General features: G+C 44.9%; 5 protein-coding genes across 5 annotated transcripts in view; all 5 read right to left on the bottom strand.

Moving 5' to 3' along the window:
* Nucleotides 1-19,164: 19,164 nt before the first annotated feature.
* On the bottom strand, nucleotides 19,165-23,569 carry LOC123447631 (lariat debranching enzyme). Its single transcript, XM_045124237.1, has 10 exons — nucleotides 23,460-23,569; nucleotides 23,186-23,302; nucleotides 22,566-22,723; nucleotides 21,908-22,029; nucleotides 21,540-21,733; nucleotides 20,490-20,672; nucleotides 20,283-20,401; nucleotides 20,039-20,178; nucleotides 19,698-19,778; nucleotides 19,165-19,542 (listed from the first exon to the last, which is right to left on the bottom strand). Exons 1-10 carry the CDS (start codon nucleotides 23,463-23,465, stop codon nucleotides 19,439-19,441), a joined length of 1,224 nt encoding a protein of 407 aa, XP_044980172.1. The 5' UTR covers nucleotides 23,466-23,569; the 3' UTR covers nucleotides 19,165-19,438.
* Nucleotides 23,570-28,579: 5,010 nt separating this feature from the next.
* Nucleotides 28,580-29,282, bottom strand: LOC123447632. The gene has a single exon (XM_045124238.1). The coding sequence runs from the start codon at nucleotides 29,046-29,048 to the stop codon at nucleotides 28,743-28,745; it is 306 nt and encodes a 101-aa protein (XP_044980173.1). The 5' UTR covers nucleotides 29,049-29,282; the 3' UTR covers nucleotides 28,580-28,742.
* Nucleotides 29,283-31,458: 2,176 nt separating this feature from the next.
* On the bottom strand, nucleotides 31,459-42,451 carry LOC123447630 (FIP1[V]-like protein). Its single transcript, XM_045124236.1, has 9 exons — nucleotides 41,658-42,451; nucleotides 39,961-40,184; nucleotides 39,475-39,604; nucleotides 39,319-39,387; nucleotides 39,085-39,228; nucleotides 38,594-38,695; nucleotides 38,234-38,514; nucleotides 35,974-37,618; nucleotides 31,459-32,883 (listed from the first exon to the last, which is right to left on the bottom strand). Exons 1-9 carry the CDS (start codon nucleotides 42,387-42,389, stop codon nucleotides 32,314-32,316), a joined length of 3,897 nt encoding a protein of 1,298 aa, XP_044980171.1. The 5' UTR covers nucleotides 42,390-42,451; the 3' UTR covers nucleotides 31,459-32,313.
* Nucleotides 42,452-46,680: 4,229 nt separating this feature from the next.
* Nucleotides 46,681-49,059, bottom strand: LOC123447629 (60S ribosomal protein L6, mitochondrial-like). Its single transcript, XM_045124235.1, has 2 exons — nucleotides 48,863-49,059; nucleotides 46,681-47,355 (listed from the first exon to the last, which is right to left on the bottom strand). The coding sequence occupies exon 2, from the start codon at nucleotides 47,299-47,301 to the stop codon at nucleotides 46,987-46,989; it is 315 nt and encodes a 104-aa protein (XP_044980170.1). The 5' UTR covers nucleotides 47,302-47,355; nucleotides 48,863-49,059; the 3' UTR covers nucleotides 46,681-46,986.
* Nucleotides 49,060-70,745: 21,686 nt separating this feature from the next.
* LOC123450216 (7-methyl-GTP pyrophosphatase-like) overlaps nucleotides 70,746-71,816 on the bottom strand; it is a 2,703-nt gene continuing 1,632 nt past the window's right edge. Inside the window, exons 8-10 of the mRNA XM_045127579.1 lie at nucleotides 71,427-71,507; nucleotides 70,932-71,017; nucleotides 70,746-70,776 (exon numbers count right to left, since the gene is read on the bottom strand). Of these exons, the coding sequence (XP_044983514.1) occupies nucleotides 70,746-70,776; nucleotides 70,932-71,017; nucleotides 71,427-71,507 (198 nt within the window). The remainder of the gene's footprint in view (nucleotides 70,777-70,931; nucleotides 71,018-71,426; nucleotides 71,508-71,816) is intronic.

The raw sequence follows: 71,816 nt of genomic DNA, 5'->3' as shown, positions 1-71,816 counted from the left end.
GATTAAATGAACTTAATTGTCATGAACTTAGTCTAAAAGTTGTCTTTATAAATATTGTAGATGTCCAACGTCAACCTCAATTTCAATGCATTCCTAGAGAAAAACAAGCTGAAAGATGATGGTAGAAACTATGCGGACTGGGTTCGCAACTTGAAGCTCATCCTTGAAGCAGCTAAAAAGGCTTATGTCCTTAATGCGCCGCTAGGTGACCCTCCCGCTCCCGCAGTAGCCCAGGACATTCTGAACGTCTGGCAAACGCGGAGTGATCACTACTCTCTGGTCAGGTGTGGCATGTTATATAGTTTAGAAACGGGGCTCCAAAGGCGTTTTGAGCAACATGGGGCATATGAGATGTTCCAGGAGCTGAAGCTAGTTTTTCAAGCTCATGCCCGTGTCGAGAGATATGAAGTCTCCGACAAGTTCTTTAGCTGTAAGATGGAGGAGAACAGTTCTGTCAGTGAGCACATACTCAAAATGTCTGGGTTACACGGTCGTCTGACTTCACTTGGAGTCGAACTTCCGGATGATGCTATAATTGACAGAATCCTCCAGTCTCTCCCACCAAGCTACAAAGGCTTTGTGCTTAACTAAAACATGCAAGGGATGGAGAAGACCATTCCCGAGTTGTACTCGATGCTCAAGTCTGCAGAAGTAGAAATCAAGAAAGAGCATCAAGTGTTGATGGTCAACAAGACCACTAGTTTCAAGAAAGGCAGGGGTAAGAAGAACTTCAAGAAAGACGGCAAAGTTGTTGCCGCACCCGGTAAGCCAGATGCCGGGAAGAAGAAAAAGAACGGACCCAAGCCTGAGACTGAGTGCTTCTATTGCAAGGGAAAGGGTCACTGGAAGCAGAACTGCCCCAAATACTTAGCGGACAAGAAGGCCGGCAACGTTAAAGGTATATGTGATATACATGTTATTGATGTGTACCTTACCAGCGCTCGTAGTAGCTCCTGGGTATTTGATACCGGTGTTGTTGCTCACATTTGCAACTCAAAGCAGGAACTGCGGAATAAGCGGAGACTGGCCAAGGACGAGGTGACGATGCGCGTCGGGAATGGTTCAAAGGTCGATGTGATCGCCGTCGGCACGCTACCTCTACATCTACCGTCGGGATTAGTTTTAAACCTTAATAATTGTTATTTAGTACCAGCTTTAAGCATGAACATTGTATCAGGGTCTTGCTTAATGCGGTACGGCTACTCATTTAAGTCAGAGAATAATGGTTGTTCTATTTATATGAGTGATATGTTTTATGGTCATGCTCCGCTGGTGAATGGTTTATTCTTGATGAATCTCGATCGTGATGTTACACATATTCATAGTATGAGTACCAAAAGATGCAAAGTTGATAATGATAGTCCCACATACTTGTGGCACTGCCGCCTTGGTCATATCGGCGTTAAGCGCATGAAGAAGCTCCATACTGATGGACTATTAGAGTCTCTTGACTTTGAATCATTTGACACATGTGAACCGTGCCTCATGGGCAAGATGACTAAGACTCCATTCTAAGGAATAATGGAGAGAGCAACAGACTTATTGAAAATAATACATACTGATGTGTGTGGTCCAATGAACGTTGAAGCTCGCGGTGGTTATCGTTATGTTCTCACTCTCACCGATGATTTGTGTAGGTATGGGTATATCTACTTGATGAAGCACAAATCTGAGACATTTGAAAGGTTCAAGGAATTTCAGAGTGAGGTTGAGAATCAACGTGACAGAAAAATTAAATGTCTACGATCTGATCGTGGAGGAGAATATTTGAGTCACGAGTTTGGCACACACCTAAGAAGTGTGGAATCGTTTCACAACTGACGCCTCCTGGCACACCGCAGCGCAACGGAGTGTCTGAACGTCGTAATCGCACTTTATTAGATATGGTACGATCTATGATGTCTCTCATCGACTTACCGCTATCATTTTGGGGATACGCATTAGAAACTGCAGCATTCACTTTAAATAGGGCACCGTCTAAATCCGTTGAGACGACACCGTATGAACTATGGTTTGGCAAGAAACCTAAGTTGTCGTTTCTTAAAGTTTGGGGCTGCGATGCTTATGTGAAGAAACTTCAACCAGAAAAGCTCGAACCCAAAGCGGAGAAATGCGTATTCATAGGATACCCTAAGGAAACTATTGGGTATACCTTCTATCTTAGATCCGAAGGTAAAACCTTTGTTGCCAAGAACGGATCCTTTCTAGAGAAAGAGTTTCTCTCGAAAGAAGTAAGTGGGAGGAAGGTAGAACTTGATGAGGTAATTACACCCCCTCTCGAACAGGAAAGTAGCACAGCGCGGGAAGTTGTTCCTGTGGCGCCTACACCGACTGAAGAGGAAGTTAATGATGATGATCATGAAGCTTCGGATCAAGTTACTACTGAACCGCGAAGGTCCACAAGGGCATGCTCCGCACCAGAGTGGTACGGCAACCCTGTGATGGAAATCATGTTGTTAGACAACGGTGAACCTTTGAACTATGAAAAAGCGATGGCGGGCCTGGATTCCAACAAATGGCTTGAGGCCATGAAATCCGAGATAGGATCCATGTATGAGAACAAAGTATGGACTTTGGTGGACTTGCCCGATGACCGGCGAGCCATAGAAAATAAATGGATCTTCAAGAAGAAGACTGATGCAAACGGTAATGTAACCGTTTACAAAGCTCAACTTGTCGCAAAGGGTTTTCGACAAATTCAAGGAGTTGACTACGAAGAGACTTTCTCTCCCGTAGCGAAGCTGAAATCAGTTCGAATCATGTTAGCAATTGCCGCCTTTTATGATTATGAAATTTGGCAAATGGACGTCAAAACAGCGTTCCTTAACGGGAACCTTAAGGAAGAGTTGTATATGATGCAACCAGAAGGTTTTGTCGACCCTAAGGGTGCTAACAAAGTATGCAAGCTCCAGCGCTCCATCTATGGGCTGGTGCAAGCATCTCGGAGTTGGAACATTCACTTTAATGAGGTGATTAAAGCGTTTTGGTTCATACAGGTTTGCGGAGAAGCCTGTATGTACAAGAAAGTGAGTGGGAGCTCTGTAGCTTTCCTCATACTGTATGTGGATGACATATTATTGATGGGGAATAATATAGAAATGTTGGAGAGCATAAAGGCCTATTTGAACAAGAGTTTTTCAATGAAGGACCTTGGAGAAGCTGCATCATATTAGGCATCAAGATCTATAGAGATAGATCGAGACGCCTCATAGGTCTTTCACAAAGTACATACCTTGACAAGATATTGAAGAAGTTCAATATGGAAAACTCAAAGAAAGGGTTCTTGCCAGTTTTGCAAGGTATGAGATTGAGTAAGACTCAGTCGCCGACCACGGCAGCAGATAGAGAGAAGATGAGTTCTGTCCCCTACGCTTCAGCCGTGGGCTCTCTAATGTATGCCATGCTGTGTACCAGACCTGATATAAACCTTGCCATAAGTTTCGTAGGGAGGTACCAAAGTGATCCCGGTACGGAACACTGGACAACGGTCAAGAATATCCTTAAGTACCTCAAAAGGACTAAGGAAATGTTTCTCGTTTATGGAGGTGACGAAGAGCTCGTCGTAAAGGGTTACGTCGACGCTAGCTTCGACACAGATCCGGATGACTCTAAGTCACAGACCGGATACGTATATATGTTGAATGGTGGGGCAGTGAGCTGGTGCAGCAGCAAGCAAGAAGTCGTGGCAGCATCTACATGTGAAGCGGAGTACATAGCTGCTTCAGAAGTGGCTCATGAAGGAATTTGGATGAAGGAGCTCATCACCGACCTTGGAGTGGTTCCAAGCGCGTTGGGTCCTATGACACTCTTCTGTGATAACACTGGAGCCATTGCCATAGCCAAGGAGCCCAGGTTTCACCGGAAGACGAAGCACATCAAGCGCCGCTACAACTCCATCCAGGACCATGTCCAGAGTGGAGTGATAGATATTTGTAAAGTACACATGGATCTGAATATTGCAGACCCGTTGACTAAACCTCTTCCACGAGCAAAACATGATCAACACCATAATGCTATGGGTGTTCGATACATCACAATGTAACTAGATTATTGACTCTAGTGCAAGTGGGGGACTGTTGGAAATATGCCCTAGAGGCAATAATAAAATGGTTATTATCATATTTCCTTGTTCATGATAATCGTCTATTGTTCATGCTATAATTGTATTAACAGGAAACAGTAATACATGTGTGAATAAATAGATCACAATGTGTCCCTAGCAAGCCTCTAGTTGGCTAGCTCGTTAGTCAATAGATGATCATGGTTTCCTGATCATGGGCATTAGATGTCATTGATAACGGGATCACATCATTGGGAGAATGATGTGATGGACAAGACCCAATCCTAAGCCTAGCACTAGATTGTATTGTTCGTATGCTAATGCTTTTCTAATGTCAAGTATCTTTTCCTTCGACCGTGAGATTGTGCAACTCCCGGATACCGTAGGAGTGCTTTGGGTGTATCAAACGTCACAACGTAACTGGGTGACTATAAAGGTGCACTACGGGTACCTCCGAAAGTGTCTGTTGGGTTGGTACGAATCGAGATCGGGATTTGTCACTCCGTGTGACGGAGAGGTATCTCTGGGCCCACTCGGTTGAACATCATCATGAGCTCAATGTGACTAAGGAGTTAGTCACACGATTACGTGCTACGGAACGAGTAAAGAGACTTGCCGGTAACGAGATTGAACAAGGTATAGGTATACCGACGATCGAATCTCGGGCAAGTTCTATACCGACAGACAAAGGGAATCGTGTACGGGATTGATTGAATCCTTGACATCGTGGTTCATCCGATGAGATCATCGTGGAGCAAGTGGGAGCCACCATGGGTATCCAGACCCCGCTGATGGTTATTGGCCAAAGAGGTGTCTCGGTCATGTCTGCCTGTCTCCCGAACCCGTAGGGTCTACACACTTAAGGTTCGATGACGCTAGGGTTATAGGGAATTGTTATACGAGGTTACCGAAAGTTGTTCAGAGTCCCGGATGAGATCCCGGACGTCACGAGGAGCTCCGGAATGGTCCGGAGGTAAAGATTGATATATAGGACGGATGGTTTCGGATACCGGAAGTGTTTCGGGCATCACCGGTAACGTACCGGGACCACCGGAGGTGGCCCCGGGGGACCACCGAAGGGGGGCAATGACCCCGGGGGATAAGGTGGGCCAAGTGGGGGTGGAAACCAGCCCCTAGGTGGGCTGGTGCGCCTCCCCACTCAGCCCATTGCTCAAGGGAGAGAAAAGGGGGGGCACACCCTAGGCCAGGTGGGCCTAAGGCCCACGAGATGGTGCGCCACCCCCTCCTTCCCCCCCTGGCCGCCGCACGTCCCATCTGGGGGGGCTTCCGCACCCCCTAGGGTGGGAACGCTAGGGGTGGCACCCTCTCTCCCCTCCCCCTATATATATCGGGCACTTTTGGCCATTGAGACACACAGTTTTTCCCTCTCTCTCGGCGCAGCCCTGCTCTTCTTCCTCCTCCTCTCCGCCGGTGCTTGGCGAAGCCGTGCCGGGAGACCTCGTCTCTCCATCGACACCACGCCGTCGTGTTGCTGGAGTTCTTCCCCAACCTCTCCCTCCTCCTTCCTGGATCAAGGTGCGGGAGACGTCACCGGGCTGCACGTGTGTTGAACGCGGAGGTGCCGTTGTTCGGCACTAGATCGGAATCGCTACGAGTACGACTCCATCAACCGCGTTCTAGCAACGCTTCCGCTTAGCGATCTTCAAAGGTATGAAGATGCTCTTACCCCTCTCTCGTTGCTGGTCTCTCCATAGGAAGATCTGAATATGCGTATGAAAATTTTGAATTTATGCTACGTTACCCAACACCCCGCGCCTCCCATGGCCGCCGAGCCCTCCGGCCAGCCGCCCCTCGATAGCGCATGCCCTCCTCCCCGCGATCTGGATCGGGGATCCAGATCGGGAGGTCGTTGACCCAGCGGCGCCCCGCTCCATCGTTGCTCGCCCCGTCCTGGGCCCTCCCGAGCGCGCCGACGGCCCAGCGCAGCATCGCCCCGCGCCGGCCTTCCCCGGCGGCACCCCCGGCCCGACTCCTCCCCGCGGCCCAGGCCCTGGACTGCCTCGACCGCCCTCCGCCTCCTCCCTCCAGGCCGACCGAGCCAGGCCCGATGGTCCAAGGTGTGCACCAGAGCCTATCTCCCGCCCTAGGCGTGTATATTATGTTGCGCATGCCCCTGTTCGGCCCGTGGAGTAATTTGGCATTTTCTGCGATTTAAATAGTTTCAGGAATTTTGCTAGATATTAAAACGTCCGTAGTTTTTAAACCGTGTATCGGATCGGAACGTTTTATATATGTAACTCATGTAGAATTTCACGTAGATTACGAATTTGCAACTTGCATGCATGTTTGAAGTGATTTGAATCGCCGAATGCCTAGATTGGCGTGCTATCCTAATAGGGGATCGTCCCGTATCTATTTTTGCGCGTGTCCGGTTTGCTCGAACCCTGTAGATAAAATGCTCATGTTTTTAGGGACCCTTTGCTAGGTATTTTAGAATAGTTGTTGGTATTTTGCATATAGGTTTCCGTCGCTAGTTTATTATTTCGCGTTTAGGACATCCTCTCGCATATTTGTGTGGCGTAGTTATATTTTTCGAACCCCATATATTATATATGTTTTCGGGGTAGAAAAATCCATAGAATTTATCTGTGCATTTAGTTTTAGTGTTTGAGCAAGTTAGTGCATGTGATATATTGACATGTTGCCCTTTTGTTGATTTTGTGGGATTTAATCCGTGCATGATTTGAAGGAGTTGTCAACTAAAGATATGCTCTTGGATGTTTAGTCTAGCCCCTGGCAATTTTGGTTACAATAGAAATCCATGTTTAGGTGTGGTTTGCTTGACCTCAACTTGCTAGGAAATAGTGCTGATTTGGAGATGCTGAAATATTTCTAAGTCTGAGATCTGTTATTTTTTGTCGTTGTCTTGTCATGAGTTTATCGGGTGATCTGTAGCTCTTTTGAGGTTGGTGCAATGGGTTAGTTGTAGACCTTAAGATTATCTAGCTTGCGGTGAAATTTCATGCCATTTGGAGTCCTGTAGCCTATAGTTGTGTTGCTCACAATATGCCTTCAGATGGAAAACTGCACCGTCAAAGTGTGATTTTCACTAAGTTTGAAACTGTGTGTGAGATGCCATTTTGTGAGTTCTTTGCCTAGTGTTCCATGATTCCATGCTAGATGTTATTAGTTGGAAGTTTTAGTGCTTCTTGGCCTCTACTGTCTCATGCCTTGGTTGTGCATATTAGTTTTGTGTAGCTAGTTGTTCGAGGGTGTAGAAAATGTCATGTGACTGTTTTTGGGCAGATTGTAGTGAGTTCTTGTTTAGCACGTAGTTGTTGAACCGTTGCTCCGTTTTGGTCGTGCCCTATATGTAACATGCTTAGAATCTCGTGTAGATTCGTATTAGGGTGCTGCCTTCTTGGTTTGGAATGCTTTTGACTGCCATTTGCATACATATTGCATTCATGCATCATATGTGTTGTGCATCGTGTGGTGTATATCGTGTGTTGATGCTTGTTTTCGGTTTGCTCCGCCTCGATAGAGTTCCGCAAGTGTGTCGGAATGTGAGGACCCGTTCGACTAGATCGGTTCATCTGCTTCACGGAGTTGTTCTTCTTCCAAGCGGGATCTCAAGCAAGATGACCATTTCCCCAGATACCATTACTATAATTGCCATGCTAGTGTTGTTGGAATTATGCCCTAGAGGCAATAATAAATATAGTTATTATTATAATTCCTGTATCAAGATAATCGTTTATTATCCATGCTATAATTGTATTGAATGAAGACTTATATACATGTGTGGATACATAGACAAAACACTGTCCCTAGCAACCCTCTAGTTGGCTAGCCAGTTGATCAAAGATAGTCAGTGTCTTCTGATTATAAACAAGGTGTTGTTGCTTGATAACTGGATCACGTCATTAGGAGAATCACGTGATGCACTAGACCCAAACTAATAGACGTAGCATGTTGATCGTGTCATTTTGTTGCTACTGTTTTCTGCGTGTCAAGTATTTGTTCCTATGACCATGAGATCATATAACTCACTGACACCGGAGGAATACTTTGTGTGTATCAAACGTCGCAACGTAACTGGGTGACTATAAAGATGCTCTACAGGTATCTCCGAAGGTGTTCGTTGAGTTAGTATGGATCGAGACTGGGATTTGTCACTCCGTGTGACGGAGAGGTATCTCGGGGCCCACTTGGTAATACAACATCACACACAAGCCTTGCAAGCAATGTGACTTAGTGTAAGTTGCGGGATCTTGTATTACGGAACGAGTAAAGAGACTTGCCGGTAAACGAGATTGATATAGGTATGCGGATACTGACGATCGAATCTCGGGCAAGTAACATACCGAAGGACAAAGGGAATGACATACGGGATTATATGAATCCTTGGCACTGAGGTTCAAACGATAAGATCTTCGTAGAATATGTAGGATCCAATATGGGCATCCAGGTCGCGCTATTGGATATTGACCGAGGAGTCTCTCGGGTCATGTCTACATAGTTCTCGAACCCGCAGGGTCTGCACACTTAAGGTTCGACATTGTTTTATGCGTATTTGAGTTATATGGTTGGTTACCGAATGTTGTTCGGAGTCCCGGATGAGATCACGGACATCACGAGGGTTTCCCGAATGGTCCGGAAACGAAGATTGATATATAGGATGACCTCATTTGATTACCGGAAGGTTTTCGGAGTTACCGCGAATGTACCGGGAATGACGAATGGGTTCCGGGAGTTCACCGGGGGGGCAACCCACCCCGGGGAAGCCCATAGGCCTTGGGGGTGGCTCACCAGCCCTTAGTGGGCTGGCGGGACAGCCCAAGAAGGCCCTATGCGCCATAGGAAGAAAATCAAAGAGAAAAGAAAAAAAAAAGGAGGTGGCAAAAGGGGGAAGGACTCCTCCTTCCAAACCTAGTTGGACTCGGTTTGGAAGGGGAGGGTTGCCCCCCTTGGCTCGGCCGTAGCCCTTGAGGGTCCTTGGACCCCAAGGCAAGGCTCCCCCTCTTCCCCCTATATATACGGAGGTTTTAGGGCTGATTTGAGACGACTTTTCCACGGCAGCCCGACCACATACCTCCACGGTTTTTCCTCTAGATCGCGTTTCTGCGGAGCTCGGGCGGAGCCCTGCTGAGATAAGATCACCACCAACCTCCGGAGCGCCGTCACGCTGCCGGAGAACTCTTCTACCTCTCCGTCTCTCTTGCTGGATCAAGAAGGCCGAGATCATCGTCGAGCTGTACGTGTGCTGAACGCGGAGGTGCCGTCCGTTCGGCACTAGATCGTGGGACTGATCGCAGGACGGTTCGCGGGGCGGATCGAGGGACGTGAGGACGTTCCACTACATCAACCGCGTTCACTAACGCTTCTGCTGTACGGTCTACAAGGGTACGTAGATCACACATCCCCTCTCGTAGATGGACATCACCATGATAGGTCTTCGTGCGCGTAGGAAAATTTTTGTTTCCCATGCGACGTTCCCCAACAGTGGCATCATGAGCTAGGTTCATGCGTAGATGTCTTCTCGAGTAGAACACAAAAAGTTTTTGTGGGTGGTGATGTGCGTTTTTCTGCCCTCCTTAGTCTTTTCTTGATTCCGCGGTATTGTTGGATCGAAGCGGCTCGGACCGACATTACTCGTACGCTTACGAGAGACTGGTTTCATCGCTACGAGTAACTCCGTTGCTCAAGGATGACTGGCGGGTGTCAGTTTCTCCAACTTTAGTTGAATCGGATTTGACCGAGGAGGTCCTTGGATGAGGTTAAATAGCAAGTCATATATCTCCGTTGTGGTGTTTGCGTAAGTAAGATGCGATCCTACTAGATACCCATGGTCACCACGTAAAACATGCAACAACAAAATTAGAGGACGTCTAACTTGTTTTTGCAGGGTATGCTTGTGATGTGATATGGCCAACGATGTGATGTGATATATTGGATGTATGAGATGATCATGTTGTAATAGATAATATCGACTTGCACGTCAATGGTACGGCAACCGGCAGGAGCCATAGGGTTGTCTTTAAACTAACGTTTGTGCTTGCAGATGCGTTTACTATTTTGCTAGGATGTAGCTTTAGTAGTAATAGCATGAGTAGCACGACAACCCCGATGGCGACACGTTGATGGAGATCATGGTGTGGCGCCGGTGACAAGAAGATCGTGCCGGTGCTTTGGTGATGGAGATCAAGGAGCACGTGATGATGGCCATATCATGTCACTTATGAATTGCATGTGATGTTAATCCTTTATGCACCTTATTTTGCTTAGAACGACGGTAGCATTATGAGGTGATCTCTCACTAAAATTTCAAGACGAAATTGTGTTCTCCCCGACTATGCACCGTTGCTACAGTTCGTCGTTTCGAGACACCACGTGACGATCGGGTGTGATAGACTCAACGTTCACATACAACGGGCGCAAAACAGTTGCGCATGCGGAACACTCGGGTTAAGCTTGACGAGCCTAGCATGTGCAGACATGGCCTCGGAACACATGAGACCGAAAGGTCGATCGTGAATCATATAGATGATATGATTAGCATAGGGATGCTTACCACTGAAACTATGCTCAACTCACGTGATGATCGGACTTGAGCTAGTGTAAGTGGATCATGAACCACTCAAATGACTAGAGAGATGTACTTTTTGAGTGAGAGTTTAGCGAGTAATTTGATTAAGTTAAACTCTAATTATCTTGAACATAGTCTAAGTCCACTTTGAACATATTTGTGTTGTAGATCATGGCTCACGCGACAGTCACCCTGAATTTTAATACGTTCCTAGAGAAAGCTAAGTTGAAAGATGATGGAAGCAACTTTGTAGACTGGGCTCGTAATCTTAAGCTAATCTTACAAGCTGGGAAGAAGGATTATGTCCTTAATGCTGCGCTAGGAGATGAACCACCCACTACGGCTGATCAGGATGTTAAGAACGCTTGGTTAGCACGTAAGGAGGACTACTCAGTAGTTCAATGTGCAGTCTTGTATGGCTTAGAACCGGGACTTCAACGTCGCTTTGAGCGTCATGGAGCATTTGAGATGTTCCAGGAGTTGAAGTTTATCTTTCAGAAGAACGCCCGGATCGAGAGGTATGAGACCTCCGATAAATTCTATGCTTGCAAGATGGAGGAGAACTCGTCTGTCAGTGAACGTGTGCTCAAAATGTCTGGGTACTCAAACCGTCTAGCTGAGCTGGGGATTGAACTCCCGCAAGAAGCTATCACTGACAGAATCCTTCAATCACTGCCGCCAAGCTATAAAGGCTTTGTGTTGAACTACAACATGCAAGGGATGAACAAGTCTCCCGGCAAGTTGTTTGCGATGCTGAAAGTCGCAGAGTCTGAACTCCGTAAAGAGCATCAAGTGTTGATGGTGAATAAGACCACTAGTTTCAAGAGAAACGGCAAAGGCAAGAAGGGTAATTCGAAGAAGACGGCAAGCCTGTTGCCAATCCGACGAAGAAACCCAAAGCTGGACCTAAGCCTGAAACAGAGTGTTACTATTGCAAGGGTATGGGTCACTGGAAGCGCAATTGCCCCAAGTATCTGGCTGATAAGAAGGCGGCCAAAGAAAAATCAGGTATATTTGATATACATGTTATTGATGTGTACTTAACCGGCTCTCGTAGTAGTGCCTGGGTATTCGATACCGGTTCTGTTGCTCATATTTGCAACTCGAAACAGGAACTGCGGAATAGACGAAGGCTGGCGAAAGATGAAGTGACGATGCGCGTAGGAAATGGTTCCAAGGTTGATGCAATCGCCGTCGGCACAGTTTCACTTCAGTTACCATCAGGACTAGTTATGAACTTGAATCATTGTTATTTAGTGCCTGCGTTGAGCATGAACATTATATCTGGATCTTGTTTATTGCGAGACGGTTACTCTTTTAAGTCAGAGAATAATGGTTGTTCTATTTCTATGAGTAACATCTTTTATGGTCATGCACCCAATGTGAGAGGATTGTTCATATTGAATCTTGATAGTGATACACACATACATAACATTGAGACCAAAAGAGTTAGAGTTAACAATGATAGCGCCATATTTTTGTGGCACTGCCGCTTAGGTCATATTGGTGTAAAGCGCATGAAGAAACTCCATGCCGATGGACTTTTGGAGTCACTTGACTTTGATTCACTTGACACGTGCGAACCATGCCTCATGGGCAAGATGACTAAAACTCCGTTCTCCGGAACAATGGAGCGTGCAAGTGACTTGTTGGAAATCATACATACTGATGTGTGTGGTCCGATGAGCGTAGAAGCACGCGGTGGATATCGTTATTTTCTCACCTTCACTGACGATTTGAGTAGATATGGTTATGTCTACTTAATGAAGCACAAGTCTGAAACATTTGAAAAGTTCAAGCAATTTCAAAGTGAAGTTGAAAATCATCGTAACAAGAAGATCAAGTTCCTACGGTCTGATCGTGGGGGTGAATATCTAAGTTTCGAGTTTGGTGCTCACTTAAGACAATGTGGAATTGTTTCACAGTTGACACCGCCTGGAACACCACAGCGTAATGGTGTGTCCGAACGTCGTAATCGTACTTTATTGGAGATGGTGCGATCTATGATGTCTCTTACCGATTTGTCGTTATCGTTTTTGGGGTTATGCATTAGAAACAGCTGCATTCACTTTAAATAGGGCACCATCAAAGTCCGTTGAGACGACACCATACGAACTGTGGTATGGCAAAAGGCCAAAGTCGTCGTTTCTTAAAGTTTGGGGATGTGATGCTTATGTCAAAAAGCTTCAGCCTGAAAAGCTGGAACCCAAAGCGGAAAAGTGCATCTTCATAGGTTACCCAAAAGAGACAGTTGGGTACACCTTCTATCTCAAATCCGAGGGCAAAGTGTTTGTTGCTAAAAACGGAGCTTTTCTCGAGAAGGAGTTTCTCTCGAGAGAATTGAGTGGGAGGAAGATAGAACTTGATGAGGTTGTCAAACCTCTCATCCCTCTGGATGGTGGCGCAGGGCAAGGGGAAACCTTTGTCGTTGCGACGCCGGTTGAGGAGGAAGTTAATGATGATGATCATGAAACTCCGGTTCAAGCTTCTGTCGAACCACGCAGGTCGACGAGACCACGTGCTGCTCCAGAGTGGTACGGTAATCCCGTCTTGTCAATCATGTTGTTAGACAACAATGAACCTGCAAATTATGAAGAAGCAATGGTGGGCCCAGATTCCAACAAATGGCTAGAAGCCATGAAGTCCGAGATAGGATCCATGTATGAGAACAAAGTGTGGACTTTGGAGGTACTACCTGAGGGTCGCAAGGCTATTCAGAACAAATGGATCTTTAAGAGGAAGACGGACGCTGACGGCAATGTGACCGTTTATAAAGCTCGACTTGTGGCAAAGGGTTTTTCACAAGTTCAAGGAGTTGACTACGATGAGACATTCTCACCCGTAGCGATGCTTAAGTCCGTCAGAATCATGTTAGCAATAGCTGCATTTTTCGATTACGAAATCTGGCAGATGGATGTCAAAACGGCGTTCCTTAACGGTTTCCTTAAGGAAGAGTTGTATATGATGCAACCCGAAGGTTTTGTCGATCCTAAGAATGCTAACAAGGTGTGCAAGCTCCAGCGATCCATTTATGGACTGGTGCAAGCATCTCGGAGTTGGAACAAACGCTTTTATGAGGTGATCAAAGCATTTGGGTTTATACAAGTAGTTGGAGAATCTTGTATTTACAAGAAAGTGAGTGGGAGCTCTGTGGCGTTTCTAATATTATATGTGGATGACATATTGCTGATTGGAAACAACGTAGAGTTTTTGGAGAGCATAAAGGATTACTTGAATAAAAGTTTCTCTATGAAGGACCTAGGAGAAGCTGCTTACATTCTAGGCATTAAGATCTACAGTGATAGATCAAAACGCCTGATAGGACTTTCACAAAGCACATACCTTGATAAAGTTTTGAAGAGGTTCAAAATGGAACAGTCCAAGAAAGGGTTCTTGCCAGTTTTACAAGGTACGAGATTGAGTAAGACTCAGTGCCCAGCAACTGATGAGGATAGAGAGCATATGAGCATCGTCCCCTATGCTTCAGCCATAGGTTCTATCATGTATGCAATGTTGTGCACTAGACCGGATGTTAGCCTGGCCATAAGTATGGCAGGCAGGTTCCAGAGTAATCCAGGAGTGGATCACTGGACGAAGGTCAAGAATATCCTGAAGTACCTAAAAAGGACTAAGGAGATGTTTCTCGTGTATGGAGGTGACGAAGAGCTCACCGTAAAGGGTTACGTCGATGCAAGCTTTGACACAGATCCGGACGACTCTAAGTCGCAGACCGGATACGTATTTATTCTTAATGGGGGTGCGGTAAGCTGGTGCAGTTCCAAGCAAAGCGTCGTAGCAGATTCTACATGTGAAGCGGAGTACATGGCTGCCTCGGAGGCGTCTAAGGAGGGTGTCTGGATGAAGCAGTTCATGACGGATCTTGGAGTGCCATTGCCTTAGCCTTGTTCTGAATCCAATAACCTTAGCCAAGTGCACTGAATCCAATAACCTTGTTCTGTGACAACACGGGTGCCATTGCCTTAGCAAAGGAACCACGGTTTCATAAGAAGTCCAGACACATCAAACGACGCTTCAACCTCATCCGCGACTACGTCGAAGGGGAGGACGTAAATATATGCAAAGTGCACACGGATCTGAATGTAGCAGACCCGCTCACTAAACCTCTTCCACGGGCAAAGCATGATCAACACCAGAACTGTATGGGTGTTAGATTTATTACAATGTAATTCGCATGATGATGTGAGGGCTAGATTATTGACTCTAGTGCAAGTGGGAGACTGTTGGAATTATGCCCTAGAGGCAATAATAAATATAGTTATTATTATAATTCATGTATCAAGATAATCGTTTATTATCCTTGCTATAATTGTATTGAATGAAGACTTATATACATGTGTGGATACATAGACAAAACACTGTCCCTAGCAAGCCTCTAGTTGGCTAGCCAGTTGATCAAAGATAGTCAGTGTCTTCTGATTATAAACAAGGTGTTGTTGCTTGATAACTGGATCACGTCATTAGGAGAATCACGTGATGGACTAGACCCAAACTAATAGACGTAGCATGTTGATCGTGTCATTTTGTTGCTACTGTTTTCTGCGTGTCAAGTATTTGTTCCTATGACCATGAGATCATATAACTCACTGACACCGGAGGAATACTTTGTGTGTATCAAACGTCGCAACGTAACTGGGTGACTATAAAGATGCTCTACAGGTATCTCCGAAGGTGTTCGTTGAGTTAGTATGGATCGAGACTGGGATTTGTCACTCCGTGTGACGGAGAGGTATCTCGGGGCCCACTCGGTAATACAACATCACACACAAGCCTTGCAAGCAATGTGACTTAGTGTAAGTTGCGGGATCTTGTATTACGGAACGAGTAAAGAGACTTGCCGGTAAACGAGATTGAAATAGGTATGCGCATACTAACGATCGAATCTCGGGCAAGTAACATACCGAAGGACAAAGGGAATGACATACGGGATTATATGAATCCTTGGCACTGAGGTTCAAACGATAAGATCTTCGTAGAATATGTAGGATCCAATATGGGCATCCAGGTCCCGCTATTGGATATTGACCGAGGAGTCTCTCGGGTCATGTCTACATAGTTCTCGAACCCGCAGGGTCTGCACACTTAAGGTTCGACGTTGTTTTATGCGTATTTGAGTTATATGGTTGGTTACCGAATGTTGTTCGGAGTCCCGGATGAGATCACGGACATCACGAGGGTTTCCGGAATGGTCCGAAAACAAAGATTGATATATAGGATGACCTCATTTGATTACCGGAAGGTTTTCGGAGTTACCGGGAATGTACCGGGAATGACGAATGGGTTCCGGGAGTTCACCGGGGGGGCAACCCACCCCGGGGAAGCCCATAGGCCTTGGGGTGGCTCACCAGCCCTTAGTGGGCTGGTGGGACAGCCCAAGAAGGCCCTATGCGCCATAGGAAGAAAATCAAAGAGAAAAAAAGAGGAGGTGGGAAAAGGGGGAAGGACTCCTCCTTCCAAACCTAGTTGGACTCGGTTTGGAAGGGGAGGGTTGCCCCCCTTGGCTCGGCCGAAGCCCTTGAGGGTCCTTGGACCCCAAGGCAAGGCTCCCCCTCTTCCCCCTATATATACGGAGGTTTTAGGGCTGATTTGAGACGACTTTTCCACGGCAGCCCGACCACATACCTCCACGGTTTTTCCTCTAGATCGTGTTTCTGCGGAGCTCGGGCGGAGCCCTGCTGAGATAAGATCACCACCAACCTCCGGAGCACCGTCACGCTGCCGGAGAAATCTTCTACCTCTCCGTCTCTCTTGCTGGATCAAGAAGGCCGAGATCATCGTCGAGCTGTACGTGTGCTGAACGCGGAGGTGCCGTCCGTTCGGCACTAGATCGTGGGACTGATCGCGGGACGGTTCGCGGGGCGGATCGAGAGACGTGAGGACGTTCCACTACATCAACCGTGTTCACTAACGCTTCTGTTGTACGGTCTACAAGGGTACGTAGATCACACATCCCCTCTCATAGATGGACATCACCATGATAGGTCTTCGTGCGCGTAGGAAAATTTTTGTTTCCCATGCGACGTTCCCCAACAAGTGTTACCGTTTCTATCGTTATCTCTTGTTGCCTACCACATGTTAAATATCAGCCTCTCAACATTGCCATGAAAACCTTCAACCTGTTCACAACCTAGCAAACCACTGATTGGCTATGTTACTGCTTGCTTAACCATGTGTTAGCGTTGCTAGTTGCAGGTGCAGTTGCTTCCAAGTGATAACCTGGGTTCCTTGTTATATCACCCTATTAAATGCTATTTATTTTAATGCACCTATATACTTGGTAAAAGGTGGAAGGCTTGGCCTTTCTAGCCTGGTGTTTTGTTCCACCTTTGCCCCCCTTAGTTTCGGCTACCGGTGTTATGTTCCATATTTGAGCGCTCCTAACACGATCGGGGTTGTTATGTGGACCCCCTTGATAACTCGTTTTAGATTAAAGCTGGTCTGGCAAGGCCCAACTTTGGTTCTACATTTGCCTAATAACTAACAATTTGCACAGGGACCCGCCGACACCCACGAATAATTAATCAACCCCCGGGTCAGTGCTCCTCATGAGTGTTGGTCCAAAACAGAGCACCGTGCGGGGCCAACCTGGGGCAATTCGGGAGATTTCTATCAGGCCACCGTACGCTTCGCTTATTCGTCGTGTCCTGAGAATGAGATACGCGGCTCCTATCAGGATCGTCGACATGTCGGGTGGCCTTGCTGGATTAGTTTTACCTTTTACGAAATATCTTGTGCATCGGGATTCCGGTGATGCTTTGGGATTTCTCAGAGTTGAGGTTTTCCACTAAGGAGTCCGATGAGACCGCGAGCTTCGTGATCGAGGATTTCTATGCGGCTTGTGGTAATTTGTGATGGACTAGTTGGAGCACCCCTGCATGGTTAAATCTTTCGGAAAGCCGTGCCCGCAGTTATGTGGCAACGTGGAAACTTTGTTTAACACTGGTTCTAGAAAACTTGAAGTTAACTTAAATAAAATATGCCAACTGAGTGCGTAACCGTGATTGCCTCTTTCGCGAGTTCCTTCTCCGATCGAGGACACGGTGGGGTTATGTTTGACGTAAGTAGGTGTTCAGGATCATTCATTTTATCATCAGTAGACCATGTCCGATGTGCGTAGATCTTCCCCCCTCTTATTTCTTGTACTCGTAAGTTAGCCACTAAATAAATGCTTAGTCGCTTGCTGCAGCCTCGCCACTTAACCATACCTCTCCCATTAAGCTTTGATAGTCTTGATACCTTTGAAAATGAGATTGTTGAGTCCCCTGTGGCTCACAGATTACTACAACACCAGTTGCAGGTACAGGTAAAGATTATTTGACGTGAGCGCGTTGATTGTTCATTTGGAGTTGCTTCTTCTTCTTCATCATCGATCTAGGGTGGGTTCCAGGTCGGCAGCCTGGGATAGCAAGGATGGACATCGTTCTTCTTTTCTCGTTTGTTTTCGTCCGTAGTCGGACCCTGCTCTTCTTCATGATGATTATGTATTGTACTGATGTGACTCTGATGTAGCTTGTGGCGAGTAAGCCAATTCTTTATATCTCTTCTTTTCAGTACATGTACTTGTAACGATATCCATTCTTGCGAAACGACGAGATGAGCTTCTATCCCTGACGAGGCCCTCGTGCCAAATTAAGGATAGGGTCGCATCTTGGGCGTTACACCGATGGCCTCTACGATGTCGGGGCAGTGACGGTTGCTCCGATGATGGGCTTCTTCATCTAAGAGGGGCTTCTTCATCTAAGAGTGGGCTCAATGGTGGTGCTAGATGGTTGTCGTGGTGAGATGATGTGCGGATGTTGTGGTCTCAGGAGCTTGCGTGAAAACCGTGTCTCGGTTGTGGCCGGGACCAGCGATGTCGGCAGCCGTGGCTGTCGCTTATTTTCTTGGAGACATCGTTGTACTGTTGTCGCACCCCTCACGTGCTCATCATTGCAGCTCGGAGGGAAACTCTTGATCTGGTTTGATCGGACCAAGATGTCGCCTTGGTGTCGTATTCCCTCCTGGGGACTTCGTATTTGGAGTTGTATGTTGGCGAGCGAGACCAGTGGAAGACGATGGTGTTGGTACGAGGCTTCTGTGGCAATGATGATGGGGCGAGCAGTGTTGGAGACGTGGCTATGGTTGCGGTAGTCGGCTCTTCTCCGGCATGCCTGCGGGATCGTCTCGGTTGGTTTGTTGCTCCAAAGTCGAAGTTGCGGTGGCAGGTTCTTCGTCAGAGTCGGAGCTGCGCTGCCTGGTTGTCGGTAGGTGGGTCTGGCACAGGCCTTCATGCATCTCTGCACGACCTCTTTAGTGTGGGTTGAGTTGACAATCGCTTCGACAAAGTCGGAGTCGTTTGCTCAGGGTTTAAGGATGGCGATGAGGCCTGGAGGAGTGATGACGATGACGCCTATGCGTTGTCTCGGCAAGACCCTCTTTGGAGTGATGTGCGTGGGGTTTCTTATGTGTGCCGCCAACAGTTGTGATGGTTTTCGTTCGATTCTCCATAATGAACTGAGTAACTCTTTTATTCTTAATGAATGTAGGATAACTGCCATTTCGAAGAAAAAAACATTGCTAGTTTTAAAAACAACAACCATAATGTCTCTAAAAAATCTGCATTGTGCTAGCATATAACTCCAGTTACACCTCGTAATCAAACAAGGTTACTGTACGGTGCTACGGTCTACAAGTTAGTTTTCCTTTTGCAGTAATGCTCTACAGAGGTAATGGCATCCATCAAGATAGCTAGCAGCAAAACCCTGGACGCAGGATAATACAACGAAACTTGTCCTGGTGAAACCTCCAACGAATCCACTACTTTAAGCGCTTCACCCCTCATCACCTTCGTCATCTTCAACTTCATCGGGGAGCTCTATGGCGTCGTCGTCAAGTGCAGGTGCTGCCTGAGAGCTCGACACATTTGTATCAACCCCTGTTGACCAAAAGATGAGCAACCACAAAGTCATCACGAAGTATAACCACGGTAGAACAACTGTTCTTGCTTTGGCATGCATGAAAGAGTTTAATATTAACACCAGAGAGACTGAGCTACAGCCATAAGCATTTATCAGAGAGCGAGAAACATACCACCAGGATTAGACGAGTCCAGCAGATATGGGAGTTCTAACAACTGGAGAAACGATTCCGTTTGTGGGTTCCTGCAATGAACTGTGTACCACAAGAACCATTTAAAGCACGCATCAGAAGTTTGATAAATAAAGGGCATAAATTCAAATGCTTAGGACCAGATACTAGTTTGTGATACTTTAAATACAAAAACAACTAGGTTGAAAGCAATGAACTCTGACATAAGATGAAATTGTGGAACTAAAGGAAAAATGTATGGTAGCTCAAGATCAAGAAACATTTTGAGGGTAGAATCCATAATATTTATGGCTCACAGTGAAGACATGACTATTAAAGCTTACCCGCTACAGGGGGATTATAAACTGGCCTGGACGGATCATAAGGTGGAGCAGTCTGGACAAAATCAAATGTCTTAGCCCCTCTAGCATTCAACTTGCTCCTAACCCACTGCCGGTCATCTTCAATATCAAGTTCTTCATTCCTGTCAGATAAGCCAATTGAATTACTCCAGCTTTGTCATTTATTGTATATTATCAGAATATTCATTACACGGTAACAAACAAACAAGACAATTTATGCACCAACCTAATTGTACATGGCATCCGAGTTAAGGGGAAAGCACTATTGAATCTCCGTGTTATTGCAAGCCATTCTTCATCATACTGAATTTCATATGGTCCCGGATTGGATGGAATGTCTATTACCTAAAATTGATTGACATCTCAGAACAAATATGTGCAAGGAACTTATTTGTAGTGGTTCAAATGTCTGTGGTAGAGGCGATAGTAGTACCTGCAAAAAATTCCGCCCGGGAAGGCACTTATCAAGAGCAAGGAACTTAGTCATAGGTCCATCCTCACCATGTTGAATGATAGCTGGAAATCTACAATGAAGATGAGCTGAAAACCAGTACGGTGGTTTTAATTTGTTCAGTAATTTTGCTGCAGATTCACTGCCTAATGTTCTCTTGTCGACCTGAAATGGCAAGAGAACAGAGCATTAACAATAGTTTGATATGTGTGTAGGGAAGCATGAAGCATTCCTTTTTTGAGGAAGTAGTCTCAATCAAACACTGTGCATGTCAGACCACAGTAGTCATCATCTCACCATACGAAATTCGATGCCATAGGAATTAGTTTTCCAAATAGGCATAGTTTTGTTGCCCATAGGTGCCACCGACTAACGATGTAAGAATAACATTAGCATTTTTAGCTAAAATACTAAGGTTTATCTAGTGTTACCCTTACAAGATTAATTAGCAGAAAAAAGAGAGAGAAAAACAATCCTTAGGTGATCACAGATGCTGGCACAACACTGGAAACTGTTTCACCGCAATAATCATCATGAAAAATGTGGCATCGCTTATTTATTATATTATTCTTTGGCTTTGACTCAAAATGTGACATTGTCACACAATAAAGTCAACACACTCCCTTGAGGCATTTTCACAAGGTTGGTGGATGATGAGTTATGAAAGGCATATGTTAGACAGTTGTCATGGCTTGAATGCGTTGCGTACTAGTATCTAGGTAGATAGGACGGAAGGCCCTCACTCCAGGGGCAACATAGAAGAGCCACTCTTCTAATTCTTGCTTGGCTTCATTCCTCACAGAGTGTTCCCTTTATTAGAGGACTAACAACCCAATCTAAGAAAGAAATCGTAGATCTTATGTCTAGTCGGCCCAAGCTAAAATAGATCTTAATTTAAAGGAGAAACTACCTAATTAATAAATCATGGGAATTTTCCCCCTAACTTGTCGCTGGGTGGGCCATGTACTACATGGACATAACAAATGTGTAACACAAAATAATCCCCTATGTCAGTTGGCAACTTGGTATTACCTCTTCTTTGAAGAACGGTTTCTCTCGAAGGAGCCTCTCCCGGTTTCCATATTCAGTAATCCCCAGAGGCCAGTCATGTGACATGAATATATCTAGAGGTTCCTTCACATGCATTAGCTTGAGAACATCGTAATGCCTTACATGGTACACTGATCGTATAGTACCCTCATTGTATGGAGGCCTCTCATGGTGCCCTGTATAGATTGGCAATAATAAATTCTGAGTGCAATGACATTTACAGTTCTAGTTTAGGAACCTTCTTCAATAGGCTTCAACTCCCTAGACAATAACTTCTAGATGCAAGCACTAAAAAGAAATACAAATCTCCAAAGTACAAAGTATCCCAAGCAAGATATTAATAAACTTGCCTCGGTAATAATCATTTTGCTTATGTATTCCTGACATCCCACCAATTCGTATATTTCCAAACTTAACAACACCAGCAAACCCCAAGAAGTAGATGTTAGGTGCTGCCCATCCTCCATAGTACCTGATAGTGATTACACCACGATTAGAAAAGCAGGCTTGCATTTTTCAATTAGCAAAACAACACCTCATCATTTAACAATAATGCTGAACTATATTGAGTAAACCAATGTATCCAATGACTGAAAGCTGTTGATCGTATTGTTACGAAACTCTTAAGCAGATATTAGTTCAAAACAAGAGACAGCCTTACATTAAAAACAATACCTTTCTCCCTTCAATTCTATTTATTTACATCCCGATGTTCCTATGAATAGTTACAGGGACCACCGTGCCAGGAGTATATATGTGGCTATTGGACAACACACATCCATACACAGATCATCCTTGCCCCGGTTAGATTTTTTTTTAGATTGAATATTTGAGTAAATATCATGGGAATTTTCAGATTGCTGTGCCTCAATCTTTCCCAAAACTTTATATGCAAATTCTAGTTATTTTCCTCCAAAGTGAAAACATAGAATAAAGTCCAAGAGCTAAACTAAATCAAAGATTGGTATTTTGAAAGTTGTGTCGGGGGCATAAGTGACAAAGACTCACAGTTCCCACAAATAATTGGCTGCTTCATGGTTCCCACCAATGAAGATAGTTGGGTAAGGGGCAACTGCTTGTCCAGAGTAGTACTTCCAAAACGAGTTCATGGTACGAAACTTTGGTGGGACATTTACACACTGTAAATCACTCTCGTTCCTTACAGCCTGCATGAAAAGGTGCAATGTCAGAATGTGAAATATATCAACACGTACATAGAATTACTACCGAACATTAAACTATAATAACCATGTGAAAAATCAAGTTGTCCATGCTCCATTAAGATAGAACCAAGCCAGATATGACCTTCTTACGGACAAGTAAGATAAACATAGAATTTCGTCAGAAAGGACCCGCACGACCACACCCAGTAAGACAAGTATTGCAGCACTCAATTCAAGATATGACCTTTAGGACAAGTAAGAAAATGCTGCGATACCCTAGCCAGATTAACTATTTTCTCCAACGAGTAATAGATATTAGGTTCAAACAAACAACCAACCAACCAGCATACACCAGCGTCCAGCCAAATTGCAAACTCGCGATGTATTTAAGGAAAAAAAAACACAAGTCCAGCTCCAATGGAGGAGCGTGAGCAGAGGGTACTGCACACTGCAGCCTGAGCGCACCTGGAAATCGCCGCAGCAGATGAGGAGGTCGATCTTGATGCCCTCGGCCGCCTCGAGCCGGCGCATCGTGTCGTAGACCTTGTCCAGCTCCCCGTGCATGCATCCCTCCACCGCGACCTGCACAGCACAGGACACCCGGCGAGGCATTACGTCGAGCACGTGGCCGGCACGCCAGGGGGGCTTCCCGAACGAGGAACCTGTTGACCGGTGCTCGGAGCACATACGGCTGCATCCGGAGAAACGGAGAGCGGGAGAGCTCCCGCTGATCACTCACCTTCATGGCCTGCCGTGCGGGATGCGCCGGCTGGTCGGAAGGGGCGGCGAGCGCCGGGGGAAAGCAACAGCGGCAGAGGTTGGGGTTCTCGAGTTTTTTTTTTCGTCAACATGGCGGTTGGGAGAGGGGGTTAAGTAAAGTTTATGGAGAATTGTAATGGACCACCGGCCCAGTTGTAGTTGTGGGCCGTATCCTGTTCTGTCCGCCGGATTCAGCACCCGTGGCCCACAGAGATGTAAATCTTATCTATACCTATCTATACCTAATCTCTACCTATATCTTACCTATATCTATATATATATATAATGATAAAGCCGCTATTGCTTCCGTCGGACAGCCCATCACGATATTTTTATAAAAAATCCCCTGTAATTTTTGTTATTCAACCCGCGCTTCATCATTTCTCTGCAACGCAAAAGAAAAAACGATTCGCTCCAAAAATTATACCCGTACGCATCGCCTCCTCCCGTCGACCCTGGGCCACCCTGGCCTGTGCCCAAGCCGCCGCACACCACTCGCCATCGCAGCCGACCTCAACCGCCACCGCTGCCGATCACAACCCACCCGCCTCCGCGGCTGTACCTCTCCCCGCTCACTGCCCCCGTTGCGGCGCTCGAGCGCATCGCGTCGACCCTGGTCCACCCTGGCCTATGCCCAGGCCGCTGCCACACCACTCGCCGCCGCGACCGACCTCAACCACCACTACTACAACGACTTGGGATGATGCGTCTGCTCGATGCAGAACGGCGGTGGCGCGCGGATAAGGCGCGGCGGAGCGAAGTACTTGCAGGTGGAGGCGGGCCTCCATGGCTCACACGGGGAACTCCGAGGTTATGGCGCGGCAACGGCGACTCCTTATGGTCAGATAAAGGCGCCTAACCCTTGCTTCCCTCATCGTATCCCCTCCTCCGGCAGGAACTCATCATCTGGTGAGATCCCCTCCCCATGCCTCCAACCGTGTGCCAAGCACCGGCAAGAAATTTTGTTTTGTGAAAAATTGTTTGCTCATGAATGAATGTATTGAATGTAAGATTGCATTGTTGTAGAGACAAAGAATGAAACACCACTTTCAATTTGTCATCTGATCCCACATTCTCTACCCCATGAGTGAAATAAGATAACAGTCCATTGATCAATTCACGTAGCCTCTTTGTTTTGCTTTGCTTGTCCCGCTCAATTTCTCATCATGGCGGAATTAACAATGGACGGGTTGATTTCTCAACAAAATAGGATAGGACTCACAACATTAGTTAGTTAGCTTATTATTTTAATAAATCAAAATGACCTAATAATAAAGCGGCTATTGCTTCCGTCGGACAACCCACCACGACATTTTTATAAAAAAGCCCGTGTAATTTTTGTTATTCAACCCGCGCTCCATCATTTATCTGCAACGGAAAAGAAAAAAAGCGATTCGCTGCAAAAATTATACCCGTACGCATCGCCTCCTCCCGTCGACCCTGGGCCACCCTGGCCTGTGCCCAGGCCGTCGCACACCACTCGCCGCCGCGGCCGACCTCAACCGCCACCGCTGCCGATCTCAACCCACCCGCCTTCACGACTGTACCTCTCCCCGCTCACTGCCCCCGTTGCGACGCTCGAGCGCGTCGCGTCGACCCTGGTCCACCCTGGCCTATGCCCAGGCCGCTGACGCACCACTCGCCGTCGCGGCCGACCTCAACCACCACTGCTACAACAACTTGGGATGATGCGTCTGCTCGATGCAGAACGGCGGCGGCGCGCGGATAAGCCACGGCAGAGCGAAGTACTTGCAGGTGGAGGCGGGCCTCCATGGCTCACACGGGGAACTCCGAGGTTATGGCGCGGCAACGGCGACTCCTTATGGTCAGATAAAGGCGCCTAACCCTTGCTTCCCTCATCGTATCCCCTCCTCCGGCAGGAACTCGTCATCTGGTGAGATCCCCTCCCCATGCCTCCAACCGTGTGCCAAGCACCGGCAAGAAATTTTGTTTTGTGGAAATTTGTTTCATGATGAATGAATGTATTGAGTGTAAGATTGCATTGTTGTAGAGACAGAGAATGGAACACCACTTTCAGTTTGTCATCTGACCCCACATTCTCTACCCCATGAGTGAAATAAGATAACAGCCCATTGATCAATTCACGTAGCCTCTTTGTTTTGATTTGCTTGTCCCGCTCAATTTCTCATCATGGTGGAATTAACAATGGACGGGTTGATTTCTCAACAAAATAGGATAGGACTGACTACATTAGTTAGTTAGCTTATTATTTTAATAAATCAAAATGATTATAAAAAGATTAAAAGCGCGTGGTATTTTTTTCTCCCGTTGCAACGCACGGGCCCTTTTGCTATAATAATAAAGAGGCTATTGCTTCCGTCGAAAAACCCACCGCGGCATTTTTATAAAAAAAGCTTCGTCCCATTCTGTTTTTTTCTTTGACTTATTGTAGGTGATTTTTTTAGATACGTGAGGTGGTACTAATCTGTGAATGTTTTTCGTCCCTCATCCCTACATGGGCCGAATTGGGCCTGGTTCATGCTTTATTACTGTCCAGCGGCATAAAAATTATCTAGAAATAATAGTTAAAGTATTGTATTTGGCAGTCGAACTCAAGACCTCAACCCTCATAGGGAACTCAACAGCGAGCTGACCCAGCTTCCAACTTCACTACAAGATGTGGTTAGTCCCATCTCGATTCTGTAGACTTAATCCCGCCAATTAAAATACATTCACAACTTACCTAGAATATCGGCAAAGTCACCACGAGAACCAAGAAATAAAAAAGCGAGAAGAAAGACTCGATGAAGGAGGCTAATTAAATAAGATGGAGGATGGATATAAACTCATGCTGATTAGTTTCCTAATTAAATGGGATTAGTGAGGAAGAAGGAAGACTCTATACAAGAGGCTAAATAAATGAGAAGAATAAAGGGACATGCACTCTGATTGGCTGAATAAATGAGAAGAATGCCACTTTGATTGGCTTCCTAATTGCACGGGGTTGAGAAGGGACATGCACTCTCGTTGGCTGTTGGCTTCCTAATGACTTTTAGTTCTAAATGTTTGTTGAGCAAAGTATCGATGGAAGCTGCAACCTTAAAATTTCATGTCAGTTCTATTTTAGATGAAACGGACACTTCTATTTCTACAATGTTGCCTTCTTACTGTTTGAAAAATAAACTATTGTACTTTATAGAACTGAATCATGTGTGCAATAATGGTTGTTGACTAGCAAATTTTCATAAAGGCTTTCCAAAAAATAAATTCATTCTTTGAACCATAATTGAGAAGATTATGTAAGAGAGGGCCATTAGCAATTGTTGCGATACACTTGGAGTCGTTGCTCTCGCTTTCACTCCGTCGCGAAGCACGAACATATATGTTTGGAAGAAGGAGAGCATTACCATTCAACTGACTAAAAGATTAACCTATTAATTTATTTTCAAGTGGAATTACCCGGTTAGTATTTGATAAATAACTTTAAACTAACTATTATTTTTAAAATGTAGTTTCATCTTGAAACACTAGAGGATGTGTATTGGGGTCTCGAGTCATGTTTATTGGGCTGGGGTATGTGATATTTTTTCTTCCGTTGCAAAGCACGGGCATATTTGCTATAGCTAATAATATTTTTAGCCTATTGCAACGCACGGGCATTTGTACTAGTAATAATAAAGAGGTTATTGCTTCCGTCAGAAAACCCACTGCGACATTTTTATAAAAAAGTCCCTGTAATTTTTGTTATTCAACTCGTGCTCCATCATTTATCTGCAACGCAAAAGAAAAAACGATTCGCTGCAAAAATTATACCCGTACGCATCGCCTCCTCCCATCGACCCTGGGCCACCCTTGCATGTGCCCAGGCCGCCGCCACACCACTCGCCGCCGCTGCCGATCTCAACCCACCGCCTCCGCGGCCGTACCTCTCCCCGCCCACTGCCCCTGTTACGGCGCTCAAGCGCATCGCGTCGACCGTGGTCCACCCTGGCGTGTGCTCAGGCCGCTGCCACACCACTCGCCGTCGCGGCCGACCTCAACCACCACTGTTGTCGATCTCAACCCACCCGCCTCCGCGGCCATACCTCTGCCCGCTTGCTGTTCCCGTTTCGGCGCTCGAGCACAACTTTTGGATCAAATCAACGCGACAGCTACAGTGACTGGGATGATGCGTCTGCTCGATGCAGAACGGCGGCGGCGCGGCGGAGCGAAGTACTTGCAGGTGGAGGCGGGCCTCCATGGCTCACACGGGGAACTCCGAGGTTATGGCGCGGCAACAGCGACTCCTTGTGACCAGATAGAGGCGCCTAACCCTTGCTCCCCTCATCGTATAGCCTCCTCCGGCAGAAACTCATCATCTGATGAGATCCCCTCCCCATGCCTCCAACAGTGTGCCAAGCACCGGCAAGAAATTTTGTTTTGTGGGGATTTGTTTGCCGATGAATTAATGTATTGAATGTAAGACTGTATTGTTGTAGAGACAGAGAATGGAACACCACCTTCAGTTTGTCATCTGATCCCACATTCTTTATCCCATGAGTGAAATAAGATAACAGTACATTGATCAATCAACGTAACCTCTTTGTTTTGCTTTGCCTATCCCACTCGATTTTCTCATCATGCTGGAGTTAACAATGGATGGGTTGATTTCTCAAAAAAATATGATAGGACTGACAACATTAATTAGTTAGCTTATTATTTTAATAAATCAAAATGATTATAAAAAGATTAAAAACTTGTGGTATTTTTTTTTCCCGTTGCAACGCACGGGCCCTTTTGCTAATTCTCCCTCAAAAACAAAACTGTGAACCGTTTTGTGTGTGGGAGCCGGGTAATTCAGACGTATTTCCTTTTCTTTCGAAGGTTTATTAGGGGATTCTGTGTACGAATTTGGAAATTTATACTTTTTCTGTCTAAAATTAAGTACCGCAACGGATCGGTCGATGAAAGATAATCTTTTCCCTTAAATTAACATAGGTTTAATACTAAAACAGCGACATTTATTTTAAAACGAAGGGAATACTTTGAAAGGACGCTTAAGTTAAGAAGCTAGCAACGAGAGGACGCGACGACGGCCACATACAAGCGAATATCAAGATCCGGGTAAGTCAGGAAACAGTGCGCAGGATTCCACAGAGGAAAAGCTGAAGGGAAATTCGTATGCACAGCAGACACATTTTATCTACACATCGTGCGTCGTCGCCGATCGGCGCATCACATGCTCGCCGATTCATACATAAGCAACGTTGGCAAGAGAAGGGAAAAGCTAGTGCAGGACAGTGCCCGAGAACTAAAACGAGCTTCAGGACGACCAGCAGCTGAGCCGCACGGCCTCGTCGAACTTGCTCGCCAGCGTCGCGGGCTGCTCCTCCTCCGCCTCCCCGCCGCCGGCCCGACGCGCCCTCTGCCTCTGCTTCCCGTCCTGCACCTCCGTCGCCGCCGCATCCCGCCGCTTCGGCGCCAGCACGCCGAGGGAGAAGAAGACGTTGCCGAAGCCGAACCTGAAGCCGCCGCCGCCGCCGCCGCCGTCCACGTCGCGCGGCGCGTCGGCGGGGCCGTGGTGGAGCTGGTGGTAGCTGAGGAACAGCATCGACGCGCTCGGGGCCATCGCGTATCTGGTCCGATCGACGCTTTTCGCGAGGAAGGAACACGACGATCGATCCTGGACCGGATTAGATCGGGATCGGGTTGGATTGGATTGGATTGGGACGTAAGTAGTTCGCGGCAGCGGGGGGTATTTATCGGGGGCTACGGAGAAGAGTTCGCTCGGAAAGGGCGTGACGTGGCGGTTCTACGGATAGGGCGGGCCGGCCACGTCGGTGTGGCGCCCGGGGTTTGGATGGGAACCGGTGGGCCGTGGCTGGAGGTCCGGCTGGGTGGGCTCGTGGTACGGGCGGAATCCGGTGGGCTCCCGGCGCCGAACCCGTGGGAGGAGCGGGCGGGGCACGGGGCGCGCGCGCACCCGGTTTTGTGACGAGCTCGGGTTCAACGGGCGACGGACGGGAGAGGGTGGCGGCACGAGGCGGCGGCACGCGGCCCCGTGGTGGGGGGGTCTCACCGCGCACCATCGTCCGGTTGGTGGGGACAAGGTTTTTCTTCCTTTCGTTCTTTCTTTAGCAATAGCAGGTGAAGGTGAGGACAAGTTATTTTCTTTTCTTTTTTAGCCGGATCGTGCTACTATGCGTAGGCCAGCGGATCCGGTCTACAAGCCGTCCGATCCGACGCTATCTTCAAGTCAAGCGTCGTTGTCATTTTTACAATACAAGTCATGAATCCTTTTGTTATAGAAATATTCATAACAAATATTGTGTTGTATTTTTTTCTTGCAATAAAAGTTTTGTTGCTGAATATTTTTTATATTTATTTTTCTGAAACAGATTTCTTGTTGTAATTTTTTTTCTTGCTACATATGTATTGTTGTAGAAAGTCATCATGTTACATTGCTTGCGGTCATGTCCTCGAGCAGAAGCTCGGTCTTGTTAGGGAAGGGAGGACCGGTGTTGCGTATGCGATGACGGTGGTGGTGGTAGATGCGATGCAACGTGGGGCCGAAGCGGCATAGATAGACAACGGCGGTCGGAGCATAGCTCTGGTGTGCGTGCACGAGCGGCCATGGCCACTGGCCGCGGGCGAACACGGTGAGAGAAGACTTCATCGGCGTGCTTGTCGGCGGCCTTGTCCGCGTGTTGCCGGTGTCGAGCAACGATGGCGGCAGTCGAAACAACTCATGAATGCGCCGGCTTGACGGAGACCTTGGAAGAGCACGAGAGAATACAGATTCAGATCCCGCAAAACATCACTTGTTTTGGTGGGGGTTGCAACAACAACTAAGTTGCAAAAATAGTCTAGGTAATAGGTTGCTTCCAAGCCATTTCATTAAAATTGATCTGATGTCCACGGAACCGACGGACGCGGGCGTTCTTATCGGTTGGGTGATTTCAATCATTTTCCCTTTTAACCGATAAGTGATGGAAAAAAAACATTAGATAAGACTCTCCCTTTATATGTTCGGTTGCACCCCTCTCGAATGTTCTAGCCCATACTTGTTCCTAAAATCAATAATCGTAGTGTTTTTGCAAGCCGACACTCTTCGAGCGAACGAGAATGGATAAGAGGCTTTTGGGATTGACGTGATCGGATAGAGTTGGTTATACTTATATTAGCAAACTCAATGTTAATAATTTAAAGCGGGTGGATACAAGTTATTCTTCTAAGAAAGAAAGACAATTTTGGGATGTTCGACACCCTTCAAATGGGGTGCATCAGGCACGTCTTTCACATTAGCCCAAATCTCACCCAATCCATCTAGGCCCAACCTACAACCACATTTCATTTTTCTCTCTCGTCCCTCTCTTTCGTTTTGGACGAAGCCCGCACCTGCGGCCTCCGCCTCTCGCCCTTGTCACCTCAAACAAAACTCATCACCGCTCGTGCCATTGGATTTTGCGCCCCCACACCCACCCTCATGCCATCGGGTCCCTGGACACCGTGTGCAGTCGCCGCTAGCCGCTAGCCTCTCTCTGTTTGTATCAAAGTTTGATCAAAAATATAAATTACATGTCATAAAAGTTATACCATGCAAAACCTCTTTCAAATACAAGTCCGATACTATACTTGTTGTAGCATGTATCTCATATTTTGTTAGACACATAAGTCATCCTAAAATTTAAAGAAGTCCAATGAATCCAGACGGATGGAGTACACGGGAAGGAGTAGAAAATGAAGGTAGCCAAATAATTTGTGGTGGGTGAAGCGCGTGGAGACTCCCCAGGGGCACGGCGATGCTGACCTCCCACGGTAGCGAAAATGAAGGTAGCCAAGTTACTTGTGGTCCGACGGGGAGCCTGCCGGTGCCGCTAATACAAAACGGATGGCTGTGCTGTTGGGATCAGCTCGCGACAGGGAGAAATTTCGCCATACTTCGCTAGTTCGATTTCAGTATGATATTCATTTATTTATTTTTGAAACGAGTACACAAATTTTCACCTTCCAACAGATATGTAACTTCAAGTGCCAACTAAAATTCAATCAGTCGATAAGACTGGCATCTTAAAGTCAGTTTGTTCATAGGCAAAATTCCAGATGGCCTAGTTACATGTACATCGCTAAAAAATAAAAAGAAGGTAAACAAGCATATTCACCTTTTTTACCTACGACTGTCTACATGTATATATATTATATCGCATGCATTGTCCATGACATTCACTGCAACATGGACTTCTACTCTAGAAGCTATCTTTGTTGCATCCTATGCACACCAGTCCAGGAGATTTATCATAATGTACATACACGTAATAATATTAAACATACACAGCAGAGGTCATAACTCCAATAGCACTCCTCGGGTCTCCAGCTCTTCTTGATCGCAGGGCAATCACAAAAGCTTTCAAGTAACACCAGTAGAAGAGTGATGCAAAATCCAGTGTTTTCAGGCCAATGGCGGCTCATAAGAAGGCGCCTTGCAGCATTCCTAGGCCAGCTTCAAAAGTGTAGCTCCTTTAGAAACCCAGAGAGCTGTTGTCGAGGTAGCAGATGGAAACAGGTGACTGTTTCCCACAAAGAACCCATAGCTACCCTGAGTCTGGTGGCACCAGTGCCACACAATTCCGATCCCCGGAAATAAGGGAAGGAATCGAAAAAGAAAAATACAGTATCCAGGTCCCCGGTCACAAATGAACATGTATGTATGGTTACAGTAACAGATCTGAGTCATACAGTAGAAATCATACATCAGTTCAACTTTCGGTTGTAACAGAGAAAAGCATTGCGCGAGCCCAGCTGTGCCGCGACTTCTTCAGATGAGGATATGTTTCCAGCTTCCATGAGCTGTGCCAACACTTCTTCAGATGAGGATATATGTTTCCGATTTCCAATCAACTCCCAGTCCATCTCCTCTTGCGAGCTGGCCGCTCAGGCTTCACTTCAACGTCGGCAGCAGGTGATTCATTCTGGGGAGTCTGCACTTCAGCATCAACCTTTTTGTTCTGGGGTGCCTCCTTCTCGCCAGGCATGGGCAGTTTGAAACGTTCGCTTCTTCTCTTGAGCCTCTCAACCGTGTCTAGATGTCGGTCGCGCTCTTCAGCCGTCATCTCAGACGCTTGCCCATTATCACCACTGCTCTTGATATCCGAACTGACAACTACAGCAGGAACATCAGATTTACCTGATGCATCAGCAGTGGGGGGTTGAACATCAGCTTTGATGGAAGGAAATGCATGTGTGGTCTCGTTATCAATGGTACTATAATCGATTTCTTTGTGGCTTGTCCATCGCTCCAGCTTAGACCGACCCCTTCTTGAATCATCGGTGTTTTCATCATCTGACATGGCTTCTTCTTCCCCTTGTTTCACAAATGAATCATGTCGTTGAGTATTCTTGCTCGTTTTGGATGATGTAGCATGATCCCTACCATTTTCTTGTTCCTTCCCTCCTTTTGACTCAACCTATACAAAAAATTTGTTTGCATTTGGGTTGAGGAGGGTTAATATTCCAAAGAGTTAAAAAATCAAAAAATATAAACCCACCAAGCAGTAAAATTTTACACAAAAAATATCATATGTTCATTCATATACCAGTGCCATGCTCTTTGTTTTTCAACTAGCAGCAAATTTTCTTTGCAAGAGAACTAAAGTCTTTGTTATTTCACAGAGACCAAAATGTTACAGATGAGTAAACACATAAATCAATTCATGTGACCGTCCCCATGAATCAAATCTAGCTAATTCTCAAACATGGGACAGCATGCATTAAAAACCAGAGGTGCACTCAGAAACCAGAGCTACTAGTGTGCCACCAATCGACCAAAAGAATGTTCTATAAAGAATTCCAGTGTGCATAAATACGAGCGATAATTATCCAAGCAAATCATGAAGCGACCGAAAATCATTAAGAACGCTGACACCAGTTGATTTTTATGTTAAGTTTCTATTGTAACACTCAATATGCATGCAAATTTTCTGCCCAGACAAGAAAGATCTAAATGCCTCACAACTTATTTTTGAGCTTAAAATGCCTCACAACTCACAAGCAATAAACAGGTACATCCTTTACAGTGGCATATGACTGGTGGTTGCACGCCTTACCCGTGGTTGCACGCCTTACAGTCGTATGCCAAACTCACAACGCTAAATGACTGGTGGTTGCACGCCATGCGAGAGACACCCAAGGCCATGCGCAAGGGATTGGCCACGATCACCCTCCTGACGGCGTGGCTACTTTGGAAACACCGCAACTCCTGCGTGTTCGACGGCGAACAGCCCTCCATGGCACTGCTAACCGCTAGGATCAGAGAGGAGGCAGCCCTTTGGGCTCGGGCTGGGGCTGTTGGCCTGGGGGTAGTCCTGCCGATCACCTGGGATGTTCACTAGCCTAGTGTTTTTTTCTTTCTGATTGAGCCTCAGGCTCGGACCCTTCTACAGTTTTTACTATCCTCCTTTTCAATGAAATGAAACGCCAAGCTTTTGCGCTTTCCCGAAAAGAAAAGAAAAAAAGGACAGGAACCAGCCAACATGTTCTATAATTTGCCTAATATGCAGAAGCGAAAAGGCTACATTTTACCAAAAGTATAATAGATGTCTTCAATGCTCCATGTGTACCTGGAGAGAGTAGAGATTGTGGATCGGCAACTAATTATTACGTAGTATTGTTATTTCTAGACAGCATTGTGCACGGGTAAGGCTGTCTAGAAATTCCCTTCCCCAGACCCCACCTTGTGTGGGAGCTTTCGGCACTGGGTACAGCCATTATTTATTTTTTGACTTTGTGTAGCGATATCTACTACCAAGCTTGTTATTATTTGAAAATCGTCTTCCTCTCCACCCTCAGTAATCCCAACCTAAAATATACATCTACGTGGTTCTGGTCTTACTCCCAAGCTCAAGATATTCCGTACACTCGTCCGGTCGCACTTGTGCACCAGATAACCACCCTATTTCTATGCAACCACTGGAACCCTTCGTCAATATCTGAAATCCCCACAATTTTGGTTGATCAAGGCAACGTAACACTCGAGCAATAGCTCTTGGTAGTTAGTTCCCCCCCCCCCCCCCCTTCACCCCGCAACAGTCATAGGCCAAGCAATAGACCATGTACTCCCCTAGTAGCCATTCAACAACAGTCTATGAATGCCCAGTGCCCACTAGACTAGGTGATGATCGTCTGTCTTGTCCAGTGACCAACACTACTTCAATCCTTCAACCACTGCCATACTTGATGATCACCACCACAAATGGTGAATATCATCGCATATTGAATCAAACTGGTGTTTATGTATAATATAATAAAGGATTTTTTTGCAGGGTATAATTGTTGAATGCTTAATGAGAATTTTTAGGAAAAATGCATGCAAGGTGCAGAAAATGCAAAAACACGCATCAGTCAACTGGTTTACTGTGTTGTGTTTTGGCCTGTAACTTCGCCATGTGACAATCTGCCTTGACGCCCCCAAGGGGAAATTCTATAAAGGACAGACCCAGTGCATAGAAGCTCCCACACAAGGTGGGGTCTAGGGAGGGATTATAGGAACCTAGTCTTACCCCTGCGAAGTGCAATGCAGAGAGGCTGGTTCGAACCCAGGACCTCTTGGCACAAGTGGGGAGGACTTCACCACTGTGCCATTAATTGTTTCACTAATCTATTATGTAGTAGCAAACACCAGTAAACCCTCATGTCGATCTACTCTTCAACTGCAGAGCCGCATAATTCTGCTGTGAGGTCACTTGCTCAACCTCAACCTCGGATATTCTTCTTGGCAATGACAAACACCATAACTAACTAACCATGCTAATTGATCATTTTGGATGCCTTTGTTAAAAGGCTGATTACGTATACTTTTTAACATTGCAACAGGGAATTCAATCGGGTTCCTCGATGCCACATCGCTGTTGAGCATATTACATCACAGTAAAAAAGGCAGGTTGATTATCTATAGGAAAGAATATGCACCAAATTTAATTGTGACTTAATTTGGCTTAAATGATGTTGTTGTTTATGTGGAACCATCACGGCGATTTGCGTGGGCATTCAAACAGTAACATAAAATCACAGCAACAAACCAGACCATAGTTAACTTGTCAAATTTACAAATAAGAAAAACGGCACTTGAATATCGTATTACGATTAGGCTTTGGCAGAAAAATATAACGATCAGCAAAAGAATTATGCAAACAAATTCACTGACTGGCCCAGAAGACATAGAGGTAACTGGTTGTCACCAATTAGCAATTATGCAACACAACTTTGCTTGGAATAAGAACCATGCAGAATTTAAGTAAAAGCCCTTCTTTCAAAAAACAAAACAAAAAAAGTACAAACCCTATGTGCATATTAAGTATCCATCCTATCATAAATTCATGATTCATCTATATTGCAGTATCTTTTGTAACAAAAGAAGGTATAAGATCTGCAAAGCTTTAAAAACACAACACTAATCTGTTTCAAGTCAGATGTCTCAAACACACATCACCACCTGGTGATTAGCCTGAATTTCTAATGCCTATGTCTTTCGAAAGTTACTTTCAACAAGAATTTCATACCTTCCCACTACGATGGCTTTCATGATCTTCCCGTCTTCTCTTGCTAGATCTGTGAAGATCTTTCTCATTTGGCACAGAGCCTCTGCCCTTTCTTGTGCCCTCCCTGGGCTTATCCCTACTCGCCTGGCGAGCATCAGAACTGCTAGATACACGATTATTGTCATGAGTCTTGTTTATTTTATCTTGTCTGGAGTTCCTTTCACTGTTATTTGGATTGTCATCACGTGGACGTACATCAGCTCGTCCTTTATTCTGCATGCTGTTTTCTTCTGCACCTTGACCTCTCCTCCCAGGCTCATTTTGTTTGATGCGCTCCTGGGTTTCTTTGCTCAACAATGCAGATCTTGATTCGTCCTTCTTCCTACCACCACTGACAATTTTTTCATCCATAACCCGTCCACCACGACCAGTTCCTCTGGCTTCTTCTCTCTGAAGAAGCAGTGTGCTTTCATGCTTAGGCCTCTGCCTGTCCTCCTTTTCTCTCTGTCGCAAGTTGTCCTCTTTATTTTTTACAAAACTACGATCATCAGCCTTCTCCCGCATCCTAACACCATCGTCTCTTCTTTTCTGATCAATTCCATCATCCCGTTCTCTCTTCCTTCTGTTTGGATCATCCCTTCCTCTATAACCGTGAACTGGATCTTCATTCTCAGGTTTCATTCTCCTGGTGTTCTCTTCATCTTTCTTTCTCTTGATATGAGAATCGTCTAAACTTTCACGACCATGCAAAACCATATCACCACGCTCTCTTTGTCTAGAGCCCCTCAAGTCACCATCATCCAGCAATTTCCTTGGATGAGGATCTTCATCCCTGTCATTCCTATCAATCGGTCTCAACTTATTTCTATGTCTTGCACCAACTTCAGCATTGTAGTTGAGTCTCAAATCTTCCTCCTTGCCTCTTCTGTTGTGCATGATGTCCTCTCTCCTCTGCAAAATTTCAGTCTCTCTTACCCTATCAAAACTTTTACCACGTATGTCCCGATCTCTGTTCCCATAAGGATGGTGGATATCATCCCTACCTCTAGAGGCCAAACGTGTCCTTTCTATTTCAGGTTTAACGTCTCGAGCGGACACATCCTTTCGACGGGGATCGCGTTCTTCTCCATCATGATGCCTTCTCACATCATTTACACGCCTGGACCGCCTATCTTGCAGAACTTCTTCACCAGATTCAAGGCGTTTTTGATGATCTTTGCTGCTACCAGACCTCACTCCTCTAGTGTTTTCACTATTCAGCGTCTTCAAATCGACTTGATCACTACTATTATTGAGTCCTGGGGGCTGCTCAACCTTAGAAACGATCTTCTGCTTTTTACTAGAATGATCCTCGTTATCATCCTCATTTGTATCACTAGCCATGTGAGGTTCTGAGATAGCATCATCAGCATCCACTTCAGCACTATCAACCAAAGCAAGCCTATCATCATTATCAGCAAATTGATCTTCTGTGCTCAGCTTGTCTGTCGTTTCATCAGCAACAGTAGGTGACCCCTTTAAGCCATCCTTAGTTTCTGAGTCATCAATAGGGTTGTTCTCTCTCAGGGTATCACGGTGTCTCTTTGAGGATGTTGTTTTGCGAGGTACTACATCGGAGCCTTCAGCTTCTCGGCTAGGGTTTACACCCTGAGAGCGTCCTTTCAACCTTTTAAATAACAATTTGAGGGCAAGCATCAGAGATACAACTATGACAAAAACAAAGAGCTCAAGGACGTAATGTGGAAAAAAAATACAAGAAATACGGGAAGTATATGCTAGAGAAAATGGAACAATGAGATCATCCAAAGATCTCCAGAATCCACATCATGAGCATTACCCTTGCGGGCAAGAGACTAATGACAATCCATCAGTTACGTGTAATCGTGCATGTGAATAGTGGTAGAAGGGGTATCACTGTGGCATGAATTGCTGGCCACTTGGCTCCTTAAGTGAGAGCATCTTGGCCATGATCTGGTCTAGTTAAGATGGAATGTGCAATGGCCTTGCCTTCAAGAACTAGACTATAAACTAAACTTGGCTCCTTGAGTGAGAACATATTGGCCATGATCTGGTGTAGTGAAGGTGGAATGTGCAATGGCCTGGCCTTCAAGCAACTAGACTCACTGTAATAACTCACTACTGCGATGTGCTGAATTTATTCAATAATCAGATGCAGAAAATTAGCTCTAAAAAACGAGCTTTTCAAAATCTACCGTAATGCCAACTGCACCACAAATAATTTAGCCAGGATTAACAAGTTTGGTTTGTAGGTACTGCATACCTTACTCCACGAGAAGGAGAACCCCTTATTTTGTAGTTCGGCGGGGAACGGCCATGAACATCTGATGTGAGCATATCCCGTTCAGATGAGACAGGCAAACTTCTGGTATGTTCTGCCTTTCCCAAAGTGGAATTATAGGAAGAATTGTTAGTCTTCTCTGATGTATAGACCTCACTCTCCTCAACACCATTGCTTTTTTTACCTCCTTGAGAATCCTTCTCAGACTGATCCACTGAACTATCAGCAACTATTGGATCATCTGCCGGAGCCTCGCACACAATCTGAAACATGAGACGATGCTTAGAACTGAAGAGCTCCTAGTGAGAAAATTTAAATATATGAAGCAGGATGACAGCTTACCTCTATAACAGAATCCGATTCACGCATTCGAGGTAAACGTGTATCAGCAGACGGAAAACGTTCTCCATAACCAGTTTCAACTTGTATAGGTCTGCCCGTCATCTGGAGAAGGAGAAAAGATACTCTTAGTAGTTTGACTGAAGAGTGAGCGGTAACACCACACAAATAAAAGAACAAAAACACACCTACAATTTTTTTGATAGTTTTGCATGATGACCAACACAGTTTTTTTTAACCTCCAATGAGGAACTAATTTCTTAGTAGTAGTTGAAAATAAAGACAACTCATAACTACAGAATGGCAACCGAATGTCACCTGATTACTGAAAAGATGCACATGGTTGTGTGTCAAAAATTGATTGGTAGCACATGTACCAGTGTACAACAAAATGTGAGTACATAAGTAAACAAAGCACAGCCAAACATGGTATGGAAGATTATGAAAAATGTGACCCAAATACATGTACACGAGATGTCATGGGGGTTTTATACCACTGCTGGTCGGTTGCTTGTTGGAACTCTCCCTTGGGCATTGAAATCTGTATGTCCGTTATCTACTTTATTCCGATTATCAGCAGAAATGTCGTGATGGCCAGCCGCAGCAGCTAGCTCCGGTGGCAAATCTGGATCGTAGTCCTGAATGAAACCAATTAAATACTGTTAACAGGCACAAAAGTACATAGCTCACATTGGATCAATGTTTCAATGAATGAGGTTACAAGGAACCTGTTCTGAGCGCCCACTCTCGTACACCCGTATTCTAGATTGCATTGTGGACTCCAATCGTGATTGATCCTGGTGAAAAATATATCAGTAGTTTACAGAAGGACAAAATAGAAGGGAAAAAACTATATTGCCACAAAATGTTAAACAAGGACTGACCAGTTGCTTGCAATAGTCTTTCCATTTCTCCTCATCAAGCCCAAAGTTAAAGAAGTCTGAAATTTCAGCACCAGGGTATTTCCATGGCTTCTCCTCAAATGTGGTGTCAATGTCAATATCAAAAATTGCCCTGAGATAAATAAACTGTGTTTAGGAGAAGGTGTATTATGATGTAACTGAAATAACAATGGGAAGCACACAAATAGTTCCTTGATTCCAGTCTAGAATTCAATCCCCACCCCCGTCATCCCCCCAAAGAAATATGGTATATGGTTCTTGACTCTATGTGCTTGAGAATTGAGAATGGTAGATGTATTCAATGTGTTAAGTTAAATTCCACAAGTGCATACAAAATTTGGCATTTGCCAGAGCATGTAACAATAATAACCATAATACACGCTCACAACTGCCACGGATAAACAGAGTTGGCAGCAAACGAAGCATAAAATAACCTGTGGGTCTTATCATGTCTACCAGTTAACTTACTTGTGAGGAGGAAGTGTGAAATCTAGTCCGCCACCAAAACCACGACCAGCACCACCCCATGGAGTCATTCCATAGCCTGAATGAAAACCTTTATTCATGCCCCTACCAGCACCAGGCCTCCAGTCTCCTCTTCCTCGGCCAGAAAAAGGGCCCGGGGGTCCAGGTGGACGGAACTGGCCAGGAGCACCAGGAGCCCCACCAGTTGGAGCGCCAGGTCGTACATACTGCAAGAGGGAGAACAAAGATCATCAATCAAAATAATCAAAGAGAGGGTTTAACAAGTAAAAAAAGTTAACGAGAACACTCATTTCACAACCAACAACTTTCAAAGTACTTAACATCATCCCTTTGCCAACAGTCAAAGCCATGAGAACAGATGATGCATATATATGTAAATCATCATGTAGTTCGTAAAATGAACTTGAACTGCGCTTGATTTAACAGTCAATTGGGATTTCCATGCTGTCCAGTATTGCCATACTTCGAAAATGGTTTAGGGAAGTGTCATATAGCAGAAGAACATAATTGATCCCACTACAGGTATTGCTTGATAAGCAAATAATATATTAAAGATAACAACACATGTACTGATGCATACAATTTTATCATTAGCTTGCAAAAGATCTGATCTCACATCCCCAGGTTATTAGTACGTAATTTAATTTTGCTATGCTAGAGCTAACCAGTTATGTCCAGGCAGATATCGACAGAACAAAATTTCAAACTGACAAAATGTGCCGATACATTTAGGATTGAACAGTTACAACTGCACCTAAATCACCCAAATCTCCTTTGATCATACAGGGTCCAAGCACAGTCAGATGACCATTGGTCCTAACAGAGTGCGGGATTGTTAAACTCTCTCTCTCACTAGAGGTAGAGTCAATATTTGTGTTCGTGGCAAGGAATAGGAAAACGCCTGTCAGCAGCTGATTGCTACTTCCCCAGAGTTCCGTTGTCGAGTTTAGCACAGAGAAAATTAGCTAGAATCATCAGACCTACAGTTAGGGAGATTGTGACTTGAGCGCGTACAGCCAACGAATACTGTAACTTGGGTATGTATAGCCATAGCAATGAGATGTTTTCGACACAGCCTGAAGATTGGGCTTGACAAGCAAGCTTGTGTACATCATATTGCCTGCTCTTGGAGCTGGGTCAACTAATGTGTGCCTTATCTCTTACTGGACAACAGTGATATTGCCAGCTTCGAGCACCTGCCAACCTTGTCACTATCTCCTATCATGAAATAACTGGCATCTTCCTCGAAATGCTTGACTTCATCTGCATCACACCAGCATCTGAAATGAAGTTACTGAATTGAAACTCAGTGACCAATCTGTATCGATGCCGCCATCTTGTTAACTACTTCACCAACTAAACAAAGAATTATAACCCCATCGGGGGGATTAAACATTCAGAAGGCTCTTGAAGTTGCTACACGGAAGCACGAAAAAGTAAATGCAAAAACCATTGTATTTTCCTTTGTTCCCTTTATATGTTATATAAATTGCATTTACAGTATACATTGTCGGGCAGTAAGCAGGAATGCAAAAGAATCTAAGGAAGAAACTAAACTTTATCAGGAATTTACACAGTACAAGGTAAAGCATAGCGATTTGCAACCGGGGTTTACGACGTCTCCCTCTTTGGGGGTGGGCCGAGCGCATTCGAACGGCTTCTTGGCCCGAATAACTGACCTTGAACATGGAATGGTGCTGCGGGTGGAACCCCGGGCCGCCGCCACTGTACCCGATCCTCCCACCAGGCATGGGCCCCGTCTTCCCAGGCTCACCGCCCTCTTTCCTCTCTCCCTCGGGCCCAGCCGCTGTCCCGTCCTCCACCCACTCCTGCTCCTCCATGCCGGGGATGTGAGGTCCATCGGCAACGATGAGGAGGTCTTCCCCGTCCTCGTCGTCGCCTTCGTCCTCCCCGAGCCGCCGGCGTCCGTCCGTCTCGTTGAGCACGATCTGGAGGTCGTCCTCGCTGTCGCTATCCCACTCCTCGCTCCCGGCCGCGCCACCGGCCGCCGCCGAGGACGAGAGCCCCGGGATGGCCGCGCCGGGGTCGTCCGCGCCGACCCCCATAAGCGGATCGGGATCCTCCGCGGCGGGGGGCGGGGGCTTCGCGTCAACCTCGCGCTTCACGGCGGGGAGCGCGGCGCCATCGTCGTCCTCGTCGACCCAGTCGGTGGTGGGGTCGACCCCGGCGAGGGGGTCGCCGCCTCCGAGCAGCCAGTCGTCATCATCGTCGTCTTCCTCGTGGGCCGCCGCCGCCGCCGCGGGCGGGGCGGAAGCCGGCGCGGAATTAGGGTTTGGGGCCGGGGCGGCGCGGGGTGGGGTTTCGGCGCGCGGCGGCGGCGGCCTGGGGGGCTCGGACGCCGGGAGGACGATGTCCGTGTAGAGGTCGCCGAACTCGTCGTCGTCCTCCATGGCGGCGGCGAGATCCGGCGGGGGGGGCCGAAGGCGGCGGGGCGATATGGGGGTGAGGGTCGGGGGAGAGTCGCCAAGTTCGTTTTGGAGCTCTGCCTATTGGGAGGAGGCCTCTCGGTTTTAGGGGTTCCCTTGCTTACTTTTACTGAAGAAAAAAAATCAACTGTCAGAAGTTTTTTTCAAAAAAAAGTTGAGAAACGTGAGATTTTTCTTAAATGTTTTGAAGATTGCTGACCACGCTTGCCGTGTGGTAAAATTAACTCCGAGATATTCTGATCAGGACATATGACATGTATAGCCAATAGTCACGATTTTATCACATTGTGCACTGTTTCTCAACTTCTGTTGTTGTTGATGATGATCTAACCACACTCGGTTTTGCTTAACTGTACGTGCGTGCGAGAGATGATGCCTAGCCCTATTCCGTTCAAATAAATGAAATAAAAATACAAAGGTTTTATTAAAAAAATAAGCAGTTCGTTTGGTCACCGGCTGCCCAAAACGGGTTGCGTTTGCACCCTTAGTTAAGCATGGAGAAAAAAAATATAATTGATACAAAATAAAATATAGATTTTCTATGGGACGCAGTCAAATAATATCCACCACAAACACACGCTCGGACTTCCTTTCGCAACACTCAAGTCACAATCTTTACACCTAGTGAGGGAGTTAGGTAGGAACTGTTTGACGGATCAGTATTATCTAGGATAGAGGATGTCACATAAAATTTGTTCTCATGACCCCAATTTACCTTCACACTACCTTGTGTTTTTTTTTGATAGGATGGGCCATAGCATGCTTTTGCCCTGCTACGTCACTACTAACACCATCAAGATGTTCTCATCTTCGATAGCACGGATGTGTTCTTCTCTACCAATGTCGGAATTCGAGTTCAGCATGATGTCAACTTACATACCAAGCGTCAAATAAAGATATTTGTGAAGTTGGTGTTGGGTAGAGTGTGAATTTGCAAGTTTGAAAGTTAGCTACTTAGTCACACTTCACCCATCATTAAGTACGTACGTAAATTTTACGTGCAAATTTTGAAGATTTGAAAGTAAGGTGAAAGTTCGCTCGCATGTGCGCATGCACGATCTCTACTGGTGTATTTTTTTTAAAAAACGTTAAATGTCACAAAACTTAATTTGATCAAGTTTGTGGAGAAAAAAGTTACATCTAAAATGTCCAGCATATATTGTTAGGTTCATCATAAGATGTAGTTTCGTATTTTATACTGTATAATAGGTACTATATATAAAAATAGTTTTCTGCTTTTTTTATAAACTCGGTCAAATTTTAGAAGCTTCGACCCTCTAGACAAACTATGTATGCACCATATTATGAAACGGAGGAACTAAAGCAACGTCAATTCATATGAATGGGAGGGAGCATCTTATGTCAGGCTTAATTTGGCACCGTTATGCCAGGCGGTTTCACTGGAGCGACACCGTTATGTACCAGACGGTTAACTCAAGTCGCTGCTTGAATTTGGCGTATTCTTCGCGTGATCCGGGCTGGCTCGGTCAATGACGCTCATCAAGTGATGATGCATCTCTAAAAATGAACCAACGATCTGTAGCGCGTACGTAACCACCAGCGCTCACCAGGTGAAAAGAAAGGTCGGCTTTTGTGGGCCGGTTTGGCAGAAAACTTGGTTCACTATGATGCAAACTCATCTCTACTTCTCGGCCGCGTGTGCGTCTTCTTGTGGGTGGTAAGGTCACCAGTGTTGTCCTGTGTGGATAATTGTGACGGTTTTATAGCAGATTTTGTATAAAGTCGACTCACAAAAGTCGTTTACAATTCATGAAAAAAAGGTTTTGGGATCGACGCGGGCACGGACAGAGTCAAACCCCACAAAACGAACCCAAGGATATTCGCAAAAGATGTTTTTTTACGGGTCGACACTGCGGGATATGCTCGGATGTCACCACGTCGACCCGTAAACCGAACACCTCGTAAACCAGAATTACTAATGTGCAATATAAGTAAAATGGCAATATTATAATATAATAATTATTTAAATCACCGTAGCAAACTAAATAATTCAATACAAAACTTTCCCGTATACAAATCACACATGAATGGAATGAAAACGAATGGAAAAATGGAATGTGTTACTGCCTAGCACTTTGCCAATGGTGCTCAGTGAAATCCTTCTGAAGTTGATAGTGGGTGTTTGCATTTTTAATCTCCTTGTAGATATGAAGAAAAGCTATAATTCGGTTAGTGTCTCTAGCTGGTTTGACACAGCTACCCACATTGTCATAGAAGAACTTTAAGTTTGTGTCTCTCTCATCTTTGAGAATCATATTGTGAAGAATAACACAACATGCCATGATGTTTTTCAAGGATCGCTTGTCCCAAAGCCGAGCAGGACCACAAACAATGGCAAACCTAGATTACAAAACCTCAAATGCTCTTTCAATGTCTTTTTGGCTGCCTCTTGTGCCCTTGCGAATTCACACTCTTTCCTAGTCTGGCGGTCTTTGATGCTCTTCACAAATGTGCACCAAGAAGGGTATATACCATCTGCAAGATAGCACCCTTTTGTGTATTCATACCCATTAATAGTATAGTTACAAGCTGAAGCATCACCACTAGCAAATCTAGCAAACGAATAAGACCATTGCAACACACTGTTATCATTAAGAGTATCCGGCATATCAAGAAAGCAATGTCAAATCCATAATCATGTGATGCTACGGTCCCTAGCACAGTTGTTGCATCACGAGACTTGCCACAATACATTCCCTGACATGCCTTTGGGCAATTTTTCCAAGTCCAATGCATACAGTCTATGCTTCATAGCATGCCAGCCCAACATCTTCTTTCATTAAATGCCATCAATTTTGTTGTGTCTTCCTCGTTCGGTGCCCGAAGATATTCAGGACCAAAGACACAGACGATCACTTTGGCAAACCTACGCACTGACTCAATTGTATTATATTCCCCGATGCGAAGGTACTCATCGGCATAGTCAACCAGAACGCCGTATGCAATTCCCCGCATAGCTCCCGAGATTTTTTGATATGCACTAAATCCCTTCAAGCCCGCGACATTTATTCTTCGAGTAAAATATCGACAATTGGCCTCGCAAACGTGAACAATTTTTGCAAAGAGGGATCTGCTCATACGGTACCTTCTCCGGAAGAGTTGCGACATATATGTTGGATTGGCCGCGAAGTAGTCTTGCATCAGCATCTCGTTCCCGAGATGGCGATTTCGAGGAATGCAAAGACGGCCGACGGTCGATCCTCGCCGCCTCTTTCGGTTCTCGTCTTCGTGCTCCTTCACGGCAAGTGCCATGAGCAAAACGTGCATGCGAAATGTGAGAAACATCGTCTCAACATACGAGTCATCTGTATCGGATGAATCCTCGAGCAAAAACTTCTCACACAGGCTCAACTCCATCTCCGACGGTGGCTCTCCGGCGGTGGTGGATTGGCGGATCCGGGGGAGCCGGTGCAGCAGCTCGATGGAAGAGGGCAGGGGCGCCTCGCGGCGGGGTTCAGCCTGCAGATTTGGCCCGAATCGCTGGCGACGGACGGGCGGAACCAATGGCGGGGCGACGGCAGACGGGGGTGGGGAAAGAGCGCGGGCTGAAATGTCCCTCCCGCCAACCGCTTTCCTAGGATACAGGGCACCATATAGGCGAGACGGAAACCTGTGTTTTCGCAGGTCTGGAAAGGGATTTTGTCGCGCCCTCAAAAAAGTTTACGGGTCAGACGCGTTTTCGCACAGACCCGTATTTTGACGCTTATTTTGCTGGTCAGGGCATTATACGAGGTATGCTAGAGATGCTCTTAATCCGGTTTTTCAATGGATCAAAATCCTCTGACTCCCAAGGCCCACTTGAAAAGAAAAATTCAGCTGCAAGCACCAGCTTCGAGGAAAACACTATATAGAAGCATACATCCAAAACCGCGAATTATTCACAAAAGACAAAGACCATAATAATGCATTTCCTCTGTTTCCAATTATAAGATGTTCTATTTTTTTGCTTCTAAATCAAATGTATATAGACATGTTTTAATGTGTTTGTGCTCTCATTTTAGTCTATATTGAGATATTCAAAATATTTTATAATTCGGAACAGAGGTGATAGTAGCTAGCTAATAATATTGTATTCCATCTGTTCCTAAATATAAGTCTTTTTTAGATATTTCATTAGGGAACTACATACAGAGCAAAATGAGTAAATCTACACTCTAAAGTGTGTTTATATATATCTTTATGTAGCCTCCTAATGAAACCTCTAAAAAGACTTGTGGAGAGAAAATATGAAGAGTTGTGGCAGCAACAAACACATTGAACTACTGAAGACACGTCACATCTAGGCAGCTCAAAACAACACAAAACTGTTGCAATCCGCTGGTCCACCCCCCACCCGACGGTATGCATGTCATACAGTACAAATTCATCAGATGATTCCCATACGTCGCATGCACTGGAGTATTATTACGAAGTCCTGTCTGGTACCGGGGCTAGCCATAAACCCGGCGCAGAGAAAACCACATGAAATCCACGGCACAACAAACGCGACGCAGCGCCCTAACAACAGGCTAGAAGTCAAACGGGGAGGCTCACCCATGCGTTACTTCTTCTGCTGCTTCTTCCCGGGCTTCAGCTTTATGACCTCGTCGATGTACAGTACGCCCTTCCCCTTGTACACTTCCGGAGGCTTGCTGCTCCGGACGGCTCCCGCGAAATGGTGCACCCTGTGCTTGTCGAGGCCGGTGCAGCATATTATGTTGGGTTTGAAGCAGAAGACGCGGACGGCGGGTGGAGCGGTGAACTGCACCTCGTGGCTGTAACCTAGTTTCAGAAACAACTCGCGGCCTTCACGCTCTGTCCTTGCTTTGAAGCCAACTCCGACGAGCTTCAGGAACCGAAAGAACTTGGCTTCCATTGCAACAAGAGAGGTTCGTCCGAGGATGAAATATTTGTTTCCAACTCAACTCACCTTAACAAAACAAGGAAAAAAAGGTTGATCATAAAACCGAGCACTCATGTAAAATACAGGAGAACGATCATGCTGCACGTACTACCAATTTGATATATATACAAGACAGTACTTATAAATTATTTTCAGACCACCAGAAGAAATTCAGTAGAATAAATATGAACTCATTCCATAATCTTGTATCACAAAGGATGCACGGTAACAAGTAAACAACTCTTACTGAAATAAAAACAGAATGAAACACCGACTCTAAACTCTGAAGCCTACTCTGTTCCTCAATTGTTGAAGATGGCATATATCGAGTCTCTAAACAGGGAACATTCCTGGTTAGACACAAAGTTGCAAGTCTTACAGGGTGAACTCCCTTGTAGGGAACAATCGGTTGAAAAGAACAGGGCACATAACAAAGTTTGTGTCTATGTCAAACAGTGGAAGGTACTGCACACGTTCTATTTGGGTCTTATCTCGATGCCAAATTTTCTGTAAATTATAGTGCATGATTTAGGAAAACCAAATAGGTTTGCATCTGTGTGTTGGACTCTGTGGACAACTCAAAACAATATTTTACTGAAAGAAAATTAATATCAATGTCAAATTGTTGGTATGCACAAGATTGCTTGCTTTTTACGACATTGGAAGAGCTATTGAAAGGAGGGGAATGGACTAATGGTCAACTCAAGAAGTAGGCTTGGAAGGCCCAGTGAAGTTGATTCACGAGTAGCAGGTGATCGGTCAAATCATGTTCCTGGTTTGTTTCGTGTTGTATTTTATTTCTTTGCTGCTCACTGTCGGACATGGGCACTAAGTGATAAACCAGTCTCCTTCCAATGATAACTATATTTAGCTTTGCATGATGCAAAGCTGATCAAAGCCTTCCATATAAACAGTAAATGCCAAAGGATTTCTCTTCCAAGGAAATGTGCAAAAACAGAAGCAAGCAATTGCAGCTAGGAATTCAGAGATGGGGGTGTCAGGGCGGCGGAATCGCCAAATCTCACACACATAGCTACACTGGATACGAGTTAACACAGTGATGCCGATAGCATCTGCCAAAATAGAGTACCTACGGGATTAATTGATCATACATTATAAGAAAATATTGCCTTTTAACAAGGCAGAAGACATATATACATACATACCGTTGTTCAAAGCCACTTCGACACTAAACCTGAAAACACTATCGTGCCTCCTTCAGAAACAGCACAAACCAACTAGGAAAACGATGTAAAAAGCTATAAGTTGACAATGAGCCTGTAACGTTGACGCCCAGGTGGGTAATTGTTGAATTATACTAGCGCGAATCATACGGAGCATCCACACACACGCCCACACTTCCAATCCACAGTCCACTAGGCCCTAGGCGTGCCGCGCCGAGGAACGTCGCAAAGGAATTCACGAAGCGAGTGATCCCGAGCGGAAATGGACGCGATTCAACGAATGGCAGGAGCAGCAATCGGATCGAGCAGGGAGGGGGGAGGGGGGGGGGGGGGGGTGGTAATCGGCGCACCTTGGGCTGCGAAAACCCTCGAGGAGGTCGTCCTCGCCGACGCCGCGAGCAACCACGGCGGAGGCCGGCGGAAGCGCTCCCTTCACGTGCCCCGTGTGGCCCTCGCCGGCTCCGAACCAACCGCCGCCGCGCGCCAAGTCGTCGCCGAACTAGGGTTATTGGGTTGGGAAGCTCTTGTGCGCGGGGGGCTGCTCGCTGTGGGTGGGTCTAGGCCAGAACGCTGTTGCGTTTCAGGTTTCGGCCCATTGCAGTCGTGACAAGTTTTTTTTTTCCCTTGCAAGTATTTTTTTATAACTAGCAAAAGGGCCCGTGCGTTGCAACGGGAGAAAAAATACCACACGCTTTTAATCTTTTTATAATCATTTTGATTTATTAAAATAATAAGCTAACTAACTAATGTAGCAGTCTATCCTATTTTGTTGAGAAATCAACCCGTCCATTGTTAATTCCACCATTATGAGAAATTGAGCGGGACAAGCAAAGCAAAACAAATAGGCTACGTGAATTGATCAATGGACTTTCACTCATGGGGTAGAGAATGTGGGATCAGATGACAAATTAAAGGTGGTGTTCCATTCTCTCTCTCTACAACAATGCAATCTTACATTCAATACATTCATTCATCAGCAAACAAATTTCCACAAAACAAAATTTCTTACCTGTGCTTGGCACACGGTTGGAGGCATGGGGAGGGGATCTCATCAGATGATGAGTTCCTGCCGGAGGAGGGGATACGATGAGGGTTAGGCGCCTCTATCTGGCCATAAGGAGTCGTCGTTGCCGCGTCATAACCTCGGAGTTCCCCGTGTGAGGCATGGAGGCCCGCCTCCACCTACAAGTACTTCGCTCCGCCGCGCCTTATCCGCGCGCCGCCGCCGTTCTGCATCGAGCAGACGCATCATCCCAAGTCACTGTAGCTGTCGCGTTGATTCGATCCAGAAGCTGTGCTCGAGCGCCGAAACGGGGGCAGCAAGCGGGCAGAGATACGACCGCGGAGGCAGGTGGGTTGAGATCAACAACAGTGGTGGTTGAGGTCGGCCGCCGCGGCGAGTGGTGTGGCAGCGGCCTGGGCACAGGCCAGGATGGACCATGATCGACGCGATGCGCTCGAGCGCCGCAACGGGGGCAGTGAGCGGGGAGAGGTACATTCGCGGAGACGGGTGGGTTGAGATTGGCAGCGATGGCGGTTGAGGTCGGACGCGGCGGCGAGTGGTGTGGCGGCGGCCTGGGCACATGCCAGGGTGGCCAAGGGTCGACGGGAGGAGGCGATGCGTACGGGTATAATTTTTGCAGCGAATCGTTTTTCCTTTTTCGTTGCAGATAAATGATGGAGCGCGGGTTGAATAACAAAAATTACAGGGGCTTTTTATAGAAATACCGTGATGGATTTTCCGACGAAAGCAATAGCCGCTTTATTATTAGGTATAGATACAATACTTTTTTAACAAAAAATATTCAGATCTATTACCAAAGTTATGGGAAATAAAAAACACGTCAAACATAGCAAAAATTACATCAAGACACTACCACCGCCAAGACGAGTCGCCGACGTGCCGCTGTCGTCGTTCCCCTATCTGAGCCAGCTTGACCTTGTCGATGACGGCCGGAAAGTCTTCGTGCACGTGGCTCTAAGGACCAATGCTTGAGCCGCAATCGTCATTGTTGAACCCTTGAATAGATCCGAAGTATGTGTCATCAAATCTTGTCGCACGACGAGAAACTCTAACGTCACACCGCCTCAAGGAGGCGATATAAATCTACTCTAAAGCTCCGTCGACTACGTCCATATGGACAGACTTGAGGAGGATCAAAGTTTGAAAGACAATCTCAAAGAAGAGGCGTTCCCATTCGCCTCAGCGTCACACATGCGAGGTCTAAAAATTACTAACCTGAACTACTAATCGAAGCGGAGGCACTAAGATTCCCCTCTCCGCCATCGGCCGCTCGAGCGACATACAAAGGGAAGACGAATTCACGGGCTCGCCATGAAGTCTCGAGGGGATAGTTTGTACTATCCACCCAAGGATGGAGGAGAGAGAGAGAGAGAGTTTTTCTAGTACAATACAAACATAGATGCTACTATACATAAAGATACATTCAACCCTATTTTTTGTGAATGCTTGCATATCTTTTAATTAATAAAATAAATAGAATGAGTACAAAGGGATAAAACAAATGACACGAACACAGACAAACACAAACATGATGTCCGGAGCACAGAGACAAAAGATGTTTAGATCGAACAGAGAATACATCACACCTAAGAACATCTACAACCGAACATTGCAAATATTGTTGGGGAACGTCGCATGGAAAACAAAAATTTTCCTACGCGCACGAAGACCTATCATGGTGATGTCCATCTACGAGAGGGGATGAGTGATCTACGTACCCTTGTAGATCGTACAGCAGAAGCGTTAGGGAACGCGATTGATGTGGTGGAACGTCCTCACGTCCCTCGATCTGCCCCGCGAACAATCCCGCGATCAGTCCCACGATCTAGTACCGAACGGACGGCACCTCCGCGTTCAGCACACGTACAGCTCGACGATGATCTCGGCCTTCTTGATCCAGCAAGAGAGACGGAGAGGTAGAAGAGTTCTCCGGCAGCATGACGGCGCTCCGGAGGTTGGTGATGACCTTGTCTCAGCAGAGCTCCGCCCGAGCTCCGCAGAAACGCGATCTAGAGGAAAAACCGTGGAGGTATGTGGTCGGGCTGCCGTGGAAAAGTCGTCTCAAATCAGCCCTAAAACCTCCGTATATATAGGTGGGAGGGAGGGGAGGAGGCAGCCTCAAAACCTAAAGGTTTGGCCGAAATTGGAGGTGGAGGAGTCCTACTCCAATCCTACTTGGAGTAGGATTCCACCTTCCCACTTGGAAACTCTTTCCACCTTGTGTTTTTTCCTTCTCAAACCTTATGAGCCTTAGTGGGAACTTATTCCAGCCCACTAGGGGCTGGTTTATCTCTTCCCATAGCCCATGAGACCCCTTGGGGCGTGACACCCCTCCCGATGGTCCCCGGCACCCCTCCCGGCACTTCTGGTAAACTACCGATGAGCCCGAAACTTTTCCGGTAATGCACGAAAACCTTCCGGTAACCAAATGAGGTCATCCTATATATCAATCTTCGTTTCCGGACCATTCCGGAAACCCTCGTGACGTCCGTGATCTCATCCGGGACTCCGAACAACATTCGGTAACCAACCATATAACTCAAATACGCATAAAACAACGTCGAACCTTAAGTGTGCAGACCCTGCGGGTTCGAGAACTATGTAGACATGACCCGAGAGACTCCTCGGTCAATATCCAATAGCGGGACCTGGATGCCCATATTGGATCCTACATATTCTACGAAGATCTTATCGTTTGAACCTCAGTGCCAAGGATTCATATAATCCCGTATGTCATTCCCTTTGTCCTTCGGTATGTTACTTGCCCGAGATTCGATCGTTAGTATGCGCATACCTATTTCAATCTCGTTTACCGGCAAGTCTCTTTACTCGTTCCGTAATACAAGATCCCGCAACTTACACTAAGTCACATTGCTTGCAAGGCTTGTGTGTGATGTTGTATTACCGAGTGGGCCCCGAGATACCTCTCCGTCACACGGAGTGACAAATCCCAGTCTCGATCCATACTAACTCAACTAACACCTTCGGAGATACCTGTAGAGCATCTTTATAGTCACCCAGTTACGTTGCGACGTTTGATACACACAAAGATTCCTCCGGTGTCAGTGAGTTATATGATCTCATGGTCATAGGAACAAATACTTGACACGCAGAAAACAGTAGCAACAAAATGACACGATCAACATGCTACGTCTATTAGTTTGGGTCTAGTCCATCACATGATTCTCCTAATGATGTGATCCTGTTATCAAGTAACAACACTTGCCTATGGCCAGGAAACCTTGGCCATCTTTGATCAACGAGCTAGTCAACTAGAGGCTTACTAGGGACAGTGTTTTGTCTATGTATCCACACAAGTATTGTGTTTCCAATCAATACAATTATAGCATGGATAATAAACGATTATCATGAACTAAGAAATATAATAATAACTAATTTATTATTGCCTCTAGGGCATATTTCCAACAGTCTCCCACTTGTACTAGAGTCAATAATCTAGTTCACATCACCATGTGATTCCAACGAATCCAACACCCATATAGTTATGGGGTCTCATCACGTCTTGCTCGTGAGAGAGGTTTTAGTCAACGGTTCTGAAACTTTTAGATCCGTGCGTTCTTTACAAATATTTATGTCATCTTATAGATGCTGCTACTACGTGCTATTCGGAAATGCTCCAAATATCTACTCTACTATACGAATCCGTTTCACTACTCATAGTTATTCGGATTAGTGTCAAAGCTTGCATCGACGTAACCCTTTACGACGAACTCTTTAACCACCTCCATAATCGAGAAAAATTCCTTTAGTCCATTAGTTACTAAGGATAAATTTTGACCGCTGCTAGTGATTCAATCATGGATCACTCTCTGTATCTCTCAACATACTTTGAGTCAAGGCACACATCAGGTGCGGTACACAGCATGGCATACTTTAGATTCTATGGCTAAGGCATAGAAGACGACCTTCGTCTATTCTCTTTATTCTGCCGGGGTCGGGTTTTGAGTCTTACTCAAATTCACACCTCACAACGCAACCAAGAACTCCTTCTTTGCTGATCTATTTTGAACTCCTTCAAAAACTTGTCAAGGTGTGCATCTTGTTGAAACTTCCATTAAGCGCTTTCGATCTATCTCCATAGATCTTTGATGCTCAACGTTCAAGTAGCTCAATCCAGGTAGTCTTTTGAAAACTCCTTTCAAACAACCTTGTATGTTTTACAGAAATTCTACATTACTTCTGATCCACAATATGTCAACCACATATACTTATCAGAAATTCTATAGTGCTCCCACTCACTTCTTTGTAAATACAAGTTTCTCATAAACCTTGTACAAACCCAAAATCTTTGATCATCTCATCAAAGTGTATATTCCAACTCCGAGATGCTTGCACCAGTCCATTGAAGGATCACTGGAGCTTGCATACTTGCTAGTATCTTTAGGATCGACAAAACCTTCTGGTTGTATCACATACAATGTTTGCTCAAGGAAACCGTCGAGAAAAACAATGTTTTGACATCCTACGTGCAATATTTCATAAATAATGCATCAACAACTAACATAATTCTAACAGACCTTTAGCATCGCTACGAGTGAGAAAGTCTCATCATAGTCAACTGTTTGATCTTGTCAGAAACATCTTTGCGACAAGTCGAGCTTTTCTTAATAGTGACTTATCACCATCGCCGTCTGTCTTCCTTACAAAGATCCATCTTTACTCAATAGTCTTACTACCATCAAGTAGTTCCTCCAAAGTCTACACTTTGTTTTATATATGGATTCTCTCTCGGATTTCATGGCTTCCCAGCCATTTGTCGGAATCTGGGCCCACCATTGCTTTCTCCATAACTCGTAGGTTCACTGTTGCTCAACAACATGACCTCCAAGACAGGGTTACTGTACCACTCTGTAGTAGTACGCGACCTTGTCAACCTACGAGGCTTGTAGTAACTTGATCCGATGCTCGATGATCACCATCATCAGCTTTCACTTCAATTGGTGTAGGCGCCACAGGAACAACTTCCTGCGCCCTGCTACACACTGGTCAAAGTGATGGTTCAATAACCTCATCAAGTTCTACCACCCTCCCACTCAATTCTTTCGAGAGAAACCTTTCCTCGAGAAAGGATCCGTTTCTAGAAACAAACACTTTGCTTTCGGATCTGAGATAGGAGATGTACCCAACTGTTTTGGATATCCTATGAAGATGCATTTATCCGCTTTGGGTTCGAGCTTATCAGACTGAAACTTTTTCACATAAGTGTCGAAACCCCAAACTTTCAAGAAACGACAGTTTAGATTTCTCTAAACCTCAGTCTATACTGTGTCATCTCAACGGAAATACGTGGTGCCCTATTTAAAGTGAATGCGGTTGTCTCTAATGCTTAACCCATAAACGATAGTGGTAATTCGATAAGAGACATCATAGCATGCACCATACCAAATAGTGTGTGGCTATGACGTTCAGACACATCATCACACTATGATGTTCTAGGTGGCATGAACTGCGAAACAATTTCCACATTGTCTTAACTGCGTACCAAAACTCGTAACTCAGATATTCATTTCTATGATCATATCGTAGACAGTTTATCCTCTTGTTACGACGAACTTCACTCCGAAACAGAATTGAACTTTTCAATATTTCAGACTTGTGATTCATTAAGTAAATACTCTAGTATCTACTCAAATCATCATTGAAGTAAGAACATAATGATATCCACTGCGTGCCTCAGCACCCATTGAACTGCATACATCAAAATGTATCACTTCCAACAAGTTACTATCTTGTTTCATCTCAATGAAAACAAGGCCTTGCTCATGTGGTATGATTTGCATGTCACTAGTGATTCGAAATCAGGTGAGTACAAAGATTCATCAGCATGGAGCCTCTTCATGCAATTTATACTAACATGACTCAAGCGGCAGTGCCACAAGTAAGTGGTACTATCATCATTAACTCGTATCTTTTGGCACCAATATCATGAACATGTGTAACACTACGATCGAGATTCAATAAACCATTGAAGGTGATTTTTCAAGAAAATAGAGTAACCATTATTCTCTTTAAATGAATAATCGTATTGCAATAAACACGATCCAATCATGTTCATGCTTAACGCAAGCACCAAATAACAATTATTTAGGTTTAACACCAATCCCGATGGTAGAGGGAGCATGCGACGTTTGATCATATCAACCTTGGAAACACTTCCAACACGTATCGTCACCTCGCCTTTAGCTAGTCTCCGTTTATGCCGTAGCTTTCATTTCGTGTTACTAATCACTTAGCAACCGAACCGGTATCCAATACCCTCATGCTACTAGGAGTACTAGTAAAGTACACATCAACATCATGTATATCAAATACACTTCTTTCGACTTTTGCCAGCCTTCTTATCTACCAAGTATCTAGAGTTGCTCTGCCTTAGTGACTGTTCCCCTCATTACAGAAGCACTTAGTCTCGGGTTTGGGTTTAATCTTGGGTCTCTTCATTAGTGCAACAACTGTTTTGCCGTTTCACGAAGTATCCCTTCTAGCCCTCGCCCTTTTTGAAACTTAGTGGTTTTACTAACCATCAACTATTGATGCTCCTTCTTGATTTCTACTTTCGCAGTGTCAAACATCGCGAATCGATCAAGGATCATTGTATCTATCCTTGATATGTTATAGTTCATCACGAAGCTCTCACAACTTGGTGGCAGTGACTTTGGAGAACCATCACTATCTCATCTGGAAGATTAACTCCCACTTGATTCAAGTGATTGTCGTACTCAGACAATCTGAGCACACGCTCAACGATTGAGCCTTTCTCCTTTACTTTGTGGACAAAGAATCTTGTCGGAGGTCTTGTACCTCTTAACAAGGGCACAAGCATGAAATCACAATTTCATCTCTTTAGAACATCACTTATGTTCCGCGACGTTTCAAAACGTTTTCGGTGCCTTGCTTCTAAGCCATTAAGTATTTTGCACTGAACTATCGAGTAGTCATCAGAAACGTATATGTCGGATGTTTACAGCATCCACAGATGACGCTCGAGGTGCAGCACACCGAGTGGTGCATTAAGGACATAAGCCTTCTGCGCAGCAACGAGGATAATTCTCGGTTTTACAGACTTAGTCTGCAAAGTTTGCTACTATCAATTTTCAACTAAATTTTCTCTAGGAACATATAAAAACAGTAGAGCTATAGCGCAAGCTACATCGTAATTCGCAAAGACCATTAGACTATGTTCATGATAATTAGTTCAATTAATCATATTACTTAAGAACTCCCACTCAAAAAGTACATCTCTCTAGTCATTTGAGTGGTACATGATCCAAATCCACTATCTCAAGTCCGATCATCACGTGAGTCGAGAATAGTTTCAGTGGTAAGCATCTCTATGCTAATCATATCAACTATACGATTCATGCTCGACCTTTCGGTCTCATGTGTTCCGAGACCATGTCTGCACATGCTAGGCTCGTCAAGCTTAACCCGAGTGTTCCGCGTGCGCAACTGTTTTGCACCCGTTGTATGTGAACGTTGAGTCTATCACACCCGATCATCACGTGGTGTCTCGAAACGACGAACTGTAGCAACGGTGCACAGTCGGGGAGAACACAATTTCGTCTTGAAATTTTAGTGAGAGATCACCTCATAATGCTACCGTCGTTCTAAGCAAAATAAGGTGCATAAAAGGATTAACATCACATGCAATTCATAAGTGACATGATATGGCCATCATCACGTGCTTCTTGATCTTCATCACCAAAGCACCGGCACGATCTTCTTGTCACCCGCTCCATGCCATGATCTCCATCAACGTGTTGCCATCGGAGTTGTCGTGCTACTCATGCTATTACTACTAAAGCTACATCCTAGCAAAATAGTAAACGCATCTGCAAGCACAAACGTTAGTATAAAGACAACCCTATGGCTCTTGCCGGTTGCCGTACCATCGACATGCAAGTCGATATTTCTATTACAACATGATCATCTCATACATCCAATATATCACATCACACCATTGGCCATATCACATCACAAGCATACCCTGCAAAAACAAGTTAGACGTCCTCTAATTTTGTTGTTGCATGTTTTACGTGGTGACCATGGGCATCTAGTAGGATCGCATCTTACTTACGCAAACACCACAACAGAGATATATGAGTTGTTATTTAACCTCATCCAAGGACCTCCTCGGTCAAATCCGATTCAACTAAAGTTGGAGAAACCGACACTTGCCAGTCATCTTTAAGCAAAGGGGGTTACTCGTAACGATGAAACCAGTCTCTCGTAAGCGTACGAGTAATGTCGGTCCAAGCCGCTTCAATCCAACAATACCGCGGAATCAAGAAAAGACTAAGGAGGGCAGCAAAACGCACATCACCGCCCACAAAAACTTTTGTGTTCTACTCGAGAAGACATCTACGCATGAACCTAGCTCATGATGCCACTGTTGGGGAACGTCGCATGGGAAACAAAAATTTTCCTACGCGCACGAAGACCTATCATGGTGATCTCCATCTACGAGAGGGGATGAGTGATCTACGTACCCTTGTAGATCGTACATCAGAAGCGTTAGGGAACGCGGTTGATGTGGTGGAACGTCCTCACGTCCCTCGATCTGCCCCGCGAACAATCCCGCGATCAGTCCCACGATCTAGTACCGAACGGACGGCACCTCCGCGTTCAGCACACGTACAGCTCGACGATGATCTCGGCCTTCTTGATCCAGCAAGAGAGACGGAGAGGTAGAAGAGTTCTCCGGCAGCGTGACGGCGCTCCGGAGGTTGGTGATGACCTTGTCTCAGCAGGGCTCCGCCCGAGCTCCGCAGAAACGCGATCTAGAGGAAAAACCGTGGAGGTATGTGGTCGGGCTGCCGTGGAAAAGTCGTCTCAAATCAGCCCTAAAACCTCCGTATATATAGGTGGGAGGGAGGGGACCTTGCCTTGGGGCTCAAGGAGCCCCAAGGGGGTCGGCCGAGTCCAAGGGGGAAGGCTCCCCCCCCCAAACCGAGTTGGACTTGGTTTGGTGGGTGAGAGTCCTTCCTTCCCTTCCCACCTCCCTTTTTTTTTCTTTTCTCTTTGATTTTATTTCCTAGGCGCATAGGGCCCTTTTGTGCTGTCCCACCAGCCCACTAAGGGCTGGTGTGCCACCCTCAAGGCCTATGGGCTTCCCCGGGGTGGGTTGCCCCCCCGGTGAACTCCCGGAACCCATTCGTCATTCCCGGTACATTCCCGGTAACTCCGAGAACCTTCCGGTAATCAAATGAGGTCATCTTATATATCAATCTTCGTTTCTGGACCATTCCGGAAACCCTCTTGACATCCGTGATCTCATCCGGGACTCCGAACAACATTCGGTAACCAACCATATAACTCAAATACGCATAAAACAACGTCGAACCTTAAGTGTGCAGACCCTGCGGGTTCGAGAACTATGTAGACATGACCCGAGAGACTCCTCGGTCAATATCCAATAGCGGGACCTGGATGCCCATATTGGATCCTACATATTCTACGAAGATCTTATCATTTGAACCTCAGTGCCAAGGATTCATATAATCCCGTATGTCATTCCCTTTGTCCTTCGGTATGTTACTTGCCCGATATTCGATCGTCAGTATCCGCATACCTATTTCAATCTCGTTTACTGGCAAGTCTTTTTACTCGTTCCGTAATACAAGATCCCGCAACTTACACTAAGTCACATTGCTTGCAAGGCTTGTGTGTGATGTTGTATTACCGAGTGGGCCCCGAGATACCTCTCCGTCACACGGAGTGACAAATCCCAGTCTTGATCCATACTAACTCAACTAACACCTTCGGAGATACCTGTAGAGCATCTTTATAGTCACCCAGTTACGTTGCGACGTTTGATACACACAAGGCATTCTTCCGGTGTCAGTGAGTTATATGATCTCATGGTCATAGGAATAAATACTTGACACGCAGAAAACAGTAGCAACAAAATGACACGATCAACATGCTACGTCTATTAGTTTGGGTCTAGTCCATCACGTGATTCTCCTAATGACGTGATCCAGTTATCAAGCAACAACACTTTGTTCATAATCAGAAGACACTGACTATCTTTGATCAACTGGCTAGCCAACTAGAGGCTTGCTAGGGACGGTGTTTTGTCTATGTATCCACACATGTAAATGAGTCTTCATTCAATACAATTATAGCATGGATAATAAACGATTATCTTGATACAGGAATTATAATAATAACTATATTTATTATTGCCTCTAGGGCATAATTCCAACAAGAGGGACATTCTTCATGTTGATGCCGTAGTCCTTGAGGGTTTGGTTCATCCATAGTAATTGAGCACAGCAAGAACCAGCAGCAATGTACTCAGCTTCGGCAGTGGAGAGTGATACGCAGTTCTGCTTCTTTGAGGACCAGCAAACTAGTGATCTTCCGAGGAAATGGCATGTGCCAGACGTTGACTTGCGATCCACACGATCACCAACATAGTCAGAATCGGAATACCCTACCAGATGAAGATTTGAGCCCTTAGGATACCATAATCCTAGTGTTGGTGTGTGAGCTAAGTATCGAAGAATATGTTTCACAGCCTTATGGTGTGATTCCTTCGGTTTTGCTTGAAAATGTGCACACATGCAAACACTAAGCATTATATCTGGCCTAGATGCACATAGATACAATAAAGAGCCAATCATAGAACGATATACCTGCTGATCGAAATCTTTACCATTTTCATCAATGCCGAGGTGGTCGTTGGTAGGCATTGGAGTCTTGGCACCTTTGCATTCATGCATGTCGAATTTCCTCAGAACATCCTTGAGGTATTTCTCCTGTGATATGAAGATTCCATTGCTTTGTTGACGAATTTGAAGACCTAAGAAGAATTCAGCTCCCCCATCATGGACATCTGATATTCTTCACTCATCATGTAAGCAAATTCATCACTGTATCGTTTGTCAGTACAACCAAATATGATATCATCGACATATATTTGACACACAAATAGCTCATTATCATAGGATTTAGTGAAAAGAGTTGGATCGAGTGAACCAGGTTTGAAGCCTTTCTTCATGAGGAATTCCTTCAATGTATCATACCATACCCGAGGGGCTTGCTTGAGACCATAAAGAGCCTTTTTGAGTCTGAAGACTTTGTATGGATTCTTTGGATCCTCAAAACCTGGGGGTGAGCAACATATACTTCTTCCTCAAGCTTACCATTGAGGAATGCACTTTTCACATCCATTTGATATAAGATGATGTTATGATGATTAGCATAAGCAAGTAGTATTCGAATAGCTTCAAGTCTAGCAACAGGTGCAAAAGTTTCATCGAAATCTATTCCTTCAACCTGGGTGTAGCCTTGGGTTACAAGTCGTGCCTTGTTCCTCACCACTTGACCGTCCTCATCTTGCTTGTTTCGGAAAATCCACTTGGTGTCGATGATGTTATGCTTGCAAGGATCTGGTCGTTTGACGAGCTCCCATACGTCATTCAGCTTGAATTGAAGAAGTTCGTCTTGCATAGCTTGGATCCACTCCGGTTCCAGAAAAGCCTCAACAACTTTTGAGGGTTCTGTGATGGATACAAAGGAGAAATGCCCACAAAAGTTAACTAAGTGTGAAGCTTTTGAGCGAGTGAGAGGACCTCGCGCGTTGATGTCGTTGAGGATTTTGTCAAGTTCTACTTCATTTGCAATCCTCGGATGAGCTGGTTGAGGATTTTGTCTGCGCTGAGGAAGTGGTGCTGGTTCAATTTCCTCAGGAGCATCTTCTTGATTTTCATCAGTGATGGGGATCGTTTCTTCATCAATTTCCTCAGTTGGGACAATGTCTTCAGTAGGCTTGAGCTTTATTGCTTCCTCAGGAGACATCTTATCTGGATCAGAAGGCAATTGCTCTCTTTGCGAGCCATTAGTTTCATCGAACCGCACATCTACAGTCTCAACAACTTTGTTGTGATAGTTGTTGAAGACTCTGTAAGTGTGCGAGTCCTTTCCATAACCGAGCATAAAACCTTCATGTGCCTTAGGTGCAAATTTTGAGCTATGGTGAGGATCTCTAATCCAGCATTTTGCACCGAAGACTTTGAAATAACTTACATTGGGTTTCTTGTCAGTGAGGACTTCATATGAGGTTTTCTTGAGGAATTTGTGAAGATATACCCTATTGATGATATGGCATGCAGTGTTGATTGCTTCAGGCCAAAAGCGACGAGGAGTCTGATATTCTTCAAGCATAGTTCTTGCCATTTCAACCAGAGTCCTGTTCTTCCTTTCGACGACACCATTCTGCTGAGGAGTATAAGGAGCAGATAATTCGTGAGTAATACCAAGTTCATCAAGATAATCATCAAGACCAGTGTTTTTGAACTCGGTTCCATTATCACTCCTGATATGTTTGATCTTGATGCCAAAGTTCGTCGAGGCCCTTGAAGAAAATCGTTTGAAGATTTCCTACACTTCAGTTTTATACACTATGATATGCACCCAAGTATATCTGGAATAATCATCAACTATGACGAAGCCATATAAAGATGCTGCATTGGTTAGTGTGGCATAGTGAGTAGGTCTGAATAGATCCATATGAAGCAATTCGAATGGACGTGTAGTGGTCATGATAGTCTTCGAGGGATGCTTGGATCTGGTCATTTTCCGAGATTCACAAGCACCGTAGAGATGATCCTTGAGGAATTTGACTGATTCGATGCCGATGACATGCTTCTTCTTCGCGAGCGTGTGCAAATTCCTCATGCCTGCATGACCTAGTCTTCGGTGCCACAACCATCCTTCTGAGGTTTTTGCTAGCAAGCAAGTGGCTGGTTGAGGACCTGTAGAGAAATCAACAATGTACAAATCCCCTCTTCTTACACCTTCGAAGACTTTGGATCTGTTAGATTCCATAATGACTACACATCTATATCTACCAAAGATAACAATCATATCAAGATCACAAAGCATCGAGACCGACATGAGGTTAAAACCAAGGGATTCAACAAGCATCACTTTGTCCATATGCCTATCCTTGGAAACAGCCACTTTGCCAAGTCCCAATACCTTGCTTTTACCTTTGTCAGCATATGTGATTTGCTTCGGAGGTGATGGAGTTAGTGGCATATTCATCAGTAAGCTTTTATCACCAGTCATGTGACGTGTGCAGCTACTATCAAGAACCCACTCAGTATTCTTGGGTTTGTCATCCTGCAGATGAATTAGTACAGCTTACCATCTCATATGCTTCAGATTTGAAGAATATGATACTAATTTAATCAGATCAGTAATTTCATCATAACAGAAATGTAAGGACGTGTGAAATATGTCTATTTCATCAATCATTAGCTTGCGTCCTATCAAGCATTTCCTCAGGTCTCTAGCAAATTCTTCAGATGATGATTTTCATCTGGAGACCTGACCTGCAGAAGTGATTAGTTTGATTTCCTCACCACCCACATCTGAAGGGGTGGCAAAGCATTCATCATCCTGCGAGCACCATATGAGAAAGGTGGCATTGAAGCCAATGCACTTCTCTTAACAGTAGGGGGATTAAAGTACTCATATGAATATGCAGAGAACTGGTTTGAGGATTTATGAACATAATGATTTGAGGAGTAACGCTCATATTCATATTCCTTGTAGTTTCCCTGCATGTTAGACGCATTAGTACGGGTACGAGCATAGTTTTGACCAGTTGAGGATTTTGATCCTCTTGAAGACTTTGGTCCTCCTGAGGAATTTGATATGGGGTTCTGATTCTTCAGTGGTGGTGTCATAAGGATATTCACCTGAAGATTTTCGAGATAGCTTTTGGAAACCCAGATTTTCCTCAAGGGAGGGCCATTCCTGCAATTAGTTCCAACATATCGAGCAAATACTTCACCAGATTGTTTTTTGAACAGTTTATAGTTGGAGTCAAATGACTCATCCAAGGAATAGGATAATTCACATGAAAAACCAGTTAGATTAGATGGATCAAAAGGAGGCCCAGTAGCAGCAACCCAAGAGGTTTCTGGATACTGCTCAGGTTTCCAATAAGATCCATCAGCATTTAATTTCCTCTCAAAGGCAATTCCTTCTTTCCTCGGGTTCCTGTTCAAGATCTGCTTTTTGAGCACATCACAAAAGGTTTGATGTCCTTTGAGGCTTTTGTATATGCCTGTCACGTACAATTCCTTCAACCCTGCATTTTCATCAGTAACATTTGTGTTTTCCTCAAGTGAGGAAATAGACACAACAGGTGCAGTTGAAGAATTTGTAGCAATAGCAGCATTTGATGATTCTGGTGAGGAATTAGCAGTTTCGCGTTCAATGCATTTAAGACATGGAGGAATGAATTCAACTTGACCAGCGCTGATCTGTTGAGCTAGTAATGAATCATTTTCCATACGAAGATCATCATGAGACATCCTCAGCTTCTCAAGATCAAGCTTCCTTTGAAGAAATTCATAGGAAAGGTTCTCATGATCAGTGAGGAGTGTATCATAACGACCCTGAAGATTAATAAATCTAGACTGAAGACTTTTCACATCTTCAGTGAGGATTTGGGTAAGGTTCATTTCATCATTCAACAGATCATCACTTTTATTTAGAAGTTTCTCAAGCTTTTCGAGGGCAGTTTGTTGTTTAGTGGCAATGATAGCAAGTTTACTGTAACTGGGTGTCTTATAATTATCACGTTCACAGTCACTTGAATCAGAGGAGGAGGCATTATTTGGTACCTTTGAACCTTTTGCCATGAAGCAAAAGATTGGAGCGAAGTCATCAGCATAGTCATCAGTGCGGATGGTGCTATCATTTTCTTCAAGGTTGAAGATTGACTTGCTGACGAAAGTGGTTGCCAGTGCAAGACTAGCCTGTCCGGATTCTGAGTCTTCATCAGAACCCTCTTCTTCATCACATTCCTGTGATTCTGCCTCGGAGTCCATTTCCTTACCAATAAGTGCCCGAGCCTTTCTGAAACTAGTCTTCTTGTGCGATGAGGGCTTTGAAGATGAGGATTTTGAAGATTTCTTCTTCTTCTTCGAGTCATCAGAACTGTCATCCTTGTATTTCTTCTTCTTTGATTCCTTTCCCCAACGGGGACAATCAGCAATGTAATGACCTGATTTCTTGCACTTGTGACAGGTTCGTTTCTTGTAGTCCTCAGATGAAGATCCTGATTTCCTCATGTCTCTTCTTAAAGATTTACCGAACTGGCCACGTCGTGTAAATCTCTAGAATTTCCTCACGAGCATTGCAAGCTCCTGTCCAAATTCTTCAGGGTCACAAATGCTGTCATCTGTGTCTTCGTCTTTAGATGAGGAAATTGCTCTAGCCTTCAATGCACGTGGTCTGGAATATCTTGGTCCATATAGATCTCTCTTTTCTTCTAGCTGGAATTCATGAGTATTTAGCCTTTCTAGTATATCAGCTGGATCAAGCATCTTGTAATCTGGTCTTTCTTGAATCATCAGAACTAAAGTATCAAATGAAGAATCCAAAGATCTCAACAGTTTCTTCACAACTTCGTGATCAGTGATGTCTCGAGCTCCCAGTGCTTGCAGTTCATTTCATATGTCAGTGAGGCGATCAAAGGTGTCTTGGCAGCTTTCATTGCCATGTCTCTTGAAGCGATTGAAGAGATTGCGAAGAATATCAACACGAGAGTCACGCTGGGTTGATACTCCTTCATTTACCTTGCACAGTCTCTCCCAGATCAGTGTTGCAGAGCCCAAAGCACTTACTCTTCCAAACTGGCTTGGGCTCAGATGGCCACAGATGATGTTCTTCGCTTGAGAATCGAGTTGCTTGAATTTCTTTACATCAGCCGCAGTGACACTGGCAGAGATGATGGGGACGCCATGTTCCACAATATACCAGAGATCATTATCAATAGCTTGTAGATGCATTTGCATTTTGTTCTTCCAGAAGGGAAAGTTCTTTCCTTCGTAGGTAGAACATGCTACAGTCACCTTAAACATGCCTGCCGTCAACATAACTAAAACTCTAGGTGGTTAAATCAAAATCACACAGAACAAGGGAGTACCTTGCTCTAATACCAATTGAAAGTGCGTTATATCGACTAGAGGGGGGGGGGTGAATAGGAGATTTTTAGAATTTCATCACTGAGGAAATTCCTTTTGAGGAAATTCCTCACTGATGACTAACTTACAGCGGAAACAGTAAAGGATCAGAAGTGCAAAGTTTCACAACAACAGTTTTTCAGAGTGAAGAATGTGAAAACAGATTGCACAGTGAGCAGGCACGCAGAATACAGATGTGGATTAACTGACGTGAAGAATTTGGGGTTGAGGAAATTCAGAGAAAGTCTTCAGCAAATTCTTCAAACAGTTGCAGTGAAAGTCATCAACACATAATACGAGGAAAGTAAGGAGTTGAGGAATTAGAACCCGTTTCTCAGTGAAGACAATCGTTGATGACCCAGTTCCAACTGATGTGACAGTCGTACATCTGGTTTGGAGCGGCTTGGTATTGAAACCAAAGGACACACAGTCCCTACCGTATTCTCCTTGAGCTAAGGACACACAGTCCTCGCCCAACACTCGTGGTAAGTCTTCAGGGCAGACTTCCAAACCCTCACAAACTTGGTCACCCGGCGATCCACAATTGACTGCTGGAAAGCTCTAGACCATGACGCCTAACCGTCTAGAGGATGCACAGTACTCAAAGGTAAAAGGCTTCAGTCCCACACAGGAACAACTTCTTCAGTGATGCTCAATCACTAGGTTTGGTTTGTGGTTTCGGTGTATGGTGTATTTCCTCACTCATGAATTACTCTTGAATGCTCTAAGGAATTGGGTTGCTCTTATGACAAGTGTCAGTTTCTAACGGAGCAGCCAACCAGCTATTGGTTGTGAGGGGTGGCTATTTATAGCCTGGGAGCATCCCGACATGATTTGACACTAATGCCCTTAAATAATATGACCGTTGGAATGGATAAGACCAATGACTTGGTGTGGCTATCGAAACGGTCGGGACCCTCAACTGTGAGAGTCCTCATGTCACTCGTATTCCTCACTTGAGGATTTTGGTAGGATTTAGGCTTGGGTTGAGCATCATGAGGAAATTCATTCCATAGTGTAACTTCGACCCTCTTTAACAGTACGGTGTTCCTATTACTCAAATGCGAAGAAAATAAAACAGAAAGTGTAAGTCTTGATGCTTCAAATTCTTCAGAGTGATTTTCTTCAGGACACACCGGACTTCTCAATATCAGTATCTTCATGAGGAATATCAACTTCATCGCAGATTCCTCGCGATTCATTTCTTCAGCTTCAGACCAATTTCTTCAACTGAAGACATATATTTTTAAGGGTCGATATTCTTCAAATATCTCAAATTCCTCAATGACTTATAGATCCTGTGTATACTCACAAACACATTAGATACTTAACCTATAAGTCTTCAAACCACCAAAATCACTAAGGGGCACTAGATGCACTTACAATACCTAGACCAATAAAAGAAAGCGAATTGCACAAACCCAACAAATCTCACTCGTTGAACCACATCTTTCTAAGGGTGTACATCGCTTCGTTGTCTAGTGTTAAATATGTTTACCATTAAACATATTAACACCATCCACTAATTAATATCATGCTTAATATCAATGTCATCATCATTAATCAAGTAATTATATCCTCGCTACTCCCTTCGTCACGGTTTAGAAAGTGTGCTTTAAAATTCTCTAGAACCTAGGTGGTTATTGATTGGCTGTAAGATGGGATGGAAAATAACATTCACACTACGCATGCACATAGAAGTAGTATAACAGAGTACTAATTAGCTGCTAGGAGTAAATGCAATGCGTCCTAAACCTTGTCTATTGTGAAAATGCGCGTAAATTTAATCGTACCTTCTAAACTGTGACGAAGAAAGTATTATTAACATGTAATTTATATCTTGCCTCATATTAATGTGCAATACAATTAATATCCTGCATAATATTAACGTGCATTGCACGCACATAATTACCAGTACTATTTGATCTCAAACCATTTCTTAAATAATAAAGTGAATGGGTAACAAAGAAAAACATAAAGTAAAACTAGAGTTGAAGATGGGTCTAGAGCAAAAAATGCAAAGAAAAGAAGAGGGGTCGTCAGATTGTAGGAGGCGAATTGTTTTGTTAGGTTAGCTTCCTACGTGCAACCACTAATGCATAAAAGCCTAACTATAGCGTAATAAAATAGCCTTGCTAGTGTGAACATCCGACGTCATTAATATGATGTCACAATTAAAAAATAATTATGATGTCAAAGCCTACACCAGTAGTCCAACGTCACCAATTTATTGGATAATAAAAAAGAGAGTACTTCAGAACCTAAGAGTTTAAATTTAACAAAAGGTACTAATCAATTAAACATACCCATACATTTAATAAGAGTTTAAAACTTAGTACTGGTCAACTAAATACACTCATAAACTTTGGAGTTAAAAATTTCACAAAAGGTATTGAACTAATTAAACTACTCTTCATCAAGGATTATCCTGAACTAGAGAATCTTCTTCTGATTGCTCTATCCATCATTTTTGAAGTGATCGATTTCTATCTGTAATTCAATCCTCTCTGTCCCGAGTAGTTTTTTTTCTCCTTCTTCAGTTTATCCCTTTCCTCAATTAACTTATCCCTCTGCTCCCTTAGTTTTGTTTGACTTAACAAGGGCATTAGCACTATGTGTGAGCAGATTATCCCTTTCATTCTTCACATACGCATTATTTTTTTTTGGTTTTTTGATGTACCACTCTGACTGCTCTAAGCATCACATATTTCACTTGTTCACGTCGTACACCGATTCGTTGTTGTTCGTAGAATTGTTCACATGTCATGTTTCAAATTATGTAGACAAGCAAATTAAAACTTGTAGTAGCAATTATAAATCAACTATTACTTAATATAAACATTACAAGACTGAGACATACGTTCTCAAATCCATCTAATATAAAGCACTGAAAACATATCTTAGAATTTATATGAACTTCACCATCTTAGAATGAAGAATTTAAAAATAACAAGCATTTCATGTGTCTCTCGACATTTTTAGATTGTATTGTATATCAGAAACAGATATATACTTGGTAAAATTCACATGCAGAATATTGAAAGCTCGTATGTGTACTACATAAGACAACATAAACACCAAGGCAGATTGTTGAGATTGAACAGTTATTCGGCATATCATGGTTCTTACAAACAAAATACATATCATGGTTTATTTTCCACTATTTTTTACTAATCGATCATAGTGAAAGCAACATGTTATATTGCGCCACATTCAAGAATGAATAACAACTAGTGGTACATGTTCATCAAACCCCAATTCACAACACTTCAAAGGGCATAAATTAGTTGAATGACAACTGAATACTCGATGTAAAGTTTTGTCTTTTGCCTAGTACATTTAGTCAACTGCGCATATGCCGTATATTAGAGAGATTAATGATGTGGAGGATCTTTTGGTCGATGCAAAGGATATGCACGTGTACTATAGGGTTGGGTAGGAACACCAAAACTAAAAACGACACCTAATTTCTGAGCTAAACTCCAAGCTTCATGCTGATGCAAACTCTCCTTGCCAAACTGTTATACTTGGCACACTCATTGTTCCAACCGCAACTATATCATCAAAGCGTCAACTAATTTGTCCAAGCGTAGGATCACAATGGTGTTTTTAAAAAACTACAAGGAACTAAATTTGGAACTGACACAACATGGCTACCTAGTTTCGAACGAATGAACAAACAACACCTCACACTCCACTCCACTTCCACGGGTGATAACAAACAAGATAATAGATATATTTGGTGGGTACGGCAGATTTGATGTACCTGTGCTTGAGTGTTGGATAGTGGTTGATCTTGGTGGTTCTTCGTCTCCTCCTCCTACGAAGACGTACTAAATGAACAAGTAATTCTGGATGGAAGGAGTATTTTGCAGGGGAACAAGAGTTCATGGTTTGATGCATGCTTTCATGAACAAATTACTCCTCCTCCGACGAAGACACAACGAAAGTGGTTCTTCGTCAGCCACCGCTCTCGTGGTCTCCCTGCACGCCCTTGCGGGCATACGAGCGGAAACAACAATGCTGTTGCCAGTGACGGTTAATGGGGAGCGCCTCTTAGCTCTCCTGGACACGGGCTCTACACACAACTTCCTGCCCGCGTCTACTATGCGTCGCCTGGCCCTCCAGCCGACGGGCGGCGAGCAGCTCCGAGTTACCGTGGCTAATGGTGTCCGTCTTCGCTGCCACGGAATTGCGCAGCAGGTTCCCATCCTCTTCGGCGACGAGTCCTTCGCCATCACGTGCGTCGGCATCGACTTGGGCGACTACGACTTGATCCTTGGCGTCGACTTCTTGCGGACGCTCGGACCCATCCTTTGGGACTTCGACGCATTGACCATGACTTTCTGGCGTCAAGGGCGCATGGTGCAGTGGAAGGGCGAGGGTGGCACTTCTCCAGCAGTTCCCTCTCAGCCGTCGACCGCCATAGCAGACTCCGAGCCGCCCCTGTTGGCTCATCTCCTGCAGCGGCACGACGACCTTTTACCGGTGCTCCTTGTTCACAAGCCCGAGGGCTCGTGGCGTTTTTGCCTCGATTACCGTGCTATCACTGCCACGACGACGAGGGTCAATTGTCCTATACCAGTCGTGGAGGAGCTTCTGGAAGAGCCGCTAGGGCCACGCTTATTCCCTACGCTCGACTTGCGTTCTGGCTACCATCACGATCACTTCGAGTTTTTGGTGATGCCTTTCGGTCTCTCCAATGCGTCGACGACATTCCAAGCCTTGATGCACGACGTACTTCGGACCAACTCAACCCTCCGAAGGCACCTTGGGAGCAGCTCAAGGAGTTCCGCCAACATCTTCTAGATGTCTAGCTCGAGGACGAGCTGTTTGCGCAGGTGGGGAGAAATGTTATGACCAGAGGCCCAGTTAGCCAAACTTGCCCAGTTATCTTAATAATATTAGGGGCTTAGCCGAGTTTATTATAGCCTACGGAACTTATATATAGTCATGTAATCAACACTTTTAAGATTAAGTAGAGATCAATCTATTTTGATCGGCTCTAACTAGAAGCCAGTGCCCTAACCCTAGCCGCCTCTTTCATCGCGCCGCCGCCCCCATCCGTGCGAGACGGCGCCCCTGCGCCGACGACCACAGCCGATCCCCTTTTCCCCCTACAACCTCCGGCCAAGACCCGGTAGAACCCTAGTTTCTACCACCCACGGTCTTCCTCGTGCATCAAGCAATTCTTGTGGACTCTTACTTGAATACATTGGGTTGTTCTATTGTTCTGGTATACAACAGGGAGCAAGACTCATGGATTTTACACATCTTACCTCCTTGTAAGATTTGAATAATATAGAGAATAACGGCATCCTACATTTCAATGGTTTTTTGTAGCAATTCTTGAATGAGCGGATACTAAAGAGCATAGCGACATCGTACATTTCAGCGGTTTCTTGCAGCGATTCTCGAATGAGCTTTTCAGTGAGGTTCCTTGGAAGTCCTCGAACGCTATCCATTGTACCGACCTGCACAACGAATGCAGAAACCAAAATAGTAACGGGTTCAGAACGATAAGGCCTTGTTTGGTACTAGTGTTTTTGAGGAGATTGGTGGGGATAATCCCCCAAGGGATTGGGTGAAGGTTTCACCCAATCCCTTCAAATCCTCATTTATCCCCAATACACTAAGTAGGGGTAGTGTATTGGGTATTGAGAAAAATGCACTATAATTTGGGAATTTGAGGAAAAATATGGGGATGAAATATGTCAAATACACTAGAACCAAATGGTGTTATGAGATATGTGGGGATTGAGAGATTTGATCGGGATAATCCCCACAAATTCCCTAAAATACACTAGTACCAAACAAAGCCTAAAGTGGACACGCAGTCTTCACGTTTTTGAATTAGTGGGCTATTTGAAAGAATTTGCTCACCAGTTCCTTGATGAACGGCAAAGCTGATGGATGTATCAGCCTAAGGCCTCCGGCCACGCAAGTCATGCCTCCTTCCTTTACCTGCAACGAAGCAGGATGCGGTCTTAATTACCGAGAAATGTGTCATTAGTCTGTTAACTCGAAGTAGTTGCATATTTTAGATTAAAAAATCAGGAAGTGATCAGATTTATCATTTATGTTATGAACTTGTTTGTTTGATCAATCAAGGCCGAAACTAATTTGTGGGACATAAAACACGTAAATTTGAACCGCTCACACCTGGCTTGATTTTTAGGACCCTCTTAACCAGCGAACGTTAGCTGGGAAGCACGGCAATTGCGAACGATTAGCATGTCAATTATGTTGGCTGAGAATGAAAAGTTTAGTTGA

Source organism: Hordeum vulgare, chromosome 4H (genome assembly GCF_904849725.1).
Source record: "Hordeum vulgare subsp. vulgare chromosome 4H, MorexV3_pseudomolecules_assembly, whole genome shotgun sequence".
Classification (NCBI taxonomy): domain Eukaryota; kingdom Viridiplantae; phylum Streptophyta; class Magnoliopsida; order Poales; family Poaceae; genus Hordeum; species Hordeum vulgare.
This window is presented reverse-complemented; position numbering and strand designations above follow the sequence as displayed.

Excerpts from the sequence above, each read along its gene's own strand:
- LOC123447631 (XM_045124237.1), bottom strand. Across the intron at positions 20,673-21,539 it reads AACCGTTCTTCAAAGAAGAG|GTCGACAAGAGAACATTAGG; the intron begins GTAATACCAAGT and ends TTGCCATTTCAG. Across the intron at positions 19,779-20,038 it reads TTATAATCCCCCTGTAGCGG|TTCATTGCAGGAACCCACAA; the intron begins GTAAGCTTTAAT and ends TGTGGTACACAG.
- LOC123447632 (XM_045124238.1), bottom strand. The coding sequence starts at position 29,048 with ATGGCCCCGAGCGCGTCGATGCTGTTCCTCAGCTACCACCAGCTCCAC.
- LOC123447630 (XM_045124236.1), bottom strand. The coding sequence starts at position 42,389 with ATGGAGGACGACGACGAGTTCGGCGACCTCTACACGGACATCGTCCTC. Across the intron at positions 40,185-41,657 it reads AGCACCATTCCATGTTCAAG|TATGTACGACCTGGCGCTCC; the intron begins GTCAGTTATTCG and ends TCCCTCTTGCAG. Across the intron at positions 32,884-35,973 it reads AAAGCCATCGTAGTGGGAAG|GTTGAGTCAAAAGGAGGGAA; the intron begins GTATGAAATTCT and ends TTTTTTGTATAG.
- LOC123447629 (XM_045124235.1), bottom strand. The coding sequence starts at position 47,301 with ATGGAAGCCAAGTTCTTTCGGTTCCTGAAGCTCGTCGGAGTTGGCTTC.